A 72,089-nucleotide genomic window follows, 5' to 3' on the forward strand; every position below is an offset into this window, starting at 1 on the left:
ACATAAGAATTTTGAGGATATAGCTTAGATGGTAGAGCGTTTGCATCAAATGTGAGAAGTACTGGGATCGATATCATGCATCAACAAAGGAAACGATTACTAAATATATTAGTTATTTTAAATTTTCCATATTTACGACATAATGAGTGGGGATAGTTTTTCATTTTCAATATCATTGATGACGGGAAGTTTAGAGTTTTTTTATGTAAAATCATGGGATCGATACCATGCATAAACAAAGCATGCGAGAGATACGGGGATCGATAACTTGCATCTCCAAAAGAAACTATTCGTTATTACTATTTTATTTCTATTCAATATTTCTTTATTTATGACATAATGAGTAGCGATATTTTTTCATTTTCACTATTATTCATGATGAGACGTTTAGGGTTTTGTGACGTAAAAATTGTGGAGATGTAGCTTAGATGGTAGAGCGCTTGCTTTGCATGCAAGTTGTACGGGGATTGATAACCCGCATCTCCAAAAGAAAGTATTTAATTTGTTATTATATTTTTCATTTTAACAATTATCGATGCCCCGCATCACCAAACCAAACTATTTGTTGTTAATATTTTGATATTTTTTTATTTTCATTTTTATTGATGATGGGACATTTAGGGTTTTATGATGTAAAAATCATGGGGATGTAGCTCAGATGGTAGAGCGCTCGCTTTGCATGTGAGAGGTACGGGGATCGATACCCCGCATCTCCAAAAATAAGACTATCTATTATTAAATATATTATTTCTTTTCAATTTTTCCTTATAGGCTGGGTAGCAATATTTTTCATTTTCACTATTATTGATGACGGGAAATTTAGGGTTTTGTGATGCAATGATTGTGGGGATGTAGCTTAGATGATAGAGTGCTCGTTTAGCATGGGAGAGGTACGGGGATTGATACCCTGCATCTTCAAAAGAGAGAAATTATTTTTTTAAATATGAGTTAATTTAACATATTATGTATAAGGTGGGTACGAGAGAAAAAGAAAAAATATAGAGAGTAATGTCCACAAGCACATATAGAGAGAGGACTCTTTGTAAGTAAAGAAAGCAATCTAGTATATTTGATGAATTCCACAAAAGATAAGAGCTTATAGGATGGCGGTAGCCGATGCATATGATGGAATAAGGAGCTTATAGGATGGCGGTAGCCAATGCATATGACGGAACAAAGAGCTTATAGGATGGCGGTAGCCGATGCATATGACGGAACAAGGAGCTTATAGGATGGCGGTAGCCGATGCATATATGACGGAACAAGGAGCTTATAGGATGGCGGTAGCCGATGCATATGACGGAACAAGGAGGATATTTTGGAGATATATTTTAATAATTAGTTAGTATAGATTTGATTAACCATATATTTTATTTATTTACAAGATTTAGTTAGTTATATATTTTTTTGTATCCCATTTGAACGTGTAAACCTGAATGAATATCGACCATTTGAACGTGTAAACCTGAATGAATATCATATTTTCGATATATGACGGAACAAGGAGTAAATCAGTTATGCATGCTCTTACTGCCAAGAAGAAAATTGGCTTCATTGATGGCACAATTGAGGAACCGTCCCAAGATGCAAATTCAACCGAATTTGAACTTTGGAATCAGTGCAACAGTATGATAATATCTTGGTTAACTCATTCCGTTGAAGTAGATATCGATAAGGGCATTATTCACGCCAAGACAGCTCATCAAGTGTGGGTTGATCTTCACGATCAATTCTCACAAAAGAATGCTCCAGCAATTTTTCAAATACAAAACTCGATAGCAACGAGGTCACAAGGAACCATGGCACTGTCAACATATTTCACCAAGCTCAAAGCACTCTGGGATGAACTTGAAGCGTACCGCACATCATTTACCTGTAATCAACGTCAAATACATATTGATCAACGCGAAGCAGACAAGTTGATGCAATTGCTCATGGGGCTCAATGAGTCTTATAAAATGGTGAGATCTAACATATTGATGATGTCTCCATTACCTAATGTGAGGCAAGCCTATTCATTACTTGTACAAGAAGAGATGCAGCGTCAGGTAACTTCTGAACCTACTGAGAATTTCTCGATTGCATCAGTAGTGTAGAAGAAAACAATATATTCAAAACTCACCAAGGACAAATTGTGTGAACACTGCAATAAAAGTGGTCATACAATCAATGAGTGTCGAATTCTTAAGTTTCACTGTAAATTTTGAGATAGAAGGGGCCATACAGAAGATCGGTGTCGACAGAAAAATAATTCTGGAAGGACAAGACAAGTCAATCAACACAATAATCGTGGATATCGACTATTTGCAAATATGGCCGATGTTTCACAGTTGAATACAGAAGAACAGACCCCTAATTTCATTCCAACTTTTTCTTGTGAGCAATTACGACAAATAGCACAAGCCTTATCTGCAATCAATCATCACCCTTCTGGTAATTCTGACAATCACATGAATGTTGCAGGTTTGTTTCCCATATCTACATTATCTATTAACTCTGCAAGTTCTAATTCATGGATTCTCGATAGTGGAGCTACGGATCATATAGTATCAAAATCTTCTGTTATGACTGAACCAAAGGCTGCCATCATGTCTACAATAAATTTGCGTAATGGAGAGACAACATGTGTGTCACATACGGGCAATATTTCCCTTAGCCCTAACCTTAAATTAAACAACGTTTTATGTGTGCCTTGATTCAATTTAAACCTAATGTCGATCAGCAAACTTACCAATAACTTAAAATGTTATGTCACCTTCTATCCTGATTCTTGTGTTATGCAGGACTTGGCTACGGGGAAGATGATTGGCTTGGGTAAACAATTTGGAGGTCGCTATCATATTTCTTCATCTCCAATCAAATCTTCAGCTCATCAAGTATCTCAGTCATCTGATTTGTGGCATTTACGCCTAGGTCATCCTTCTTTTTCTCGTTTTAAATTTCTAGCTGATCAATTGCATCTTAATAATGCGAGTTATTCTCATAATTGTAGTATCTGCCCGTTAGCAAAACAAACTAGGTTGTCTTTCCCAACAAGTTCAATAACAACACATTCTGCCTTTGATCTGATACATTGTGATGTTTGGGGACCACATAAAATTCCTACCCATTCTGGTTTGCGTTTTTTTCTCACTATTGTTGATGATTTTACTCGATGTACTTGGGTTTTTCTAATGCAACATAAGTTAGAAGTACATCATTTGTTAATGAACTTTGTTAAATTCTTTCAAACTCAATTTCATACTACTATCAAGATAGTTCTATCAGACAATGGGACTGAGTTTCTATCTTTGCAACCATTCTTTACTTCTTGTGGTATTGAATTTCAGTGCACTTGTGTCTATACTCCACAACAAAATGAAGTCGTAGAACGTAAGCATCGCCATATCCTAAATGTAGCTAGGTCTCTTCTTTTTCAGTCACAGGTTCCACTTAATTTTTTGGGGAGAGTGCATTTTAACGGCTGTTTATCTTATAAATAGAACGCCATCACCATTGTTATCTAACAAGACACCCTTTGAAGCACTCTACAAACGACCACCTACATTTCATCATCTTAAAGTCTTTGGTTGTAAATGTTATGCAACTATAGTACATCCTAAGCAAAAATTTGAACCTCGGGAAATTCCTTGTGTTTTCGTAGGATATCCTTGTGGTCATAAAGCTTACAAGTTGTATGACATGCAATCTCACAAATTCTTTATCAGCTGTGATGTTAAATTTTGTGAAGATGATTTTCCTTTTTCATCAGCTTCACAAACTTCGACATTAGCTCCTTCAACTCCTGTTGTACCATTTCATGATCCATCCTACTCAAACATCCATCCTCCACCTTCTATTCCTTCTTCACCTCCTATCCCTTCACCTACTACTTCGTCGTCTCCTCCACCTTCTCCAAATTTGCCCACTAATTCCAATCCTATCCCACCTGATACATCAGCTCCACTCCGACGTTCTACTCGTACTAAACAGCCTCCAGCTTGGCATAAGGATTATGAGATGTCTTCTGGAGCCAATCATTTAACCTCTAGCTCAAGTCCCGGCATTGGCACCAGGTATCTCCTTCATCATTACCTTTCATTCTCTCGTTTTTCTCCTACTCAACGTGCTTTTCTAGCTCTTACTACATCCCAGACAGAACCTAAAACCTATGACGAGGCAGTTGGCGACCCGTTATGGCAGCAGGCTATGAATGATGAAATTGCAACTTTGGAACGTAATCATACATGGTCTCTCGTTCCTCTACCACCTGGTCATAAAGCTATTGGTTGTCGTTGGGTGTACAAAATTAAATACAACTCTGATGGTTCTGTTGAACGTTATAAAGCTCGACTTGTAGCAAAGGGATACACTCGGGTTGAAGGTATTGATTACACAGAAACATTTTCCCCTACAGCGAAACTTACTACACTTCGTTGCTTACTCACTGTTTCTGATGCTCGAAAATGGTTCACCCATCAGTTGGATGTTCAAAATGCCTTTCTCCATGGTAATCTAGACGAGGAAGTTTATATGTCTTTACCACTAGGTCTTCGCCGACAGGGGGAGAATACAGTATGTCGTCTCCATAAATCTCTTTATGGATTAAAACAGGTTTCTCGCAATTGGTTCTCCATATTTTCTACAACTATACAAAATGCAGGCTACACTCAGTCCAAAGCAGATTACTCTTTGTTTACTAAGAGTAAAGGTACTTCTTTCACTACAGTTCTAATCTATGTTGATGATATTCTGTTGACAGGCAATGATCTCAAAGAAATTCAATATCTCAAGACTAGTTTACTCTAGAAATTTCTTATCAAAGATTTAGGAAATTTGAAATATTTTCTAGGCATTGAATTTTCTTGATCTAGAAAAGGAATTTTTATGTCTCAAAGGAAGTATGCTCTAGATATCCTTCAAGACACAGGTCTTACAGGAGCACGTCCAGACAAATTTTCTATGGAGCAAAATCTAAAACTTTCTTTAACTGAAGGAGAGAAGTTGAATGATCCAAGTAAATACAGACGGTTGATTGGAAGATTAATATATTTGACCGTCACTAGGCCTGACATAGCTTATTTAGTTCGTATGCTTAGCCAATTTATGCATGAACCAAGAAAACCACATTGGGAGGCAACTCTTCGAGTTCTGACGTACATCAAAGGCACTCCTGGTCAAGGACTCCTACTGCCATCTGAAAACAATTTAAGATTACAAGCATATTGCGATTCTGACTGGGGTGGTTGTCGAACTTCCAGACGATCTATTTTTGGGTTCTACATTTTCCTTGGAAATTCAATTATTTCTTGGAAGTCTAAAAAGCAGACTAATGTATCCAGATCTTCAGCAAAAGCCGAGTATCGAGCTATGACAAATACTTGTTTAGAGTTAACTTGGTTAAGATACATTCTTCAAGACTTGAATGTTCCACTGTCCGAACCAACATTATTATATTGTGATAATCAAGCAGCATTGCATATAGCAGCCAATCCAGTTTTTCATGAACGTATGAAACACATTGAAATAGATTGTCATATAGTTCGAGAAAAGTTACAAGCTGGAATCATCCAACCGTGTTATGTTTCAACCAAAATGCAATTGGCAGATGTTTTTACTAAAGCTTTGGGAAGACAGCAGTTTGACTTTTTGAAGGACAAGTTGGGTTTGATCGACATACACTCTCCAACTTGAGGGGAGTATTAAGAGAATATTTTGGAGATATATTTTAATAATTAGTTAGAATATATCTTAAATATTTAGGGAGTTGTTAGTATAGATTTGATTAACCGTATATTTTATTTATTTACAAGATTTAGTTAGTTATATATTTTTTTTCTATTTTTAGGTATTAGTTGATAGTTTGTATCCTATTTAAACGTGGTAAACATAAATGAAGATGATACTTTCGATCCCAATTCTATTTCTATTTCTCATTCTTAACAGACTGAAAAGACCATTCACCACACGCTTGTAATTAAATTATATCTATCACCTAAAATTTTCCACGGCAAACCTTCCAACAGCTTGCACTTCTTCATCATTGACATCCTTAATTGGAACTAGATTTTAAGGCAAATCTTCTCCACGACTCACTTTGGAACACTTTTATAGATAGTTTAAACAAACTTACTTTGCTCGTGAATACTTTGGAGTTCAATATTTATAGTTGGAGAACGCTATTCAAATTGATATGGTCGAATCTTACAACAAAGTCTAATTGAGCCTCCCTCTATTAGGAGATAGCTTCGAATCAAATTCTTTAGTTTGGACAATGGTTGCATTGTTTTAGTCAAACAACCAAGACTAATGTATTACGAATAGTATAAACATTTTGTACGTGTATTTTCTTACATATTAACAATTGTATACAAATAATAATTAAATTTATGAGTAGAAGTTTGGATGGAGTTTTATTAGATAGGTAATCTTAAATTATATCTAAAAATATATAAGATTTTTTTTTTCTTTTTATATACATTTAGGAGAACAAAACAAAGATTCAAGAAGATGTCATTCATGTTTTAATTTTTATTCTTTCTTATTTCTCAAAGATTAAAAAAAATAATAATAAGTTATCCTCTCTCAAATATGGTTCGTTATTTGATTATTTTCTCTTGAGTGAATTTTAAGTGAAACACATTCTCTACCCAAGTAATTGGAAGATGCAAGCTTCACACTAAGAGGAATCAAAGTCCCAAGTATCAACGTTCTTAAGTGTCAATTTTTATTCTCTATCTCAACATAAATTAAACTTATTTTCGTGAAGATATCTATTTATAAAAGACAAATATCTCAGAGTCACAAAAAAAAAAAAAAATATATAGATACTAGACATAAATATGATACCAAATAGATATGGTAACATGTCATTCTTAAAAAACTAGGACACCGATATGACAATGATACATTAATTAAAAAGAATACGGAATTAATATTAACTTAATCAACAAAAATTTGTATTTTTTTTATAATTATAATCTAAATTAATAAAAAATACCATTGAACTTTGCAATTTATCTATAAAAAAAATAATCATAATTATTTTTTTAAAAAATACGGTTGAATTAAAAAAAAAAAAAAAAAAAAAAAAAAAAAAAAAAAAAAAAACTTCAAAACTACTCTTTAACTTTCAAAAGTGTTTAAAAAAAAGATAGATGGAAAAAATTGAAGGTTATTTTAGGGGAAGGTTTTCAAGATCAGTATAAGATCCTGAAAACATAACAAGAAGTAATATCCTAGCTTAAGGTCGCCATTAAGAACCTACTAGTAGACTACTTACTAAGTTTTACTCACTCCATGTTTATCATTTTTTTTCAAGTAACTAAGAGTTGGTCATGGATGAGAGCAGACTTTGGAGTGTGGGCCATGGACTAAGCTCTGTTTTTAATCTAGTATTTTTTGTTCTTCTTTTGAGTCTGCTTCTTATTTTGTGTTTGTAACGAGTATGTATATGTAACACCCCAAAAATGAAGGAAGTTATCTCCCATAAGAATAAACCACTCATGAAAGACCCAAAGGATAGAAAGGAAAAAAATTAAAGGATTAAGCAACAACAAAGGACTTAGTCAAGTCACTCGTGTACCCTAACAAGTGATTTCAAGGAGTTAAAGGCCTTTTGAAAAGGATGGGAAAGGAAAAAGTAAATCAAAAGGGCAAAAAAGTCATTTTATCAATTATCAAGAATCTTTCCGGATTTGTAATTCCTTATCTAGAAGGAATTTCAAGATTCAAAAAAAGGGAAAAATGATAAAAAAAAAAAAAAAAAAGCAATGAGATAGAAAAATTATGGATTTTTCCAGAAAAATAATAATAAAATATTTGGAAAGTGGAAAATTACCAAAATACCCCTAGAAGAATGGATAATTACAGAAATGCCACTCTAATTAGAATAAGAGCATCTACCGTGACCATCCGAGCAAAATCTTTCGAACTCAAATCTCAACCGTCGCGTCTCCTCCAAAATTTGATATGATCTAGAACGAACACGCACGGATCATCACATCCAACGACTAGTATTCAAAGCCAAGGTCGGTAAGGCTATGATCGGAGTTGATATCTCCACAAAATTATCTAGAAAGTTCGATCTCTAAATAACGAAGATTCTGGAGCTCTCAATGTCGGTTTAAGCTCCTCATTTAAAGTCTGAAGTAGGAGCAACAATACGAAATAAGAATCGAGAAAGATCGATCCCCAAATCGAAGGCAATAAGCGTTTAGATTGTGGGTCTCCTACTGTCAGATTTCTTCCCAATTCGGGAGCAATCCTCCACCATTTCTCTTCAAACTTCTAAATAACAAAGAATTTGGAGCTCTCAATGTCGGTTTAAGCTCCTCCTATAAAGTCTGAAGTAGGAGCAACAATACGGAATAAGAATCGAGAAAGGTCGATCCCCCAATCGAAGACAATAAATGTTTAAATTATGGGTCTCCTACTCTCAGATTTCTTCCAAATTTGAGAGCAAACCTCTACCATTTCTCTTCAAACTTATTCCTACCATTTCTCAACAAGATTACCCACAAGTTCTATGAAGGAATAGAGTGCTGAAAGTGCCTAGAAACCATTCCCCCAATTCAATCAGCCATTGAAGAACTTCAAGAAAAACTTGAAGATCTAATCCGAGGATACATGATAATTCATCGAGCAAGAATTATTCCAATCAGTTTCTTCACCTCCAAGGTATGCTCCCATAGAAGACCACGAAGAAAAATAACCTCAAGAGCGTGTCGAATTGAAGGAAATAGGTTTCGAAATTAAATTGGGGATAAGAGTCGAATTCCTATCTACGATCCCTTTTCCTTCAAATTAAGAATTCCTCTAGCTTCAGAGGAAGAAGTTGAGTAAACGTGATGAAGGAATCGAGAGCTGAAACATTGTAGAATAAGCTACCCACAAGATCGAAAATCTGGCGTTTCGAGTGAGTTGCATACCGAGAACGATTTCTGGAAATTAAGGTCCTACACTCAAAGACGTTCCTCCAAATCAATTCCTTTAGCCTGAAGATAGGATATGGAAGAGGTTCAATGATGAAATAGGGCCTTGAAACCCCTAGAATCGGCTTCCCAATAAGAAATCCTTTGTTTTATCTCAAGCGATAAATCAGATTTTGGATGAACTTTGGTAGCGAATATCTTAGGCTACGATCCACGAGAAGTTATCAAATAAATCCCTAGCCCTTTCTTGTTAAGTTTCACGAAGAAATCGAGTATAGAAACGCTGTAAATGTGGCTGTACGGGCCGAGTTTCAGATGGTGGCGACATGAAAAATGCCCATCTTCTTCCTGTTTAGAGGAAGAAAACGATGATATGGCCAGTTCAACTAAACTGTCCAAGTCAACTCAAAATTTGACCTTTTGTCGGGTTTTCTCAATAGATCTTATTTTATGAAATGTTGTACGAATCCTTATCCCGGGAGGTTATATAAGGTAATGAAGTTTGGGAGTTATTGGAAAACTTTAGTTAGCGAAACCAAGATATGGGAGAAAATGCTCCTCACGATCCATATAACTTTACCTCCTAGGATAACTAAAGTTGTATCCCTGAAATAATAGATTTCCCAAATGTGCCCTTGGTCTCTAATAGATACTACGTGCACAATATCATGTTGGGCTATTCCTAAGAACTTATAAGATCCAAGCTTGACCCAAGACATTATGCATAAACCTAGGATTACCAAGAATCCAAGAAAACACTCGGGTAAATAGATTGACCTTAAAACAGCAACGCTTAATTACTATTGCTATACAACAAGCTCGTATTTTATCTTTGTTACCTTTTCTTAATAATGAAAAACAATTTGAAAGAAGGGCGTCTACCGCTGGAACTATTTGTCTTAGAACCAAGAATAAATAGGCTTACTCTTCAATTGAATTAAAATGAAAATCCAAACTCAACCGCCGATTGATGCTTTGTTCGAAAAATCCCAAAATCTAGATTTGATTGTGTGTCATAAGAAAAAAAATGAGAAGAAGAATTAATCTGTTGGCTTTTTTGCCTTAATCTTTTAATGATAACAAACCTACCTTCAATTATTAACAATTCTTAGTATTTTTGTCCACAGTGTAAGGTTGGGAACAACGATTTCAACGTCTTTTTTGGTTCACTCAAATTAGAGATAAAACGAAGAAGTTCCAGTCAAAACAAATATCCGACGTGATGATGTGGTGGCAAAATTGACATCATGGACCAATCAAATTCAAAACAAGATACGTGACGTGATGATATGGTGACAAAATTGATGATGTGGTGACAAAATTGACATCATGGACCAGCGGCAAAATTGACATCATAGACCAATCGAAGTATGACATTTATAAATTTGGTAGAGTAACAAATGCTAGAGTTTTCAATTACATTTATAAAAGTTTTCCATTACTTTTAAATTATAAAATCATTTCAATTACATTTATAAAAGTTTTGGGTTACCTTTTAAATGGAAAGAAATTATAAAGATTTCATTTACATTTATGAAAACTAGTTATTACTTTTAAATGGATAATTGATTTCATTTAGTTTTCGTAAAGATAATTATTTGAATTACAAAATCATTTCAATTAGAAGGATTTATTAATTATTTTTAAAATGTTACTCGTTTTCACTAACATTTTTTTTATAGTTTTACATTTAAATATGTTATATATATATATATATATATATATAGATATAGATATAATAAAAATGAATTTAAAATGTTTTTAAAATAATATATATATATATTTAAATGAAACATGTGGTCTATAATTTTTTTACGATAAATTTAAAAATAAATAATTATTATTTTTCGTGGTTCACGTTTCAGTTCACGTTTTAGTGATCGGTATCAATTCCTATTTTTACAACTTAATCGCTATTTAAACTTATCACCTCTTAGTATTTTTCACAACACAACACACAACATTTGTTTCCTCGATCTAATTTTTTTTTAAAAAAAGCCTCCATTGTTGCTATCTCCAAAGCTTTCAATTCTTTTTTTTTTTTTATCTTATTCCTGATAGAGTTGTCTATTATTTCAGAGTGTTGTGGTGTGTTTCTATAAGATTTTAGACAATTGTACTGGTTTGATCTTGAGCCGTGGAAAGGATTGAGTTTGCTCTTGAACTCGTAAAAAGAGCGGTGTATCAGTTTGATCCTGAGTCGTGGAAAGGATTGAGTTTGCTCTTGAACTCGTAAAAAAAAGAGCGGTGTACCGGTTTGATCCTGAGCCGTGGAAAGGATTGAGTTTGCTCTTGAACTCGTAAAAAAAAGAGCGGTGTACCGGTTTGATCCTGAGTCGTGGAAAGAATTTAGTTTGCTCTTGAACTCGTAAAAAAAAGAGCGGTGTACCGGTTTGATCCTAAGCCGTGGAAAGAATTGAGTTTGCTCTTGAACTCGTAAAAAAAAGAGCGGTGTATCGGTTTGATCCTGAGCCGTGGAAAGGATTGAGTTTGCTCTTGAACTCATAAAAAAAGCGGTGTACCGGTTTGATCCTGAGCCGTGGAAAGGATTGAGTTTGCTCTTGAACTCGCAAAAAGAGCGGTGTACCGGTTTGATCCCAAGCCATGGAAAGGATTGAGTTTGCTCTTGAACTCGGAGCCGTGGAAAGGATTGAGTTTGCTCTTGCACTCGTAAAAAGAGCGGTGTAGCGGTTGGGCTCTGATCCGAGGAAAGAGTAAAGTTTTATTCAAATTCCCACTATAAAACTACTGTGTTATATTTTCTAATCCTTCTATTGAAACCCTATTCACCCCTCTAGGGTTGTCATATCGATCCAACATTATCCTTCCACCAATAGGAGCAAAAGGCAACGTTACTATGTGAAACTAGTTTCATGTCATTTATTCAACAATAAGGGTGTTAGCATGCATTTGGAAAGGAACCCATATTTAAAAAATTTAGATAAAATAGAAAAGAATTGTTATCTATGTGAAACTAGCCTCAAGATGCTTCCTTAACTCTTAGGGGCGGTAAACCAACAGTTCCTTCACCCAAGACCCATGGCCCAACTCCCAACATGGAAGGGAGAATCTAGAGAATCATTCCAAGAACCCCAACGGATGGGTTACAAACTCACATTATCAATCTCGACAACAAACATTGTCGCCGACAAACTTAGGAAGACTACATGAAATTATGAATATATCAATGTAGGATTTTTTAATTTACCGATTTTTAAAATGTTAAATTATGTGAAATTAGTGGCAAAGAAGAATATTTGAGAGAGCTCTTCCTTTTTATTTAAGATTTTGATATTTAAGAAAAGAGAAAATGAATAAAAATAGGAGACATTTTATAGATTTAGGAGGAGTAAGTGAAAACAAAAAGGGAGTCGGGACCTATTTTCGGTGGGTTCTCAGAGCACGGATTGTAAGTTAAAAGAGGTTGAAAAGTAAAATGTTTTCTCGAAATAAAAAAAAAGAATTAAAAATAATGAACATATATATTTACATTATATTCAAAATAAAAATAGAGTTTATAGGTTCATACTACAAAATAAGGGAAATATAAGGGAAATGTTGAAAAAAATCATTTTAAAACATCAAAAATAGTTGGTGTTGTTTGTCTAGGGCAACTACTCTTAGTTACATGAAAGATATGGAAAACATGGAGCTGAGTACAAGACCGTAAGTTGACTAATTGTAACTTTTTAACCATGTTCATAGTGGGTGCTTGGATACCACTCTCTTCTCTTAATGTACATGGAATCGGTAATATTCTTATTTCTTTTCCCTTTAGACACTCCGTGGTCGGGAGTAAATCGAACAAAGTGTCTGTCCAACAAAAGGGTCCAACAAAATTCAAACTGGTGACCTCTTGACCTACAGTTAAATACTCTACCACTGAGCTATGGACCCATTTTGCATGATTTTAACTTTAGTGACCTCTTCTACAGAGTGTCAGTCTAAAAGTGTAAAAAGTGTCTGTCCAAAATAAAAGGGTCCAACCAAGTTCAAACGGGCGACCGGTCAAATTCTCTACCATTGAGCCATGGATCCATTTTATAGGATTTTAACCTTAGTGACCCCTTAGACATAGTGTCGGTCCAAAAAGTGTAACAAATTTCTATCTTAGATAGAAGGGCCCAACTAGGTTCGAATTGGTGACCTCTTGATCTGCAATCAAATGCTCTAACATTGAGCTATGGTCCCATTTTGTATGATCTCAACCTTAGTGACCCCTTCTACAGATTATCGGTCCAAAAGTGACCCAACCGAATCGGCTATGGACCAATTTTGTATAAATTGGTGGATTACCTATCGAGAATTAAACATAGGTCGTTAGATTCAAAGTCGAAAGTGCTAACCACTACACCATAGAACCACTCGTTAAACTTTATTTTGGCAGCGATATTGATAAGCGCCAACAACGCTGGATTTTGCAAAGCTAGAGGTCGTAGTATGCTTATAGACTTTCACAAGGTGTTTTCAACTTCTTTTATAGGTAATTGAACTTTTGAGTCCATGCAAATTATTGGTTAGATTAGTATCAGTTTGAGAAGACAGAGGAGAGAAAGAGAGACTTTGTTAGAAACTCTCCATAGGTAATCTCCCAAGGTGTTTTTGTTAAGAATGAGAAATAGAAATAGAATTGGGATCGAAAGTATGATCTTCATTCAGCTTTACCACGTTTAAAGAGGATACAAACTATCAACTAATACCTAAAAATACAAAAAAATATATAACTAACTAAATGTTGTAAATAAATAAAATATACGGTTAATCAAATCTATACTAACAACTCCCTAAATATCTCAGATATATTCTAACTAATTATCACTGCAAAATATCCTCTTAATACTCCCCCTCAAGTTGGAGAGTGTATGTCGATCACACCTAACTTGTCCTTCAAAAAGTCAAATTGCTGTCTTCCCAAAGCTTTAGTAAAAACATATGCCAATTGCATTTTGGTCGAAACATAACACGGTTTGATGATTCCAGCTTGTAACTTTTCTCGAACTATATGACAATCTATTTCAATGTGTTTCGTACGTTCGTGAAAAACTAGATTGGCTACTATATGTAATGCTGCTTGATTATCACAATATAATAATGCTGGTTCGGACAGTGGAACATTCTAGTCTTGAAGAATGTATCTTAACCAAGTTAACTCTAAACAAGTATTTGCCATAGCTCGATACTCGGCTTCTGCTGATGATATGGACACATTAGTCTGCTTTTTAGACTTCCAAGAAATAATTAAATTTCCGAGGAAAATGCAGAACCCAGAAATAGATCGTCTGGAATTTCGACAACCACCCCAGTCAGAATCGCAATATGCTTGTAATCTTAAATTGTTTTCAGATGGCAGTAGAAGTCCTTGACCAGGAGTGCCTTTGATGTACCTCAGAACTCGAAGAGCTGCCTCCCAATGTGGTTTTCTTGGTTCATGCATAAATTGGCTAAGCATACGAACTGAATAAGCTATGTCAGGCCTAGTGACGGTCAAATATATTAATCTGCCAATCAACCGTCTGTATTTACTTGGATCATTCAACTTCTCTCCCTCAGTTAAGGAAAGTTTCAGATTTTGCTCCATAGGAAATTTGTCTGGACGTGCTCCTGTAAGACCTGTGTCTTGAAGGATGTCTAGAGCATACTTCCTTTGAGACATAAAAATTCCTTTTCTAGATCGAGAAAATTCAATGCGTAGAAAATATTTCAAATTTCCTAAATCTTTGATAAGAAATTTCTGGAGTAAACTAGTCTTGAGATATTGAATTTCTTCGAGATCATTGCCTGTCAACAGAATATCATCAACATAGATTAGAACTGCAGTGAAAGAAGTACCTTTACTCTTAGTAAACAAAGAGTAATCTGCTTTGGACTGAGTGTAGCCTGCATTTTGTATAGTTGTAGAAAATATGGAGAACCAATTGCGAGAAGCCTATTTTAATCCATAAAGAGATTTATGGAGCCGACATACTGTATTCTCCCCCTGTCGGCGAAGACCTGGTGGTAAAGACATATAAACTTCCTCGTCTAGATTACCATGGAGAAAGGCATTTTGAACATCCAACTGATAGGTGAACCATTTTCGAGCAGCAGCAACAGTGAGTAAGCAACGAAGTGTAGTAAGTTTCGCTGTAGGGGAAAATGTTTCTGTGTAATCAATACCTTCAACCTGAGTGTATCCCTTTGCTACTAGTCGAGCTTTATAACGTTCAACAGAACCATCAGAGTTGTATTTAATTTTGTACACCCAACGACAACCAATAGCTTTATGACCAAGTGGTAGAGGAACGAGAGACCATGTATGATTACGTTCCAAAGCTGCAATTTCATCATTCATAGCCTGCTGCCATAACGGGTCGCCAACTGCCTCGTCATAGGTTTTAGGTTCTGTCTGGGATGTAATAAGAGCTAGAAAAGCACGTTGAGTAGGAGAAAAACGAGAGAATGAAAGGTAATGATGAAGGGGATACCTGGTGCCAGTGCCGGGACTTGAGCTAGAGGTTAAATGATTGGCTCTAGAAGACATTTCATAATCCTTATGCCAAGCTGGAGGCTGTTTAGTACGAGTAGAACGTCGAAGTGGAGCTGATGTATCAGGTGGGATAGGATTGGAATTAGTGGGCGAATCTGAAGAAGTTGGAGGAGACGACGGAGTAGTAGGTGAAGGGATAGGAGGTGAAGGAGGAGTAGAAGGTGAAGGAATAGAAGGTGGAGGATGGATGTTTGAGTAGGATGGATCATGAAGTGGTACAACAGGAGTCGAAGGAGCTAATGTCGAAGTTTGTGAAGCTGATGAAAAAGAAAAATCATCTTCACAAAATTTAACATCACGGCTGATAAAGAATTTGTGAGATTGCATGTCATACAACTTGTAACCTTTATGACCACAGGATATCCTACGAAAACACAAGGAGTTACCCGAGGTTCAAATTTTTGCTTAGGATGTACTATAGTTGCATAACATTTACAACCAAAAACTTTAAGATGATGAAATGTAGGTGGTCGTTTGTAGAGTGCTTCAAAGGGTGTCTTGTTAGATAATAATGGTGATGGCGTTCTATTTATAAGATAAACAGCCGTTAAAATGCACTCTCCCCAAAAATTAAGTGGAACCTGTGACTGAAAAAGAAGAGACCTAGCTACATTTAGGATATGGCGATGCTTGCGTTCTACGACTCCATTTTGTTGTGGAGTATAGACACAAGTGCGCTGAAATTCAATACCACAAGAAATAAAGAATGGTTGCAAAGATAGGAACTCAGTCCCATTGTCTGATCCAACTATCTTGATAGTAGTATGAAATTGAGTTTGAACGAATTTAACAAAGTTCATTAACAAATGATGTACTTCTGACTTATGTTGCATTAAAAAAACCCGAGTACATCGAGTAAAGTCATCAACAATAGTGAGAAAAAAACGCAAACCAGAATGGGTAGGAATTTTATGTGGTCCCCAAACATCACAATGTATCAGATCAAAAGCAGAATGGGTTGTTATTGAACTTCTTGGGAAAGACAACCTAGTTTGTTTTGCTAACGGGCAGATACTACAATTATGAGAATAACTCGCATTATTAAGATGCAATTGATCAGCTAGAAATTTAAAACGAGAAAAGGAAGGATGACCTAGGCGTAAATGCCACAAATCAGATGACTGAGATACTTGATGAGCTGAAGATTTGATTGGAGATGAAGAAATATGATAGAGACCTCCAAATTGTTTACCCGAGCCAATCATCTTCCCCGTAGCCAAGTCCTGCATAACACAAGAATCAGCATAGAAGGTGACATAACATTTCAAGTTATTGGTAAGTTTGCTGATCGACATTAGGTTTAAATTGAATGAAGGCACACATAAAACGTTGTTTAATTTAAGGTTAGGGCTAAGGGAAATATTGTCAGTATGTGACACACGTACTGTCTCTCCATTAGGCAAATTTATTGCAGACATGATGGCAGCCTTTGGTTCAGTTATAACAGAAGATTTTGATACTATATGATCCGTAGCTCCACTATCGAGAATCCATGAATTAGAACTCGCAGAGTTAATAGATAATGTAGATATGGGAAACAAACCTGCAACATTGACGTGATTGTCAGAATTACCAGAAGGGTGATGATTGATTGCAGATAAGGCTTGTGCTATCTGTCGTAATTGCTTAGAAGAAAAATTTGGAATGGAATTAGGTGACTGCTCTTCTGTATTCAACTGTGAAACATCGGCCATATTTGCAGATGATCGATATCCACGGTTATTGTGTTGATTGTCTTGTCTTGTCCTTCCAGAATTATTTTTCTGTCGACACCGATCTTCTATATGGCCCCTTCTATCACAAAAGTTACAGTGAAACTTAAGAATTCGACACTCATTGATTGTATGACCACTTTTATTGCAGTGTTCACACTTTTTGTCTTTGGCGAATTTTGAATATATTGTTTTCTTTTGCACTGCTGATGCAATCGAGAAATTCTCAGTAGGTTCGGAAGTTACCTGACGCTACATCTCTTCTTGTACAATTAATGAATAGGCTTGCCTCACATTAGGTAATGGAGACATCATCAATATGTTAGATCTCATCGTTTTATAAGACTGATTGAGCCCCATGAGCAATTGCATCAACTTGTCTTCTTCGCGTTGATCAATATGTATTTGACGTTGATTACAGGTAAATTGTGTGCGGTATGCTTCCAGTTCATCCCAGAGTGCTTTGAGCTTGGTGAAATATGTTGACAGTGCCATGGTTCCTTGTGACATCGTTGCTATCGAGTTTTGTATTTGAAAAATTGCTGGAGCATTCTTTTGTGAGAATTGATCGTGAAGATCAACCCACACTTGATGAGCTGTCTTGGCGTGAATAATGCCTTTAGCGATATCTGCTTCAACGGAATGAGTTAACCAAGATATTATCATACTGTTGCACTGATTCCAGAGTTCGAATTCGGTTGAATTTGCATCTTGGGACGGTTCCTCAATTGTGCCATCAATGAAGCCAATTTTCTTCTTGGCAATAAGAGCATGCATAACTGATTTACTCCAGGATTGGTAATTTGCTCCATTTAATTTGATTGGAACAAGTGAATATCCTGGCTGATCAGAGTGATGAATATAGTACGGATGTGTTAAATCAACATCCGAAATTTTGAAGTTGGATTTGGCTGATTCCGGGAAATTTTGATATTTAAGAACACCAAGATCAGTGCTCTCATACCATGTTAAGAATGAGAAATAGAAATAGAATTGGGATCGAAAGTATGATCTTCATTCAGCTTTACCACGTTTAAATAGGATACAAACTATCAACTAATACCTAAAAATAGAAAAAAATATATAACTAACTAAATCTTGTAAATAAATAAAATATAGGGTTAATCAAATCTATACTAACAACTCCCTAAATATATCAGATATATTCTAACTAATTATCACTTGTAAAATATCCTCTTAATAGTTTTCAACTTCTTTTATAGGTAGAATTTTAAAATCAAACCACAACAAAATTTACTTCTATCTAGCAAAATTATTTTTTTTGTTTCAAACAAGATTATTTCCTTCTTTTTCTAAAACTAAATTTTACTCTGGAATAGATTTTAATAGTTTTGTTAATTAAATTTTCTTTACAAATTTTGTACACCGAGTACTATGGAAATAATTTTTTTATTTTATTTATTTTTTTTTTTTTTTACAATTTTGTAATTTGTATGGTATTATTCTATGCTTTTGAATGAAATATGATAATTGATTCTCTGTCCTCTTTGACAATTTTAGATACCTCCATATCCGATATTTGATGCGTCACGTTTCATTATGAGATCTGCCCTTGGGTCAATAAGACTTAAGCAGAGAGTTTATTTGACTAATGATTTGATTTTTTTGGGTTGTAGAGATATCCCTTACAAATCAAGACTTTGTATTATTTTGAAGACACTCATCAAGACATTTGTAAATGTGCGTGATATCTTGAAGGATATAAGACACGTAATTGAGATAACATAATTTTTTTTTTGAAGTTGGCTTTTCTAGGATACGTCATCACCAAAGTTTGAGACAAAGACCATTGGATGGGTTCTAATAAGGCTCAAATAAATTTAAAATCCAAGAAAACGGATCTGAGTTTGATATTATTTGATTTTGGGTATGGATACAACTAGCTGATTTCTTTTGATTACATTACTGAATGTATGTAGATGTTTAAAGTGTTGATCTTAATGGGTTTAGAAAATATCAACACATCATCAATATAAACTATCGAATTTTTTTGAAAGGATTGAAATTATCATTCATAATCTTCTGAAATTTGGATGGAGCATTTTTTAGCCTAAATGGCATGAGCGTTCCTCTCATATTTTCTAAATTGGACATTAAATGCTATTTTATATTTGTCCTTTTAGGAAACTAGAATTTTCGGAAATCCCAATTTCATGTAGAATTTTATAAAAACATTTGACTCTAAATTCTTTTTATCAAATCATTTTTGTTTTGGATTGGATATCTTATTTATTCTAAAACCTTATTCAAAGGTTTGTAGTTAATTACCAGTATCAGAATTTCTGGTTTCTTTTCACCATGTTGTTAATATAAAATGCCAGACATGACCACATGCTCTTTGAAGACTTTATCAGCTTCCTCTGCAAAATATCACCTAAAATGTCACAGTATGTAGTGTTCGATGATTTTTGACTTAACCCTAGGGTTCTATTTAAAGCGAACTTGTGATAATTTTTGTCAAATTATATATTTGAATACCTAATACATTAAGATATAATATCTTATTTCAATAATATTAAAATGTCGTAGAATATCATAATATATGTTTAATTAATATGAATCTCATTCAAATTTCAAATATATATTTTTATTTAATGTTTATGATACACATCAATTATTTTAATATTTAACATATCAAATACGTTAATATGTTTTGATATTATACTTCAAGACTATAGGAACTTGCTCAGAGGACCTGAGAGTTACATTGGCCTACAATGCATCTCATGGACGATGCAAAACTATGGTGGCGCTTGAAGGTGAATTGTATAAAAAAATGGTCATGCACAAAAAAATCATGGGAAGACCATTGATGGAATTGAAGCAATCGACGCTCCCCTATATGGGTTTCCAATCAAAGACCTAATGTTTGATGTTGACTCTTTTGAAGAAAGAGCCACACGATCGAACAGCTCGAAACGTCGCGGTAATTCTGAGAACTCTATCACACACATGAAAGGACGTGTCGAAGAGTTAGACATTACACAGAAGATCTAGCTTTCATCGAGGAGACCCGAGTTTGATTCTCGACAATGAAATTTTATTTTCTTATTTCTTTTATTTTATAGTTTCATCTTTTGTCAACAATTATATTTAAACTTTACCTAGGTTTGAGAAGCACTATAATGGATGAGTTCAATAGTATCTTAAATTCAAAAGACTTTTATGAACTTGGTTTGAGAGGCACTATAATGGTCAAGTTCAATAGTATCTTAGATTAAAAAGACTTTTATGAACTTTGAACATTTAATAGTGTTATGTCATAGATATTTGGTTCAATTTCAACAAGTGAGGTTGAGGTCATTCAAATAGTTAATGTGACAATTCGGTCATTTTCAAGGTCTCTTTTGTTGAACGCCATCATGGCTGAGATGACTGAGATGAGCACCAGAGCGAGTTTGACAAGGAGGGTCGTAGAGAACCACACCCCAAGCCAAGCTCATGTTGGGCTTAACAAACTGAAAATCCAAAAACACAAACCCTTAAATGGGAACCAGGATGGTAAAGAATTAAAAAAACTTTATTTTTGACGTTGAACAATATTTGAAGGTTACAGGAACTTGCTCATAGGACCTAAGAGTTACGTTGGCCACAATGCATCTCATGGACGGTGGCGCTCGAAGGTGGATGATATAAAAAATGGGTCATGCACCATAAACTCATGGGAAGACCATTGATGGAATCGATGCAATCGACGCTCCCCTTGATGGGTTGCCAATTAAAGACCTGATGTTTGATGTTGACTCTTTTGAAGAAAAAGCCACACGATCGAACACCTCGAAATGTCGCGGTAGCTCTAAGAACTCTATCATACGACCTGAGAGTTGAGGGCTACAGGAACTTTCTCATACAACCTGAGAGTTACGTTAGCCGCAATGCATCTCATGGACGATGCAAAACTATGGTAGTGCTCGAAGGTGAATGGTATAAAAAATGGGTCGTGCACCATAAACTCATGGGAAGATCGTTGATGGAATCGATGCAATCGACGCTCCCCTGGATGGGTTGCCAATCAAAGGCCTAACATTTGATATTGACTCTTTTGAGGAAAGAGCCACACAATCGAACAGCTCGAAACGTCGCGGTAGCCCTGAGAACTCTAACACACATAGGGAAGGACGTGTCGAAGAGTTAGACATTAAGCAAAAGATCATGCTAAAACTCTTCAGCGATCTAACAAAAGACTTCAGGACATCTACACTAAAAATCCATTGTCGTCCAGTGGTTAGGATATCTGGCTTTCACCTAGGAGACCCGAGTTCAATTCTCGGCAATGGAATATTATTTTCTTATTTCATATTTTACAGTTTCTATCTTAGACTATAGATATTTTGTTCAATTTCAAATGGTTAATGCGATAATCCAGTCATTTTCGAAGTCTCTTTTGTTGAACGACATCATGGTTGAGATGAGCACTCGAGTGAGTTTGACAAGTTGGACGGTAGAGAACCACACCTCAAGCCAAGTTCATGTGGGCTTCACAAACTTAAAATCCAAGAACACAACCCCTTAAATGGAAACCGGGATGCTAAGGAATTAAAAAGCTTTATTTTTTACGTAGAACAATACTTGAAGGTTACTGGAACTTGCTCATAGGACCTAAGAGTTACGTTGGTTGCAATGCATCTCATGGACGATGCAAAACTATGGTGGTGCTCGAAGGTGAAAGGTATAAAAAATGGGTCACGCACCATAAACTCATGGGAAGACTGTTGATGGAATCGATGCAATCGACGCTCCTTTGGATGGGTTGCCAATCAAAGACCTGATGTTTGATGTTTACCCTTTTGAAGAAAGAGCCACACGATCGAACAGCTCGAAACGTCGCGGTAATTCTGAGAACTCTATCACACACATGAAAGGACGTGTCGAAGAGTTAGACATTACCGAAAACATCACATTAAAACTCTTGAGCGATTAGACAAAAGACTTTAGGGCAACTACACCAAAAATTCATTGTTGTCTAATGGTTCGGATATTTTGCTTTCACCTAGGAGATTATTGTTTAATTCTCTGAAATTGAATATTATTTTCTTATTTCTTTTTATTTTATAGTTTCATCTTTTGTCACCCAGTATATTTAAACTTTACCTCATTTTGTGAGGCACTTTAATGGTCAAGTTCAATAGTATCTTAGATTAAGGACTTTTATGAACATCTTACCTATGTTAGTGTTATGTTATAGATATTTGTTTCAATTTCAACAAGTGGGGTTGAGATGATTCAAATGGTTAATGCGATAATCCGGCTATTTTTGAAGGCTCTCTTGTTGAACGCCATCATGGTTGAGATGAGCACCCGAGAGAGTTTGACAAGGAGACTCGAATTTAAACTTTACCTACGATTGAGAGGCACTATAATGGTCAAGTTCAATGGTATTTTAGATTAAAAAGACTTTTATGAACTTTGTACCTTTGTTAGTGTTACTTTGTACCTTTGTAAGTGTTATATTATAGACATTTGGTCAAGTTCAACAAGTGGGGTGTAGGTGATTCAAATGGTTAATGTCACTTTATTTGATTCAAATTGTTAATGTGATAATCCAGTTGAATAGTTACAGGTTATTTCCAAGGTCTCTCTTATTGAACGGCAACAGGGTTGAAATGATTGAGATGAGCATGTGAGTGAGTTTGACAAAATTGAAATAAAATCAAATAAAATCACTAAAAAAAAATTGAAAAAAATTGAAAAAAAATTAGCCTTATGACACTTCCTTCAACTCGAAAGGCCGTAAATCAAGGATTCCTTCGCCCAAGACCGATGATCCAACTCCCAACATGGAAATGATAAACTATAGAATCATTCCAAGAACCTCAATGGATGGGTTACAAACTCACATTACAAATCTCGACAACTGGACGTGTCATCGACGTTAAAAGAACGACTGCATCAGAGCAAGTCATGGGGATAGAAGATTCCGTTGAAGGATGATTGACCAACTGTAATCTTCAGCCCAACGAGCCAAGCTTTTGTAGAAGCAAGAACCCTTGTATTAAAGAAATTAACACTCTTATTCAAAATTTAGATCAAACAAGAGATAAAGCTAGAATTAGATAATGAGATCCAAGATTTGGAATCTTTTTCTAAATTGAGTCACTTCACAATCGAACTTGAGCAAGGCTTGATTGAATAACTCAGATGCAATCTACCACAAGAATTGCACGAAACTTAGAAATGACAAAGATATGCTCAGATTTCTACAAGGGGGGTCGTCTCAACTTGAGAGATCAATTTCATTGATCACAAATATGCTTTTACATAATAATTTGTGGGTATTTATAGTCTCCCAACAAAAGAAGTTAGTGTTCGTGATTTAATCTCGATCCCTTTAAATCTCCATAGAAGACGAAGTTAATTTGAGCATTACAAACTTTATGAAATTAAAATAATAAATAAAGTTTTCTAACCACTCATGAACTGATGCTTGCAACTTCATCCACTACTTCAACCATGCAAATATTTACTTTTGAATCTCCAAATGATCTTGACTCAAACGAATCAACTTGTAACACATGAAATGATGGTTGAACCTAGCCTATCCAATTTTGTAGATGAAGTATGAATGCTTGTTGAATCTTTGAAGTATGAATGCTTGTTGAATCTTCTTAGCCTTGGGTTGTCTAATAGGTCCAGTTGCAACACCGTGATTCTTATCATCATCCCCCTCTTCAAAAGGATTCGTCCTCGAATCAGAAAAATCATCACCCACATCAAAAGGACTCAACTTAGCAACATTGAAAGTAGAATGTACACCGTGATTCTTATCATCATCCCCCTCTTCAGGATTCGTCCTCGAATCAGAAAAATCATCACCTACATCAAAAGGACTCAACTTAGCAACATTGAAAGTAGAATGTATTGACCATTCTACGGGAACATCAATTTTATTGTTTCATGCAATAAAATGAGTCATTTTCTTATCATCATCCTCCTCTTCAGGATTCGTCCTCGAATTAGAAAAATCATCACCTACATCAAAAGGACTCAACTTAGCAACATTGAAAGAAGAATGTATTGACCATTCTAGGGGACCATCAATTTTATTGTTCCATGCAATAAAATGAGTCATTTTACTAAATATCTTATAGATCTACAGACCCACTCCCACTTCACCTATCCACGCTAACATTAAAATGAAAATTCATCCGTAAAATTACACTCAGCTTATGCAAATGGAAACAGGTGTGGTGAACGTGGAGATTAAACACGTGACCTTCAAATCTTTAGTTTGACACTCTTCCCAACTGAGCTATCCCTGCTAACATTAAAAATAAAAATTCATAAGTAAAGTTATTTCCACTAATTCATTATATTTTAAAAGGAAATAATAATCAACTAAACTATAAGGTGCAATGAATGCAAATCGAACACAAGACCTTCCAATATTCAATCTAATGCTCTCCCAACTAAGCCATCCCAGATAACATAAAAAACGAATAATCACAAGTTTTAGATTGAATAGTCAAGTTATGCAACTTAGTCAACCTATGCCAATATAAAAAACGGTATTTCCACTAATTCATTATATTTTAAACAAAAATAATCACTAATTTTGAAAAGAATAGTCAAATTATGCAACGTGAACCAAGGAAGTGGATCAAACACATGACCTTCAGATCTTCCTGACGCTCTCCCAACTGAGCTATCCCTGCAATCATTAGAAATGAAAATTCATCAGGTTATGCAAATAGAAATAGGTGCGGTGAACGTGGAGATCGAACACGTGACCTTCAAATCTTAAATCTAACGCTCTCCAAACTGAGCTATCCCCGCTAACATTAAAAATGAAAGTTTGTAAGTAAAGGTATTTCCGCTAATTAATTGAAATTTTAAAAAGAAATGATCACTAATTTAAGATTGAATAGTCAAATTGTGCAACGTGAACCATGTGTGGTGAACGTGGATTGAACACGAGACCTTCAAATCTTCAATCTAACGCTCTCTCAACTGAACTATCCACACTAACGTTAAAAATGAAAATTCATCAGTAAAGGTATTTTAGCTACTTCATTGAAATTTTAAATAGAAATAATCACTAATTTTTAATAAGATATTCAAGTTATCCAACTTGTATAAGGTGGGGTGAACTAGAACACATTAGGTATTTCCGATAATTCATTGAGATTTTAGAAAGGAACAATGACTAATTTTAGATTGAATAGTCCGGTTATGCAACTAGAATCACACTACAACAAATAATAAATACGATAGATTACGAAAAATGCTATTATAGACTTTTTATAGCGTTTTTCGTACGTCGTGACAGCCCATGTTATTAAAAGTCCAAGACTTTTTATAGCATTTTTTTATAGCTATAATGAATGCTATAATAGATTAGGAAGCTATAACTTATCTAAGTTGTTATAAAAACCTTTTATAGCACTTTTTTAGAGCTATGATCTGTTTATGATAACAAAAATATTATGCTTTGTTTTAATTTATAATAACATTTTTTTAATGTTATAATATAATATTTAAACCTTTGTTTTAATTTATAATAACATTTTTTTAATGTTATAATATAATATTTCAACCTTTAATCTATTGATATAATAATACTATTTAATCTTTAGGCTCAACAATATTTTCTTTAATATAATCTAACTCAAGAGATATTATAATGTATTTACACTTAGATGTACATAAGTTTTAAGAAACGGAAACACATTACTAAAATCTACAAAAGAATAGAGACAATAACAGTGGCCAAGCTCTGTTCATCCAATTCTTTTAACATGTTGAGCAGCCGATTCCTTACTAGTGCATTATCTTCTTAGGAGCAAGCTACCTTTCTTAAGTATATGTTATTTGAGTAGGCATAATATCCCAATTTTACCATCAAAAATATTGTTTCCAGCAGCACGTTCACTCTCTTTTATCGCTTTGTTCCTCCTGCATCCTCTGTGTAATGAAGATATCAACATTGCTTTCATATACCTCTTGGACTTAGCTTGATTTGTTAAGAGAAGAAAATCATAATTGCATTCATCCATCATAACCTCCACACAACACACTTTTGTTATCCATTAGCAAGTGAAATGAGAAGAATGAAACATAAATTAAGTATTCCATTTGATTATTACTAATATTGCAACAATATTTCAGAATACTACAAAAACCAACACCTACATTTTCTTAATCAAGAGGCCAAACGAATATGGAGTATTAGTTAGATTTTTCCAATGAAATAACATCTTGAATTGTAGCATCTCATACAATCACCTTTAGATGCCAATCCTTCCCTCTTGATTGAGATCAACTCAAGAAGGTCAAAGTAAAACTACAGAGCATGGCCTTCAAGGATGCCAAAGTAAAAACAATCTAAACAGTTTTCCTCCTTGATTTTCTAACAACCATTTGTACGACCGTGTTTAGATGTAACATCGTATTCAGAAATGTTGCTTAAACTTTATATAAATGGTATGTTGTAATTTGCTTATAGAAAAATAAAATTTGACAGGGTTTCATTAATGTTCTTGTTTTAAAAGTACACAAAAGGAAAAGAATAGAAAACTCTTTTAAAGCATTTATCACAGTATAAACGTTCTTTGTTGCTACTACAAAAGGTAACAATACACAGGGTACAACTCAAATGATCTAAACAAGCTCATAACAAATATGGTGTGCAGAAACTATCAAGTTCGAAAGACTAGTTAAGTAAAAAATAAAAAAAAATAAAAAAAAAGACTAAAACTATCGTGTTCAAACTAGTTTTTTTTTTTTTCTTTTTTTTTTTTTTTGAATGCATATAACATCCATATATAAATTTTACTTCAACTCCACAGTCCTACATGAGTCCTACATGATTTCCCATTTGTTCCATCTTGCACCAACCAAACCAAACTTATGTATGGGGCTCAAGTTGGTAAACAACCAAGAATATAGCTAAGACAAATAATACTCTCTCGTGCTTTTGTTTAGGCCAAACCAACATAATCAAGAAATGTATTAGTTAATTATGATAAACAACTAAGAATGTAGTAGAGAAACTGTAATAGAAAATTGTAATAGAAAAATTCGGAATTAGGGACTTGGAGCAAAGTATGACCTAAAGATGATTTGTTCAATTGAACATATTCAAGTTCTGAAACAAACTCATTTCTGGTGGAATCTTTGCTTTAAAGCTACTCCATGAGGGATTCAAGTATTTCAAGTGTCCATAGAATCTCATTTCTACTGAGATACCTTCTAATCTTTACTTTAATCCTTGTGAGTTTCTCATATAGCTTGTTTGATCCTATTGGGACTAAACCAATCAACTCAACCAATCAGCTCGTTCTGAGACAAATTAATCTCCTCCAAACCCAGGTCATGAATGGCTGAATTGATTGCTCTGCAGCTTGAGCTCTTTCAGGTTATGGATAGCTTAAATCCCTTGTGGTAAATATCTAGATAGAACATTTTTGGAAGATCCAATGTCGTGAGCCTTGTCGAACACCAAAAATCCAAGGAACCAGAAAATTGATTGGCTGAAAGATTTAGAATGTTTAAATACAAACACCTTGTGGGCAATGTGTTGGGGACAAGGCCGAAACATATTAGATGCAAGAGAAAGATAATGAAGCGAAAGTAATTAATAAACATTTCATCCAGAAGAGGCCCACAGAAGAGATTATCAGAAAAATCAAGAAATCTAAGTGGGTATCCGTCTAGATAAACCATTACGACTGGAATTAACCCTATGAAGACCGGGAGGTAGAACAAGCTCATGACTCAGATTGCCAGAAAGCGAGAGTACCTTGAGATGCTGCAATTTCTCAGACCCTCTTCCGGTTCTCTCTGCTAGCCCCAACCCATCGAGAGAAAGCTCGAAAACTCCATTGATGGGGTTGCATTTGACGAACTCCCAGGGACAGGGAGAATCATCTTTATTCCAAGACGGGTGAAAGGAAGAAGAGTCGTGGGAGGCCTGATTTGAGAAGAAGAAGAGAAGATTGCTATCCGCCACTCCTACTAACCCTAACCTAAGGAAGGAAGATTTCAAATTCTGAAGTTTCTTTTCTGTGTTTTTTCCTTATTTTCCTTTTCCTTTTCAGTTTTTTTATTTATTTTTTATTTTTTTATTTTTATGTTTTCTATTAATAGCATAATATATAAAAAGCAATCCTCAAAAGATATTAAAAGGGCAATTTCTTGTAGTGTCAGGTGCGGTGAACGTCTAGATCAAACATGACCTTCAAATCTTCAGTACGCTCTTCCAACAGAGCTATCCCTACTAATATTAAAAATGAAAATTCATAAGTAAAGGTATTTCCGCTAATTCATTATGTTTAAAAAAGAAATAATCACTAATTTTAGATTGAATAAGTAAGTTATGTTTTTAGATTGTATAGTCAGGCAATAAACTTGTATTAGATGCGTTGAACGTGGATAAAACACGTGTGACCTTCAAATCTTTAGTCTAGCAATCTCCCAACTGAGCTACTCTTGCTAACATTAAAAATGAATATTCATGAGTAAAGGTATTGGGTACACTTCTGGAAATTCAACAAAAGGCAATAGTATTAGATTGAGATGCCAGATTTAAATCTCGCTTCTGGAAAATTCAACAAAAGGCATTGGGTACGCAGTTATAGTATGACATTCCACCCATTAACAGATGGTCAAACAGAAATCCTCAAGCAAATATTGGAAGACATGTTGAGGGTATATGTGATGGATTTTGCTGGGATAAGTACCTACCCCTTATGAAATTCGCTTATAATAATACTTGCCAAGCGACCATACAAATGGTCACATACGAGGTTCTTTATGAACGAAGATTTCGATCCCCTATCCTTTTGGAAGAAGGGGGGCAAACGACAACTATTAGGCCAGAGCTGGTGCAAATTACCAACGCCACCGTCCAGAAGATTAAAGCTAGGATACAAACTGCACAAAGTAGAGAGAAAAAATAAATAAAAATCAATAGCCACTCCATAACAATCTAGGTTTGGAAAACTAAAATAAAGAAAAAAAAAAATAAAAATATTTTTAAAAAACTTAGTTGGGTATGAAATTTTGCTTAAAATTCAAATGTTTTCTTTTTTTTTTTTTTTAATAAAAGGATAAAACACAATTTAAAAAAAAAACAAAATAGTTGAGGTGGGAAAACAAACAAAAAAAAAAAAAAAACACATAACATATCTATTCCAAAAGAATGCATGGGCTCCAGTGGCCATGCTGCTTCAACTATGTGATAGACCATGTGAAGTTAACATGACAATAATAGTAGGTTCTAAAGCACAAAAAAATATGTGGATAAATTATATATTGAGGTTGGATAAATTTCATATATTGAGGTGCGGACAACATATACACACGGGCAACTAAAAATGATAGATCCACTATAAGGGCATTTGGTCTAATGGTATGATTTTTTTTTTTACAAATTAGGTGGAATGAACAAACAAAAATAATAAGTTTAAAATTATCAAACAAAATATCAATTTTCAAATGGAATGGAGACATGACCATTCGAAAAAAGAAAAGGACAAAAGAAAAATATTAAATACATTTTCAACTAATGCATTTGGTTGAGAGATATTATGGCCAATATAAGAAAAATATAGCATTTAACTAATTTTCATGGATACATATGGATCCTTAGCATACTAAAATGACTGTTATTATTGGTATCAAACCAATAACAATTCATATCAGCTAAATCGTCCAATTGATAATTAGGCCAGAGAAAGAACTTGAATTTATTTTTATATCTATCAACATGTATGCTACTTTTATCTAAAACTTGATCACGAGTTTTTCTTATTTGCATTGTAAAATTATGTATTTCTATGGATATCATTCCTATCTCTAGAATTGAAACAAAAATATGGGGATAAATTTCAAATATTGAGGCGCATCTAAGATATGGACCAACAACTAAAAATGATAGATCCACTCCAAGGCATCTGGTCTAGTGGTATGATTCTCGCTTCGGGTGCGAGAGGTCTCGAGTTTGATTCTCAAAATGCCCCCAACAAATATATCAAATTGAAGCATGCAATATAATAAGATTTGAAATAAGTTTTTTAAACCTTGAACCAAGAAGTAATTCAGATGAATATTTGAAAAGAAAAAAAAAAGGAAGCTATATTTAATTATAATTTACAAGTATCTTTATAACATGTTAAATGAAGAGAGCAAACAACAAGAATAAACACACAAAGGAAATTTGTGTAAGTATGATTCTCTTCAAATCTTGGAAACTATGAGGATTCCTCTCCTTTCTTGGCATAAAGACTTACTTTTTCGGGACTTGGCCCATAAACAGTCATCTACTCTTACTCCTACTCTCTTCTCTAAGAATCAACATAGCATAATCATTCTATGAAGGCCGAGGTAGTCTTATAAAAAAAGATGATGGTACCACTTTCAAATCATTCCATGAGGACTTGAGAAAGTTTTGTAAGAGAAGATGAGGGTACCACTTTCTATTGCAGAATTTCTATGTGAATAGAGAATGAACCATATTCTTGGTAGATAAGATAGAGCCTCAAGCCTAACTTCAAAGGCATTACACAAATTGTTCTATTATATTTTTTCTAGGAACTCTTTGTTATGTTGTCTGCTGAAGGTTTCAGGAAAGGGACACAAATTCTCTATTGCACTGATCTCCTAATAGAAGTTTTACCTAGGTCATCTGTCGTCACAACCCTTTTAAGGAAGATGCGCCCAAATAACGAGTGAACAATAACATTTAAAGAAGTTTCAAAGAGCAAGAAGAGGATTGTGATAGAAGTTTCCATAGGTAAAACTTAATGTCTTAGCCAATCATGACCTCATAATGAGGAGTCTCTTGGACAACAATAACATATGGACAACAAATGTCTTAGCCAATTGTGACGGTCATGATTGCTCAAGGCGTGTTGCCCAAATAATCGGTAAACAATAACATTGCCCAAATAACCGCTTTGGACAACAAATCATTTACAAGAATGGCTGAGACATGCAACATGCAACCACAGGCAACAAGCCTTGGGCAATCATGACTGTGACATCTGCCCCCACACAATTTATTGGATGAGGCTGACTTTAGATCTCTCGATGCGCTTCCAGCTGATCTCATAATGAGAAGTCTCTTTCAACCTACTAGGTGCTGTTGAAAGTCACTTGACGGTTTGTTGAGTCTTCATGTCTTCTCTGTTCGTGTCTTTCCTACTTTCTTCGCTTGAAACTTTTTCTTATTTGTATGACGTCATACCACCTGCTTCTGCTTGATGTCTTCTTGGTCGAAATAATAACGTTTCAAGTTACTAACGTGGACAACAAGGTTAGTCCGCATCCATAAGAGCAATTGGATTCTATATGATGTCTTCATAATCTTATGGATAACATTAACTAGCCCATAGTATTTTCACACCAGTTTTTGGTTCTTGTTGCTTTGAACTCAAAGTTTATCTGAACTTAACTTATATGAACTCTTTATTTTTCTTGAAATTATTGTGGTTGACGCTTCTGACTGACCCTTCTCTTCATCCGTCTAGATGATATTTCTGTGTGAACATGTGTTGCTTCAGTGGTTTGTTTCTGTCTCCCTTCTTCATATCTGACCTTGTTTTTGTCTTTTCTGGTGGGGATAAATCCATTATCTGACCTTGTTTTCGTCGTGGTGTTCATGTAGTGGCAACAATATTTCTATTGAGGTTGGCTCACTCGAGCTCCCCTTTTCAATTACAACAGTAGCAGCAAGCGTAGATTCATCATGGCTATGATTATTTCTCAACTGTAGTATCGACATCATTTTCAACCCTCTTGGTTGATGGATGTTTTTCTGAATGATCATCGGGTTAAACTCCATTACTATTATACATTTTGCTAGGGGCATGTAAATGACTTTGTGTTTCAGTAGGACGTTCATTCCTGACACGACGTCTAAGTCATCCATTTCAACTATCACTAAACAATTTGCCTAGTCCAGGGCTCCAGCTTGATTAGAGTTCTCATTTTGACTCTTAAGACAGGCAAAGCTTCCAATTTGACGGCGTTCATCTTTCCGGTATCTTGATGCCAAAGGATGTTAAAATATTTTGCATCGGTCTCCATCATGAGTTGTGGGTGGCTCTAGAGTTGACAATGGTGTTCCTTACTACTTTGTGCTTTACCCAAACCTCGACATACATAATATATATATATTCATTTAACTATAACACATATGGTCCATGAAAGAATTGTAACTCTTATGCTCATTAATATTATAATGGCTACTACCTAAATTATAACCTAAAGTTGATAATTGATGTCCAATTAGCCAACCCTAAATTTGTAATCATTGTGGAGTGATTGAAATTACGATGGAAGTGGTTTAAACTCCGGGTATCTTAAAGGAAGTTGGTCTCTTCTAATAAAACACGAAGTTCTCTTTAATATCATTAATACAATTATGCTAGACATGAAACTAAATCTGCGTTCAATTTAATTCCATTTTATTGTCATCTTGAATGACGTGTAGGATAATTCTTGATTTACCTCGATATTTCATATTAGTTAAGCTTTTTGCAAAATCACAATTAGACAACAACAAATATGAACTTGGGTCTGTTTATTATTTTAAAGAAAATTTCTTTCTCCATCTTATTCCTAATAACTCTGCAACTGAATTCATATTATGCTAAAGTTTATGTAAATTAAAGCTCCACATGATGTAATTTAAAGTTCGAGTTACTTAACTAAAGTTTATCTCGTCTTTAATAAAGCTCCACATGGAAATGTTTATAGACTCCAACTCTTAGTACTATTAATGTAATTATATTTCATATGAGTTTGTCATAAATCAAACTATGGTACATTCAATACAACTTCATTTTCTTGTCATGCGAAGCAAAATAGAAGAATTAAATCAAACAAACTGATGAACTGAGCCGAATAAATCCAACCCAACCCAAACTGATTAGTTTGATTCATTTGTTGGGTTGTAGTTTATTCGATAACACTTGCATATTAGAACAATTCAACATTACATGCCTTACTTACAAGTAAAATACTAGACCATCAACTTTTTATTTTATAGTCCAACAACCGCTAAAGAAAATAGATTTCAAACTTGAGAGAAAAAAATATATTGAGTAGGAGTTAAAAATGTTGCATTTTTTTTAGAAATGGCATTTGGTCTAGTGGTATGATTCTCGCTTAGGGTGTGGTTCAATTCTTGGAATGATGCCCCTATGTTCATTTCTCAAAAGGAAGAGCCTTTACTTGTGTACTCAACGAATATATATGTCTCAACCTAGTGTATTATCATTTAACGATAATGCTCTTAATATCATTTACTTGTGTACTCCACGATATAATGATGATACATTCCATAAACAACTTAATATATAGTCCATAATAAGGGCATTTGGTCTAGTGGTATGATTCTTGCTTTGGGTGCAAGAGGTCTCGAGTTTGATTCTTGAAATGCCCCGATATAATGATGATACATTCCATAAACAACTTAATATATAGTCCATAATAAGGGCATTTGGTCTAGTGGTATGATTCTTGCTTTGGGTGCAAGAGGTCTCGAGTTTGATTCTTGAAATGCCCCTCCAAAAAGAACAAAAAAAAATAAAAAAAAAATAGTTTAGTTATCAATGGGGCCTAACCCAAAGGAATGCGTGGCAATGAACAACTTATACTTGGTCTAAGTAAAGTGGTATGATTTTCGTTTTGGGTGTGAGAGGTCTCAAGCCAAGAAGATGAGAATAGAGAATGAACTCAAATAGTGTCACAATCCTAGAACTTTTTAGCCAAATAGGTCATAGATTTAAAATGTGGTTTTAAACATTGAACCAAGAAGATGAGAATAGAGAATGAACTCAAATAGTGTCACAATCCTAGAACTTTTTAGCCAAATAGGTCATAGATTTAAAATGTGGTTTTAAACATTGAACCAAGAAGATGAGAATAGAGAATGAACTCAAATAGGTCATCTGTTGTCACAATCCTAGAACTTTTCAGTCAAATAGGTCATCTGTTGTCACAATCCTAGAACTTTTCAGTCAAATAGGTCATCTGTTGTCACAATCCTAGAACTTTTCAGTCAAATAGGTCATCTGTTGTAACAATCCTAGAACTTTTCAGTCAAATAGGTCATCTGTTGTCATAATCCTAGAACTTTTCAGTCAAATAGGTCATCTGTTGTCACAATTCTTTTAAGGAAGATGCGCCGAAATAACCGATGAAGAAGTTTCAGAGAGCCATAGGTTTGAATCCTATCACCTTGATGTGGTATTCTCAGGGGCTGAAGTGCAAAGCCCCATAGCCCATCCGTGGTCAGGAAGGCAGGCGAACCATGCACACTGGAAAAAAAAAAAAGAAGATCTCCTTTTCTATCACACGTAGAATTGTCATTCTTTTGTCTTTTGAAACCCCTTACCTTATCAGTCATCAGACAGGTTTTTGGTATCATATATCGAGATAATTATTATGAAAAAGTTATTCCACTAGTGTGACTTAGATACCCTTTCTTTGTGGTATCGGTCATGCTATTTGAATAGTCTGAAGTCATCATAGCCTCTCCACCGGTTTCGAAGACTCCTTCGGCATCAATGTGCTCCAATGAAAGAGATCAGACCCTTTCGTAAACTAGAACCGGGCACAAAATGCCAAGGAGAAAGTCGAAAGTGAGCTCTTTTCGCGTATACGCAATCTCGAAACCCAATTAGCTCATGGACTGTCACCTCAACCCTGGCGAGTATGAGTGCTTGGTAAGAGAGAATGTCGAATGAGAAAGACATTCGATTACGGCAACATTCGCAACTACCAAAGTGCACTAAACCTAATAGAGATCTTCGACCTAACAATAATGGAACTTCAAGCCCATTTAATCAATCCGCTTTGTACCTTATTGTTGACCGAATCGGATGCACGCCAGGCCTAAATTCTCTCTCAGTCACCCAGAGACGAAAGGAAGATCATATCCGAAGTTTACGAATCGAAGAAAAAGTGGATCTGAGTTCTACACGCTTTCATTTTCAAAAGCTTCGCTTGCCTACGGTACTTTATTCAGGATGTGCAACAATACGGTCATCTCTCAGCCGTGTATAGAGAATTCGTTGATCATTTCCTTGGCGGATAACACAAATGAAATCGCTTCCCTGACCGCCCATCTTATGAGTCCATTCGTGTCTTGTTGGTTTGTTGTACTATTCTATACCTTTCTTGATAGATAGAAAGATTTGCGGGAGCTGGGAGGGCCTATCATGAGGAAACTTTCCTTTTCACGGTAGGCAAAGGTAAAGCGGGAGCTGCATATGTCCACGGTGATCAAGGCAGAGCGACTCCATCTTTAAAAGATGTTGATTTTATCGAAACTGTTAGATCCGCTTTCGTTAAAGAAAAAATAGGAGCTCTTGGTTTGGCTAATGTCGATTCGTATGGCAATGCGGACTCGACTAAGGATGAGGATTCCGCTTTTCATACTGCTGCTATGAGCCGAAAGAGCTGGTAAGCTATCTCGCTAAACGAAAGAAAAAAGCACGTACGCGTTGACCTTGTTACAAGGGGCGGGGGCCAGCCAAAGAAGGTCAGTCGGACTAGGTTAGGACCCTTGATCCGGTTCAACTAAGTTCTTCCATGCGAGAATGCATGCGTATCGGTATCCTCTTTAGGACCGGTGGCTTCCTCTTTTCGTTTATACGTTTGGAGAAACCTGTTAAGCCTGTCTTTCTTATCAGGTGTGATTCAATCTTTCAGCTTAAACTTTCCTATCGTTCGACGGAAAAGGTAGGAGTACGACTACCTTTTTCTTTTCTTTCCCGAGCCAAGGGATCATTCAGTTTCTACCAAAAAGTTTGCTATCTATTAGTTGTTGTAATCAAATGTATTTCTGATTTCATGTTAGCTCCTCCAAGAGTTTTTTGTGTTGGATCGGTATGGCAACCCTAGAGGGGGGGGGGGGTGAATAGGGTTTTAACGATAAAGGTGATTAAACGTGATTAATTTTTCTAATGATGAAACTTTTTACAAATAAGTAGAAGATGATAATTACTATAACAAAGTAATTCAAGTCAAAACAATAATCAAGTAGAACATGCAATAAATCACAATAATAATTTTGAAATTAAATAGAAAAGAGTTAGAGAAAATGACACCGTAGTTTTATAGTGGTTCGGTCAAACTCGACCTACTCCACTCCCCAAGCGCCTCTTGGGAATTTGAATAAAGAACTTTCTCGACTCTTTCCACGGATCTGAGCCAAACCGCTACACCGCTCTTTTTACGAGTTCAAGAGCAAACTCAATCCTTTCCACGGCGCAGGATCAAACCGATACAAGTATTTGAGTTTGATAATAACACACCACAACTCTCTCAAAGAGTAGATTTACAATTTGGGATACTCACAACTATTTCCTCACAATACAAAAATAATCCCTCTCAAGAATAAGATGAAAAGAAATAAACTTGTAAGCTTGGAGAGAGCAACAAACAATGGAGACTTTGAACAAATGAGTATTGGAGAATGTATGTAAGTTGTGTATTTTAAAATGTGGGGAAGATGAGTTTATATAGAGGAGAGAAGTGGCAAAATGTAGGATTGAATATTGACCATTGGATTGTGTTAGGAATAATGGAAGGTGGAGATTAAAAGTAAATAAATAAGAAAATTTTTTAAATTCATTTATTTCAAAATTTTAATATAATAGTAATATAATATAATAATAATAAAAAGTTATGTGAGTAACGGTTAAATGAAATTCAAAATTTATTATAAATATAATAATATAATAATAATAAAAACTATGTGAGTAACCACCAAAATTTTAAAATATAATAATATAATAATATAATATACTAATAATAAAAATCAATGTGAGTAACGGTTAGATTCAAATTTATATTTTGTAAAAATAACTTTATTTAAAAATATAGTAATAAGAAAAACTCCACCATTTGTTACTCTCCCAAAATCATAAATGTCATACTTTGATATATTTTGATTTGTCCATCATTTTGATTTTGCTGCCACATCATCACGTCGGGTATGTTGTCTCGACTGTAATTTCTTCGTTTTAGCTCTGATTTGAGTAATTGAAAAGTCGTTGAAATTGTTATTCCCGACCTTATACTGTGGACAGTTCAAAATACTGAAAATAATTAATAATTAAAAAGTAGGTTTGTTATCATCAAAACATCAATTAATTGATTGAAATTAATTAAAGTGAGATCAAGGCCAAAAAGCCAACATTTTGGTCCGTAGTAGACAAAACCTTGGACTTCTATCGGACTTATAGCATTGCCGTTGAGGGTTGGCCTTACAAGAGATCAAGCAGCCTTTCTTTCCCTACCTGGTATGCTTTCCCGCTTATCGTGCAACTAGCCAACTAGCCAAAGAGAGAGGGAGAGGGATCATGTCAATCAATTTGTATGTGCATTTTGTCCGTCCTATACTTGCCTGCTTAGCTTTCTTAGCCAACATCTCCGATTTCCCCTGAACAAAGAGGTTCTGCTTATCCATACCCAAAAGTCACACTTTCAGCCGAAAGACAGATTTTTAAGTCGGTTCATAGATCAAGAAAGAATGAAGCTGCTTATAGGGACGGTTACGCGATACGTCTTTTCATACTCGCCTTTTCTTTAACCCTGCTATCAACCTAGCCATTATCGCTTGTTGCTTTAAGGGGTCTCCCCACTGTAGATTACTTGGATTGGTTCTCGCGTCCCTGTGCCAAAAAGAATGGGCGAGTTTGGTTTGAGTGTTCATCGATTGGGTGGATCCATTTGCTCCGGGGGGGAGGGGGGGGGGGGTGAGACGAGGTGTAGCGCAGTCTAGTCAGCACATCTGTTTTGGGTATGTTGTCCACTAAAGGTTTTAGGCAAGGGGGTAAAAAATTTCTACATAGGTCATCTGTGGTCACAATCCTTTTAAGGAAGATGCTCCCAAATAATCGGTGAACTAGCCTTTAAAGAAGTTTCAGAGAGCAAGAAGAGGCAGAACAGAGAATTGGAGTGAGTCGTGCAAGGAAGAAAGAACTAGTAGGTTTAATTTGGGTTCATTTGAACTAAATAACGAACCAAAATTTTTCAAACGAACCCAAATTTAAGACTCACTAGCTCAAAGTTCATATGTGGTAAAAAAAAAAAAAAATCTTCCGTGGCCCAACCCTTATTCGCAGTCCGCATCCAACCATTTCTTTTTCAACCTACACGTATGCTCCAGCCCAAACTCACGTAACTAGTCAGAAGATGCGGCCCACAACTGAACGGAAGACAAGTGTCACAATCACACTCTTGCAGTAGTGAGACAATGATTATGTGACATTTGTTCTAATCCAATGAACAAGTCAACCATGCAAAATTTAGACTGAACGAACAATAGCAGTGTATGCTCGTATCACGTTTAGAAGAAATATTTTAGAAAATGTGAGCGAGAAAATACATTAAAAACAATTTCAAATAAAGCAATGTTATAAGCTAAAAGTGAAGAAACAACAACTGGTCACGTTCTCCTATAGTACATTTTGGGACATTTTAGTCCTGATGGGTGTAGATATGATTTTGAGGACTAATCATACACCCCGTATTGGCACAACAATAATAGTAAAGGCCTATCTAAGATGAAAGCAAGTAAAACGTGTTTGGAATGAGCATACCACCAATATCTGACCTTCTTGTTTTGGGTCATGGTGTTCATGTAAATAAAGTTTTTGTTGAGGTTGGCACACTTGAGCTCCCCCTTTTCAAATACAACAATGGCAGCAAGTGTAGATTCATCATGGCTAAGATTTTTTCTCAACTGTACTATCGTCATCATTTTCACCCCTCTTGGTTGATGGATGTTTATCTGAATGATCGTTGAGCTAGACTCCGTTACTACTATGCATTTTGCTAGGGGCATGTAAATGATTTTGTGTTCTAGTAGGATGTCAGTCCCCGACTATTTGAGCTCTAGAATGTTCGATATGAAGGCTGACTATTTATAGTAAAAATTTGATAGAGATATATATATCCTAAATAATTATATATACTAGGCGGTTACATATGGTGAAGCTATATATAATAAATTGAAATCATATGTATACCCATTAGTCAGTGCTTCCTAAATGTACATTTCTCATTCTTCATATCCTCTCTTTGCATACCTGAAGTCATTAATACAAAACCATTAGTCAATATTTCTTCTTACATTTTCTCTATCATGTTCTTTGTGTTCATTTAGATCAAGTGTGTGCGTTGTTGTGTGATTCTAATAACTGGTATCAGAGCGAGGAGAGATTCACCACGATCTGTGAAGATGGAATGAAAAGTTTGATGGATTCGATATAAGTTTCTAGAAGATGCAGATTGAAGATTATCTATACGAGAAAGATATTCAGGAACCCATTTTGGGGGTGAAGCTGGATACCATGACCACGGAGGAGTGGAAGCTCAAGGATTGTCACGCCATAGGGTTAATCTGGTTGACGCTGCCAGGGAACTAAAGAAAGTGCGATTGGAAATGGTCCATACAGACGTTTAGGGACCATCTCCAGTTTCTTCATTTCTAGTACCAAAATTTCATGGATTAGAGGTCTCGCACTGTGCAACGACAACTCTCTGTTTTCCTAAGGCTAGTCAGATATCTCATGACCACTCTTTTCCTCCTCATCATATCTAGACACTATAACGTTGATCCAGTATTGTCTTATATAGTTAACGTTCACTCTTTAACGTCCAAGGACATTTTATAACTACCACAAAAATCAAAAGATACAATAAATTCATACAAGTTTTACAATATATTATATACTACGAAATAGGGTTAGACTGCTTACTTGGTCGCGGAGAGACGTGTCATCGAGCTGAGTCATAAAGATATACGACTCTTTATCCTAAGAAAAAATCTATATAATTTAAAATCTAGCTGCTTTGATACCAATCTGTTACCACCCAAATTTCAAGGGTTCAAAACTCAAATAGAAACTAAAATTGGGAGTGAAAACAAATAAAAATAAAAGTAAATTAATATAAAATAAAAAAGTGTTGTAAAATTAAAATGAGATTGAGAAACAACAAAACATTAAATATAAAATAAAATTAAATTATAAGACGGTGTTGTTGAAATTTATCCAAACAGAAAAAAAAAAAGTGTTTGGGATAAAATTACAAAAAGAAAAAAAAAGTACAAAAAAACTCAAACACAAAGACAAACTAACGCTACATAACAACCCCATCTGTGAGTGCACAACCTTTGAAGGCTCCGTCATCTCAACGATAAGTTCTATTACGAACCCATCCAAAATAATCACACCTGTGACCGCATCTCCTGACTTTAAACTGCTAGTCTAAACATGGTTTCGTCACGAAAGCTTTAGAGATAAATCTATCTTTACAAAAATATTTTTCTCTTAATTTATAATTAGTCATAAAAAGAAATAATTAGGTATAAATTTGGTCTAGAATTCAAAACTTTCAAATGGTACTGTTCCTTAACCAGATTCTTGAACTCCTAGTACCATATATAAAGTTGGTATCCTCTAATAAAACAAGAATTTCTCTTAAGATCATTAAATTCTTATAGACTCCATGCTCAATATCATTAATACAATTATGTTTTATCTTGAACACGCCAAATATGAAACTAAAGTGCGTTCAATTTAACTCCATTTTATTGCCATCTTAAATGATGTGTAGGGTATATTCTTGATTTACCTTAAAGTTCTTGTGACATGATAGTTCATATTAGTTGAGCTTTTTAGAAAATCACAAGTTAAAAGACAACAATGATGAACCTAGGTCTATTAGTCAATTCAAAGACAATTTGTTTCTCCATCTTATTGATAATAATAGTTCAACTAAATCCATATTATGCAAAGAAACAAGTTTACCACTCATAAAAACAACTACCTAAATTATGTCCTAAAATTTGAAAACATAAGTTGTAGTTGATAATTACACAAAAATTTCCGTAAATCCATGAATTCGTGTCCAATTAGTCAATCCTAAAGATTGTAACTAGCATATAGTAATTGAAGCTCCACATGAAGTAATTTAAAGTTTCCCTTACCTAACTAAAGTTTATCTCATCTTTAATGAAGCATGAATTGTACTGAAGTTCATGAAATGTTTATAGACTCCAACTCTGAGTACTATTAATGCAATTATGTTGCATATGAGTTTGTCATAAATGAAACCAAGGTGAATTCAATACAACTTTATTTTCTTGTCATACGAGGCAAAATAGAAAAATTAAATCAAACAAATGAATGAACTGAACCGAATCAATCCAACCAGAATTTATTAGTTTGTTTCTTTTGTTGAGTTGTTGGTTTATTTGATAACCCTTGTATATTATAACAATTCAACTTTTCGCAACTACTAAGAGAAAAATATATTTCAGTAGAAGCTAAAAATATTGGGTGTTCAAGAAAAGACATTTGGTTTAGTGGTATGATTCTCACTTGGGGTGCAAGAGGTTTTGAGTTCAATTCTTGAAATGCCCCTATGTCTAAATCTTTTCTTATCTAAGGACTTCATATTCGACATTTTACACTTACCATCATGCTCTTAATACTCATAGTCTTTCTTAACATCCCATCCCAAGGCTTTATTCTCCAAGACAAATTCTACATTCGAGGACTGTACGTGTTCCTGCAATACGACCTTAATACCTAGGCCTAAGGCTTCATACATACATTTCAAGTGGTATAACAAGGGCAAGGCTTCATACATACATTTCAAGTGGTATAACAAGGGCATTTGGTCTAGTGGTATGAAAGTTCGATTCTCAAAATGCCCCTTCAAGAGATTGTAGTATGAAAGACATTTACCAAGTAAATAAATACATTAAAATAACACAAGTGACACATATGTAAACAATGTTATTAATACTTTATTTCTATTACATCTTTCCTTATTTATGGAATAATGAGCGGAGATATTTTTAATTTTCACAATTACTGATGACGGGAGGTTTAGGATTTTTTAATGTAAGAATTGTGGGGATGTAGCTCAGATGGTAGAGCGCTCGCTTTCAATGTGGAAAGTACGGAGATTGATACCTTGCATCTCCAAATGAATCGATCACTAAACTTATGAAATAATGAGCGGAGATATTTTTTCATTATCACTAAATATATTACTCCATCTTTCCTTATTTATGAAATAATGAATGAGCGTAGATATTTTTTTCATTTTTACAATTATTGATGACGGGAGGTTTAGGGTTTTTTGATGTAAGAATCGTGGGGATGTAGTTCAAATGGTAGAGCGTTCATTTCCCATGTGGAAAATACGGGGATCAATACCTTGCATCTCCAATTGAATCGATTATTAAATATATTATTTCTTTTCAATTTTTTCTTATTTAGGACATAATGAGCCGGGATAGTTTTTCATTTTCACTATTACTGATGATGAGATGTTTAGGACTTTGTGACATAAGACTTGTGGGGATATAGCTTAGATGGTAGAGCACTCGCTGTGCATGTGAGAGGTATGGGGATCGATACCATGCATCTCTAGATTTTCTTCATTTTCACTATTATTGAATTGTGGGGTGGGAAATTTAGGGTTTTATGATGCAAGAATTGATGCAAGAATTGTGAGGATGTAGCGATGGGAAATTTAGGGTTTTATGACGCAAGAATTGTGAGGATGTAGCGATGGGAAATTTAGGGTTTTATGATACAAGAATTGTGAGGATGTAGCGATGGGAAATTTAGGGTTTTATGATGCAAGAATTGTGAGGATGTAGCGATCGGAAATTGTGAGGATGTAGCGATCGGAAATTTAGGGTTTTATGATGCAAGAATTGTGGGGATGTAGCGATGGGAAATTTAGGGTTTTATGATGCAAGAATTGTGGGGATGTAGCGATGGGAAATTTAGGGTTTTATGATGCAAGAATTGTGGGGATGTAGCGATTGGGAAATTTAGAGTTTTATGATGCAAGAATTGTGAGGATGTAGCGATGAGAAATTTAGGGTTTTATGATGCAAGAATTGTGGGGATGTAGCGATGAGAAATTTAGGGTTTTAAGATGCAAGAATTGTGAGGATGTAGCGATGGGAAATTTAGGGTTTTATGATGCAAGAATTGTGAGGATGTAGCGATGGGAAATTTAGGGTTTTATGATGCAAGAATTGTGAGGATGTAGCGATCGGAAATTTAGGGTTTTATGATGCAAGAATTGTGGGGATGTAGCGATGGGAAATTTAGGGTTTTATGATGCAAGAATTGTGGGGATGTAGCGATGGGAAATTTAGGGTTTTATGATGCAAGAATTGTGGGGATGTAGCAATGGGAAATTAAGGGTTTTATGATGCAAGAATTGTGGGGATGTAGCGATGGGAAATTTAGGGTTTTATGATGCAAGAATTATGGGGATGTAGCGATGGGAAATTTAGGGTTTTATGATGCAAGAATTGTGAGGATGTAGCGATGGGAAATTTAGGGTTTTATGATGCAAGAATTGTGGGGATGTAGCGATGGGAAATTTAGGGTTTTATGATGCAAGAATTGTGGGGATGTAGCGATGGGAAATTTAGGGTTTTATGATGCAAGAATTGTGGGGATGTAGCGATGGGAAATTTAGGGTTTTATGATGCAAGAATTGTGGGGATGTAGCGATGGGAAATTTAGGGTTTTATGATGCAAGAATTGTGAGGATGTAGCGATGGGAAATTTAGGGTTTTTTGATGCAAGAATTGTGAGGATGTAGCGATGGGAAATTTAGGGTTTTATGATGCAAGAATTGTGAGGATGTAGAGATGAGAAATTTAGGGTTTTATGATGCAAGAATTGTGGGGATGTAGCGATGAGAAATTTAGGGTTTTATGATGCAAGAATTGTGGGGATGTAGCGATGGGAAATTTAGGGTTTTATGATGCAAGAATTGTGGGGATGTAGCGATGGGAAATTTAGGGTTTTATGATGCAAGAATTGTGGGGATGTAGCGATGGGAAATTTAGGGTTTTATGATGCAAGAATTGTGGGGATGTAGCGATGGGAAATTTAGGGTTTTATGATGCAAGAATTGTGGGGATGTAGCGATGGGAAATTTAGGGTTTTATGATGCAAGAATTGTGAGGATGTAGCGATGGGAAATTTAGGGTTTTATGATGCAAGAATTGTGGGGATGTAGCGATGGGAAATTTAGGGTTTTATGATGCAAGAATTGTGAGGATGTAGCGATGGGAAATTTAGGGTTTTATGATGCAAGAATTGTGAGGATGTAGCGATGGGAAATTTAGGGTTTTATGATGCAAGAATTGGGAGGATGTAGCGATGGGAAATTTAGGGTTTTATGATGCAAGAATTGTGAGGACGTAGCGATGGGAAATTTAGGGTTTTATGATGCAAGAATTGTGAGGACGTAGCGATGGGAAATTTAGGGTTTTATGATGCAAGAATTGTGGGGATGTAGCGATGGGAAATTTAGGGTTTTATGATGCAAGAATTGTGGGGATGTAGCGATGGGAAATTTAGGGTTTTATGATGCAAGAATTGTGAGGATGTAGCGATAGGAAATTTAGGGTTTTATGATGCAAGAATTGTGGGGATGTAGCGATGGAAAATTTAGGGTTTTATGATGCAAGAATTGTGGGGATGTAGCGATGGAAAATTTAGGGTTTTATGATGCAAGGATTGTGGGGATGTAGCGATGGGAAATTTAGGGTTTTATGATGCAAGGATTGTGGGGATGTAGCGATGGGAAATTTAGGGTTTTATGATTCAAGAATCGTGGGGATGTAGCGATGGGAAATTTAGGGTTTTATGATGCAAGAATTGTGGGGATGTAGCGATGGGAAATTTAGGGTTTTATGATGTAGCGATGGGAAATTTAGGGTTTTATGATGTAAGAATTGTGGGGATGTTAGGGTTTTATGATGCAAGAATTGTGGGGATGTAGCGATGGGAAATTTAGGGTTTTATGACGTAGCGATGGGAAATTTAGGGTTTTATGATGCAAGAATTGTGGGGATGTAGCGATGGGAAATTTAGGGTTTTATGATGCAAGAATTGTGGGGATGTAGCTTAGATTGTAGAGCTCATTTAGCATGGGAGGCAAAGGGATATTGTTGTCAATATTTTACTTCTATTCAACCTTTCCTTATTTATGACATAATTAGAGGAGATATTTTTTCATTTTCACTAGAATTGATGACGGGACATTTAGGGTTTTCTGATATAAGTATTGTGGGAATGTAGCTTAGATGGTAGATTGCTTGCTTAGCATGCGAGAGGTACGGGGATCAGATCGATACCCCATATCTCCAAAAGAAACTATTCGTTATTACTATTTTATTTCTATTCAATTTTTCCTTATTTATGACATAATGAATAGCGTTATTTTTTTATTTGACATAAGAATCTTGAGGATATAGCTTAGATGGTAGAGTGTTTGCATCAAATGTGAGAAGTACTGGGATTGATACCATGCATCAACAAAGGAAATGATTACTAAATATATTAGTTCTTTTAAATTTTTCCTTATTTACGACATAATGAGCGGGCATAGTTTATCATTTTCAATATCATTGATGACGGGAAGTTTAGAGTTTTTTTATGTAAAATCGTGGGAATGTAGCATACGAGAGATATGGGTTTCGATACCTCGCATCTCCAAAAGAAACTATTCGTTATTACTATTTTATTCTATTCAATATTTTCTTATTTATGACATAATGAGTAGCGATATTTTTTCATTTTCACTATTATTCATGATGAGACGTTTAGGGTTTTGTGACGTAAAAATTGTGGAGATGTAGCTTAGATGGTAGAGCGCTCGCTTTGCATGCGAGTTGTACGGGGATTGATAACCCGCATCTCCAAAAGAAAGTATTTAATTTGTTATTATATTTTTTCATTTTCACAATTATTGATGCCCCGCATCACCCAACCAAACTATTTGTTATTAATATTTTGATATTTTTTTATTTTCACTATTATTGATGATGGGACATTTAGGGTTTTATGATGCAAAAATCATGGGGATGTAGCTCAGATGGTAGAGCGCTCGCTTTGCATGTGAGAGGTATGGGGATCGATGCCCCACATCTCCAAAAATAAAACTATCTATTATTAAATATATTATTTCTTTTCAATTTTTCGTTATTCATGACATGTTGGGTAATTTTTCGTTATTCATGACATGTTGGGTAGCAATATTTCCTTATTTTCACTATTATTGATGACCGGAAATTTAGGGTTATTTTGTGATGCAATGATTGTGGGGATGCTGAGAAAGTTATATTATTTCTTTTCAATTTTTCGTTATTCATGACATGTTGGGTAGGAATATTTCCTTATTTTCACTATTATTGATGACCGGAAATTTAGGGTTTTGTGATGTAATGATTGTGGGGATGCTGAGAAAGTTACTTATATAAGGATTATTATATCATTACTTATATAAGGATTATTATTTTCAATTTTTCGTTATTCATGACATGTTGGGTAGCAATATTTCCTTATTTTCACTATTATTGATGACCGGAAATTTAGGGTTATTTTGTGATGCAATGATTGTGGGGATGCTCAGAAAGTTATATTATTTCTTTTCAATTTTTCGTTATTCATGACATGTTGGGTAGCAATATTTCCTTATTTTCACTATTATTGATGACCGGAAATTTAGGGTTTTGTGATGCAATGATTGTGGGGATGCTGAGAAAGTTACTTATATAAGCATTATTATATCATTACTTATATAAGGATTATTATATCATTATGGCTATGCCATTTTTATAGATAAAAGAGAGTAATGTCCCACAAGCACATATAGAGGGAGGACTTATTCTAAGTAAAGAAAACAATCTAGTAGTTATACTGCTACTTGTGGAGAGGGAATTTGATGAATTCCTCAAAAGATAAGAGCTTATAGGATGGCGGTAGCGTCCGATGCATATGACGGAACTTCTTCACAATTGCAATATCTGACCAATGAATATTATTGTCATTTATAGCTTCTATCACAATAATATAAAATTTGGGGTCAAAGCCTATGGAACTGAAAAGACCATTCACCACACGCTTGTAAATTAAATTATATCTACCACCTCTGAAATTTTCCACGGCAAACCTTCCAACAGCTTTCACTTCTTCATCATTGAAATCCTTAATTGGAACTAGATTTTAAGGCAAATCTTCTCCACGACTCACTTTGGAACACTTTTATAGATAGTTTCAACAAACTTACTTTGCTCGTGAATACTTTGGAGTTCAATATTTATAGTTGGAGAACGCTATTGAAATTGATATGGTCGAATCTTACAACAAAGTCTAATTGAGCCTCCCTCTATTAGGAGATAGCTTCGAATCAAATTCTTTAGTTTGGACAATGGTTGCATTGTTTTAGTCAAACAAACAAGACTACTGAATTACCAATTGTATAAACATTTTGTACGTGTATTTTCTTACATATTAACAATCGTGTACAAATAATAATTAAATTTATGAGGAGAAGTTTGGATGAAGTTTTATTAAATAGGTAATCTTAAATTATATCTAAAAATATACAAGATTTTTTTTTCTTTTTATATACATCTAGGAGAACAAAACAAAGATTCAAGAAGATGTCATTCATGTCATGTTCTAATTTTTATTCTTTCTTATTTCTCAAAGATTAAAAAAAAAAAAAGTTATCCTCTCTCAAATATGGTTCGTTATTTGATTATTTTCTCTTGAGTGAATTTTAAGTGAAACACATTCTCTACCCAAGTAATTGCAAGATGCAAGCTTCGCACTAAGAGGAATCAAAGTCCCAAGTATCATCGTCCTTAAGTGTCAATTTTTATTCTCCATCTCAACATAAATTAAACTTATTTTCGTGAAAATATCTATTTATAAAAGAAAAATCTCTCATAGTTACAAAAATAAAAATGAGATATAGATAGAAGACATAAATATGATACCAAATAGATATGGTAACTATTAGGATTAGATTTGATTGAGTTATTTGGATTAGATTTAATCTAGTTATTTGAATTAGATTTGATTTAGTCATTCTTCAATTGGATGAGAGATTTCTTCCAATTCTTCTGTTCTTTTCAGTTTTTTTTTTTTTTTTTTTTTCTGTTACTAACATATTGGTATCAGAGCCATGCTCTTTCCAGTTTTCTTTTTTTGTTCCTAACATTTTGGTATCAGAGTCATGCCCTAAACTAGTTAAAACTATAAGCAGCAGTCTTCGACGTGTGTCATAATAAAAGTATGTCGATGGAGAGTCCACTTGTGCCGTTTTCTAGAGGAAGGAGTCAAGGTCGTGGAAGCTTTAGAGGCAGAGGAAGGGGACGAGGCAGACAAACCTTCAACAAGGCCATAATGGAGTGCTATAACTGTCACAAGCTAGGACATTTTCAATGGGAATGTCAAAGCAATACCAGACGAGGCAGACAAACCTTCAACAAGGCCACAGTGGAGTGCTATAACTGTCACAAGCTAGGACATTTTCAATGGGAATGTCAAAGAAAGGAGAAGGAGACAAACTATGCAGAGAGTCAAGAAGAGATGTCGCTGATGGCTTACGTGAATATGAATAAGGCCAATATAGAAGATATGTGGTTCCTTAACTCGGGATGTAGCAATCATATGTGTGCGAAGAAGGAATATTTTTCAGATTTTGATGGAAGTTTCAGAGATTTAGTGAAGCTGGACAACAACTCAAGCATGGTTGTAACCTCAAAGAGTAATGTACAGCTGGAAGTGAATGGAATTATAATGATAATCACAGGAGTGTTTTATGTGCTAGACTTGAAGAACAATTTGTTGAGTATTGATAAATTGCAAGCAAAGGGGTTACCTTTTTGTTTCAAAATGGAACATGCAGGGTGTTTCATCTTGAGGAGGCTTAATCATTGAGACAAAGATGTCTCTGAATCGAATGTTCGTATTGCATGCTATATCTCAGCCTGTAGCAGCCGTTCAAACTCAATTGAAACTTATGGGGAGAAGTGGTTCAAGGTCTCTGTCGTACACTCCCTGCTCCAATTCCTATCGCCATAGTCAGAGAAGTAAAAGGGACCCAAGTCCTTCCCCCTATGATTCCACTACCCATTCTAGGAGAAGCAGCCGTTCAAGTTCCCTCAGCCGCCAACGCAGAAGTAGGTCTTCCTCGTTATCTCCTTTCCCCAAATCGTCCAGTTCCAGTCCTAGTCATGCATCCACTGATCGGAATCATTCCATAGAGAAGCTTAAAAAAGAGGAAGAAAAAAAGAAAAAGAGTGAAGCAGAGTTAAAGAAGTTAGAAGAAGATGCAGCTAGGAGGATGGAAGAATTAATTCAGAAGAATGTTGAAGAAAGGCTAAACTCTGAAGAGACTAAATTAGAAATACAGAGACGAATAGAGGAAGGTCGCACGAAGTTGTTTGATGATGTTGATGTGCAGCTTGAGAAAGAGAAAGAAGCCGCTCTTAATGCTACAAGACAAAAAGAAGAACAAGCACGAAAAGAGAGAGAAGAGATAGATAAAATGCTAGAAGAGAATAGAAGAAGGGTAGAAAAAGCACAGCGACGATTAGTTCTGGAGCTGCAGCGAAAGAAAGAAGAACAATATTGTGAGCTCGAGTTGATTCAGAGACAAAAAGAGGAGGCAGCTCAGAGAACTAAGCTAGATGATAAGAGTTTGAGTTATGTTTTGCTGGGTGTTAGTGAAGAGTCAAAAGTTTACAGACTCTATGATATAGAAGCGGCAGATGAAAATAATGATATAGAAGCGACAAATGAAAATACTGCAGAGGAAAATATTTCATCTGGCTCTTTGGCTGAAGCAAGCTGTCCTAGCTCAAATAAGGCGAGGAATAAGAGATCACCAGTCTGGATGAGAGACTATGCAATAGGAGAAGATTTTTGTGAAGATGTTGATGAAGCAGTCTAGATGAGAGACTATGCAATAAGAGAAGTTTTTCTGTAAAGAAGATGATGAAGCTCAGCCATGTTTACCCCTACTGAACCTGCAAACTTTGTAAACTTTAAAAAAGCATTGAAGAGTGAGAAATGGAGGCAAGTCATGGATCTGAAGCAATAAACAGAAATGGCACATGGGAATTGATGAAGTTACCTGGTGGAAGTTTGGTATGAGGTCGTAGATATAAACTGATTACTATTCGTGTTCAGTTTAAGGGAGGGATTGTTAGGATTAGATTTGATTGAGTTATTTGGATTAGATTTGATCTAATTATTTGAATTAGATTTGATTTAGTCATTCTTCAATTGTATAAGAGATTTCTCCAATTCTTCTCATCTTTCCAGTTTTCTTTTTCTGTTCTTCACAGTAACATGTCATTCTTAAAAAACTAGGACACCGATGTGACAATGATACATTAATTAAAAAAAATTATTTCAAAAAAATTATCAATTTTATATTAGAAATAAATTCATATAAATAAGTTTATATATTTGTATACTTAAAAAAAAAGGTTAATGTACGTTTCTCTCTCAAAATATATTCAAAGTCAAGTGTCTGATACGATGGATTATAAATTTGTAATGCATCCATTGTATTAACAAGTGTTTAGTACATGCCCAACATGTGTCAGATTAGTGACACTAAGTTATTCTCATGCTTTCTTTACACCCATTTAAAGTAGTTTGAAAACTAGCACGTCAAAATTATAATTTACTAACTACAACTTCAATTTTGTGCTTTAAGGAAGGTTTTGACCAAAGAGAAATAAAATCCTTAATTTAGTACATGGTAGTAAAGATGAACATGAGAATGAGTTATTCTTACATGGAAAGAGATTTAGCCTTAAGTTATATCTCATATCCTCTTTCAACCAATTATTTAGTTTTATTTAGTATGTTTTCGAAAGATAGGTTCATCAATAGCAAAAAAATAAAATAAAATAAAATAAATAAAATAGATTAAATTAGCCAAAAGTAATGACTAACCTAATTTAAAAAAAAAAAACATAAAGAATGAATTGATTAAATTGGCTAATTGCTAACATAATTAAAAAAAAAAAAAAACATACCAAAGTAAGATTAGGAACACAAGTAAAAAAAAAAAAAAAAACACAAACGACCAACAATCAAGATTTGGAAAGTGTTAAACATATTTGATATATAGACATTTCAAGACTTTACTCATGCAATATTCCCATGAAATCTAACACTAGAGCATCATAAAATTTAGAGAAATGATTGAAATTGATGTCATGTTCATATAGGTTGACTTTAATACAAAGGACAAATCGAACTTTCTTAAGGATAAATTGGGGACACCAGCCTAAGCTAATCAGGTAGGTGGCCTTACGATCTGTATTGTTATACTTGATGTTGACTGTGCCCGTGGTTCTGCAAGTGTCATAAATATTGATATGTGTGAAATGTTTGTGAATCGATATGCTTATGATATGTTATAATATGTGAATTGTATGATAATACTTACGGTATCATGTGTTCAATGGTATATTTGAGATAGGATAGGAGCAGGATGCACTAAACGTAATGTAACGATAGGAGTAAGACATGTTCATGAAACCTTATGATTTGGTTACGTGTCGAAGTGCTATAGGTATTACAGATTGATAAAAACGATATGGTCACGATGGATTCATAAAACAATACGATTAGGTTATTGGTAGAAAGGGATAGGATTATGATAGATTGATAGAACGATAGCGTTACGATACGTTCCTGTAACGTTATGACTAAGGTACGTTCAGGTAACGACACAACTATGATATGTCTAAGGACATTAAGGCTATGATAAATTAGGGAAGGATATAACCACGAAGTTTTTATGATATGATATGATTATGATACGACATGTGAAGGACGGATATATATCCAACAAGTGTCAAATAGGGACGTGAGAATAAATTATTCTCAAGCTTTCTTTACATCGGTCAAAGAGTATTTGATAAGCTTTCAAAATTAAGGGTTTTCTTTTTTCTTCTTCCTTCTTTCTCCCTTTTCACGTTTAATTTTTTCTTTTAAATAAAAAAAGGTTTAATGTGAGAATGAAGAAGTTAGAAAGGAGAAAGAAATGAATGTAATAAAACTTTTCCAGTCAGTAGGAATGAAAATGGTGAATGGGTCCTTGACGATAGTCGACCGCTATACTTTGGTTTAAGATGTAAGTGATGATTATCAGCAATATGAGTTATGTCAATACCACACCGTTATCAAGAGAAAGTAAAGTAGAGTAGAATAGATCAAGCGATCCATTTGTTGAGAGTACCGTAAGAGGCACACAAGTAAGAATGTTGGATATAACTATTCTTTCACATCTGAGGGATGAGTCCCATAGATCCAACTACAATATCAAAGAAACTTCGGGTGGTAGTGATTGCTTGCATTGGTGGCTCCGTGGTATCCCAGACACATGTAACATGATTTTTCTTTCTCAAATATAGTTTCATTTGTCTTAAAAGTTCACTTTTGAGTAATCCGGAAAGGCTTATTAATTTGCAGCCTCTGGTGAAGATGATCACTCCGAGGTGGGTTTGTTAGTGAAGATGCAATTATATACTCAGAGTTTTATATCAATGGTTACATTTATATCTATAAATGAAATTTGTGGTGTATTTTTTTGGAAATTCAACAATAATCATCGGTTATTTGGTTACCATTCTAAAGAAATTCAACTTTCGACCTTTTGTGAATGCTCAAAGCTACGTGCAAAGTACTGTCGATTATGATCCATAATACTCACCGACTCGAAATTGAGGTTTGTTCATGTTTGAAATGTGACAAACCAAAAGACAAGATGCTAATTAATATTGTTTGTAATTGTTGTTGTGAATTCTTCATATTTGAATACATATTTTGGTTGGCTTATGAATTTTTTCATCCTTTAAAAATATTATTTGTTTAGTTCGGGCCTAATTTCATAATAGGGGATTGAATCACAATATTGCAATATTTTAAGTTACTTTTAAGATTAAAGGTTGATGAATAAAGTAATTACTGCAAGTTTTTTTTATGCATCTTATTTTGATCTAGCACATAAATGCTTCCTAATTATTTTATTTATTTTTTTATGAATTAGGTTATGAAGATCATTTGAATTATAAACGCTTTAATTCAAACAATATTTAATAACTAGTCATTTTAATATTTATACTCAAATATACTAACAAGTACTTGTAATACTAGTCTCAATGACTTAAAGAATACAACTATTATCTCGAACTATAAAGAATTTAATTCCAACCTATTCTAATGGACAAACGCTTTATTAGACTCTATTGTAAGATTTCACTTCATCAATTTAAGTAGCGTTCAACTACAACTATAAATATCAAATTCTTAAGTATTCATGAACAAAATCGGCCTAACAATGTCTCTTGGAACTATTTACCAAAGGTGTTAGAATGAGCCGTGTGGAAGGGTTGCCTTTAGATGCTTTAGTACCAATTAAGGATGTCAATATCCTAGTAATGCAGAATGCAGGAAGGTTCGTAGTTGAAAAGAATAACGAGAATAGTGGACATCGTTTTATCTACAAGCGTGTCGTGAACGGTCTGGTTGGTATGACTAGAGAACGTCGTCCTCGCAGAATTTATATTATTGTGATAGAAGTTATAAATAACGATGATATTCCTTGGTCTTTTATTACAAAGGTGCAAAACTTTCTTTTTGTGCATGTGATATATCCATCGCCACCTACTCATAAGCTCTCATCTATTAAAGAAGTTCTCGAGTTCCTTGTCCACAAGTAGCAATACAACTACTAGAATGCTATCTCTACTTATAATAATGAAATATGGCATAGTCATAATGATATTATGAGTATCTTTTCTATCCCTCCCTTCCTTATCGCTATATAAAGAATATGAAGATTATAAGTAAAAGTGTACAAGTAATTTGTTACTTTTGAACTTAAAATGCTTATAATTCAATTTATCTTTGTTATCAAACGGTATATAATTTTGTCCAAGTAAGGTCACTTCTCATTCCCTGCATGATATCATAACACAAAATCGAGCGGAAGGGTTAACGATAAAATGATAACAAAAACTCATTCGTCGAACTAACTATAAAGGAAAGGTTGGTTAGAAACCATGTCTATATTTTTTTGCTTAAATCCCAGGTAACTAAAGATATATAAGAACAACAGAATATGGCATAACCAGTCAAAACATAAAAAAATTCTTGCCATGTTATAGTTAATGAATATGGTATGCACAAAGATCCGGAGTCCATACTGTCCTTTGGTCCAATTATGTCAAGCAAATGTTGCAGCAAGCAAAGAGCTTTTAATAAGTTCGCTATTGCAAAGAGCTCGATTTAAGGCACAAATGTCTCTGATGTGAAAGGCGCACCAATTCAATGAGATTTAAGTATCTATGAATAAGACACATGATACAGCTGGTAAATGAAACGATGTCCATGACTCTTGTTATTTTCTTCAACTACAAACCTTCTAGCCTCTTGCACTTTTTTGTCATTGACATCCTTAATTAAAATTAGAATTGAAGGAAACACTTCTCCACAACTCGTTATGGAACACCTTTGATAGATAGTTTCAACAGATTTACTTTGTTGAGGAATACTTTAAAATTCGATATTTATAGTTGAACGCTACTTAAATTGATGAAGTGAAATCTTACAACAGAGGTTAATAAATGGTTTGTCTATTAGAAGAGAGCTTGTAATTAAATTCTTTATAGTTGGGATAAGGGATGTTTTAGTCAAACCAAGTATACTTTTTAATTTTAAAATAAATTAAATTTTTAGTTTAAAATAAATTGATTTTTTAGTTTAAAATAAATTGATTTTCTAGTTTTAATTTTAGTCCGAATAAATTAATAAAAATACCATTGAACTTTGCCCTTTATCTAAAAAAATACTCATAATTTTTTATAAAAAAAATACTGTTGAATTTTCAATAAAAAAAAAAAAAAAAAAAAAGCTTCAAAACTACTCTTTAACTTTCAAAAGTGTTTAAAAAAAAGATAGATTGAGAGAAAATTGAAGGTTATTTTAGGAGAAGTAATATCCTAGCTTAAGGTTGTGTTTAAGAGCCTAGTAGGCTACTTACTAAGTTTTACCCACTCCATGTTTATCATTTTTTTTCAAGTAACTAAGAGTTGGTCGTGGATGAGAGTGGACTTTGGAGTGTGGGCCATGGACTAACCTCTGTTTTTAATCTAGTATTTTTTGTTCTTATTTTGAGTCTGCTTCTTATTTTGTGTTTGTAACCAATAAGTATATGTAACACCCAAAAAGATGAAGGAAATTAGCTCCCATAAGAATAAGCCACTCATGAAAGACCCAAAGGATAGAAAGGAAAAAAATTAAAGGATTAAGCGTGAACAAAGGACTTAGTCAAGTCACTCATGTACCCTAACAAGTGATTTCAAGGAGTTAAAAGGCCTTTTGAAAAGGATTGGAAAGGAAAAAGTAAATCAAAAGGGCAAAAAAGTCATTTTATCAATTATCAAGAATCTTTCCAGATTTGTAATTCCTTATCTAGAAGGAATCTCAAGATTCAAAATAAGCGAAAAATGATCAAAAAGCGATGAGGAATTTGTAGAAAAATTATGGATTTTTCAAGAAAATAATAATAAATTATTCGAAAAGTGGCAAATTACCAAAATACCACTAGAAGAATGGATAATTACAGAAATGCCACTCTAATTAGAATCAGAGCATCTACCGTGACCATCCGAGCAAAATCCTTCGAACTCAAATTTCAACCGTCGGATCTCCTCCAAAATTTGATATGATCTAGAATGAACACGCACGGATCATCACATCCAACGACTAGTATTCAGAGCCAAGGTCGGTAAGGCTATGATCGGAGTTGATATCTCCAAAAAATTATCCAGAAAGTTTGATTTCTAAATAACGAAGATTCTGGAGCTCTCAATGTCGGTTTAAGCTCCTCCTATAAAGTTTGAAGTAGGAGCAACAATACGGAATAAGAATCGAGAAAGGTCGATCCCCCAATCGAAGGCAATAAGCATTTAGATTGTGGATCTCCTACTCTCAGATTTCTTCCACATTTGAGAGCAATCCTCCACCATTTCTCTTCAAACTTCTAAATAACAAAGAATCTGGAGCTCTCAATGTCGGTTTAAGCTCCTCCTATAAAGTCAGAAGTAGGAGCAACAATACGGAATAAGAATCGAGAAACGTCGATCCCTTAATCGAAGACAATAAACGTTTAGAATATGGGGTCTCCTACTCTCAGATTTCTTCCAAATTCGAGAGCAATCCTCCACCATTTCTCTTCAAACTTATTCCTACCGTTTCTCAACAAGATTACCCACAAGTTCTATGAAGGAATAGAGTGCTGAAAATGCCTAGAAACCATTCCCCCAATTCAATTAGCCATTGAAGAACTTCAAGAAAAACTTGAAAATCGAATCCGATGATACATGATGATTCGTCGAGCAAGAATGATTCCAATCAGTTTCTGCACCTCCAAGGAATGCTTCCGTATAAGACCACGAAGAAAAATAACCTCAAGAGATTTTCGAATTGAAGGAAATAGGTTTCAAAATTAAATTGGGGATAAGAGTCGAATTCCTATCTACGATCTCTTTTATGGAAGCATTCCTCTAGCTTCAGAGGAAGAAGTTGAGTAAACTTAATGAAGGAATCGAGAGATGAAACATCATAGAACAAGCTACCCCAGAGATCGAAAATCTGGCGTTTCGAGTGAGTTGCATACCGAAAACGATTTTTGGAAATTAAGGTCTTACACTTAAAGACGTTCCAAAAAACCAATTCCTTTAGCCTGAAGAAAGGATATAGAAGAGATTCAATGAAGAAATAGGGCTTTGAAACCCCTAGAATCGGCTACCCAATAAGAAATCCTTTGTTTTATCTCCAGCGATAAATCAGATTTTGGATGAACTTTGGAAGCGAATATCTTAGGCTACGATCCACAAGAAGGTATCAAATCATATCCCTAGCCCTTCCTTTTAATACCCATCTTTATTTTTGACGAAGAAATCGAGGAGAGAAACGCTGTAAATGTGGCTGTACAGGCCGAGTTTCAGATGTCGGCAACGCGAAAAATGCGCATATTCTTCCTGTTCAGAGGAAGAAAACGATGATATGGCCAGTTTAACTGAACTGTCCAAGTCAACTCAAAATTTGACCTTTTCTCGGGTTTTCTCAAATTTAACCCCATTTCAGACCGATTCTCATAGAAAATCTTATGGTTTCAGAAACTAGACACAATAAGGAGTATGTGGAAGGAAATTTGAAGTAATTCAGATACTAGAAGCTCAAGAATGGACGTCCCAAACTTCGTCGATGAGGCAAGTAGCCTCCTTGGACTTTTTGTTAAGAAATACTTGTAGAAATTGCTTGGATTTTCATATGAACCCTAAACCAAGTATGAATTAAGGATATATGAAAGAAAAACCCAAAGAACCGTGAGTTAAGACCTTGAACCGATCAAATAGCTCGAGATTTAAGTAACGTTAAAATAACCCACTATATGAGCTTCACTGCATATCAAATTTTAATACTGAGCATATTATATTATGTTGAGGTTAGATGTGAAATTTGGTGGTCATTGGATAAGGATAAGTAGGCAAACCAAGAAACGGTGTAAAATGACCATAATGCCCCTAAGGTAATTTACCTTCGGTTCATGACCTAGATGACCTTCAAATGCTATGAAATTCATCAGTAGATCTTATTTTATGAAATGTTATATGAATCCTTATCCCAAGAGGTTATATAAGGTAATGAAGTTTGGGAGTTATTGGAAAACTTTAGTTAGCGAAACCAAGATATGGGAGAAAATGTTCATCACGATCCATATGACCTTTGCCATGAAGCACGATGTTTATAAGTTTTGTAATCCATGTTACCAATGTTTGCTGCACACAAAAAATGATAGGGATGTTAAATTTTTAAGTCAGTTTTGGAAAGTATGGTGGATAAATTGGGTACCAAATTATTGTTTTCAACTGCATGTCATCCTTAGACTCATGAGCAAACTCAGGTAGTTAATCAGCAGCATTGCTTAGGGCTATTATTTATAAGAATATTAAGTCATAAATTGGGTAACAAATTATTGTTTTCAACTACATGTCATCTTCAGATTAATGAGCAAACTGAGGTGGTTAATAGAACATTAGGAGCATTGCTTAGGGCTATTATTTGTAAGAATATTAAGTCTTGGGACGAATGTTTGCCACTCATTGTTCTCTTTTTGAAGTTGCTTATGGATTTAATCCACTTACGCGCCTTGATTTGCTTTCTATTCATTCTAATATTTTTGTGAGTAAAGCAGCCACAAGTAAGGCAAATGGGATCAAAACATTGCATAAAGAGGGGAAGGAGACAATTGAGAAACAAAACTTCAATGTTGCTTCAAGAATTAACAAAGGATGCAATGAAATCATTTTTCAAACCAGTAACTGGGCTTGGATACATTTTCGCAAGGAGTGATTCCCATCTCAAAGGAAGACAAAGTTACATCCAAGAGGGGATGACCCTTATCAAGTCCTTGAAATAATTAATAACAATGCGTATAAAATGATCTTCCAGGAGAATTTTCAGCACATTCTACTTTCAATGTTGCTGACTTGAGTCATTTTGATGTAGGTGATGATTTTCTAATTCGAGGACGAATCCTTTTGAAGTGGGGGAAGATGATAAGGATCACAGTGTTCCAAATGTTCCAACTAGACCTATTACACGATTCAAGGCCAAGAAGATTCAACAAGCATTCATTCTTCATCTACAAAATTGGATAGGCTCGGTTCAACAATTATTTCATGTGTTACAAGCTTATTAGATTGAGGAAGGATCATTTGGAGGTTCAGAAGTGAATATTTACACAGTTGAAGGAGCAAATGAAGTTGCAAGCATCATTACATGAGTGGTTAGAAAACTTTATTTATTTTTAATTTCATAAAGTTTGTAATGGTAGAATTGTCAAATTGACTTCGTTTTTTTTAGATTGAAGGGTTTTTTTTTAGATTGAAGGGGATCGAAATTAAATCCGAGCCACTAACTTCTTTTGTGGGAGACTATAAATACATACAAATTATTATGTAAAAATCAGATTTGTGAGGAATGAAATTGATCTCTCAAGTTGAGAAGTTACCCTTCCAAATCCGAGCATCGCGTGTGAGCCATGCAGTCACGCTTTGACATTGTGTGGTTGAGTGAAATTCTTAACCTTCTACTTATTTTTTGGATTTCTTTTCTCCGTATTCATTGTAATTTATCCTGATACAAACAAGTTTATTCTGGTAGGAATGTATTAAGCACGTGGATTTATTAATTACGGTGAACTTTTGTATAAAACAAAGTAAATACAAATGGAGTAACATGAGATAGAAGTAAACATAGTAATAAAAAGAAACTACATAAACTTAAAGGAAGTTAATCCCATCTTACAATATAAATATTGTTCAATTATAGCAAAAAAGTAGTTTTGAAAACTAGCCACTCCATATCAATCTATGTTTGGAAAACTAAAATAAAGAAAAAAAATAAAAATAAAAATATTTTTCAAAAACTTAGTTCCGTGTGAAATTTTGCTTAAAATTCAAATGTTTTTTATTTTTATTTTTTATAAAAGGATAAAACACATAATTTTGAAATTAAAAAAAAAAAAAATCAAATGGGCCTAATGTTTAACATATCTATCCCAAAGGAATGCATGGGCTCTAGTGGTAATGCTGCTTTAACGGTGTGAAAGACCATGTGAAGTTAACATGACAATAATAGTATGTTCTAAAGCACAAAAATATGTGGATAAATTTCATATATTGAGGTTGGATAAATTTCATATATTGAGGTGTGGAAAACATATACACACATACAACTAAAAATGATAGATCCGCATTTGGTCTAGTAGTATGATTTTTTTTTTTTTTACAAATTAGGTGGAATGAACAAACAAAAATACAAACGAGAAAAAGAAAGAAAATATTTTATGAGAAGACGAAAGGCAGATAGATCTTCTATGGAGAAAGGCTATTTTATGGGGAGAAGAAAGACAGATAGATTTTCTGGGAGAAAAAAAAAAGAAGATAATGGAGAGATGGTGAGGCAGATAATTGAAGAGAAATGTCATTTGAGAAGGTTAGTAGTCAGATTTACCTTTTCCTTTTTCTTGTATGGAAGGATATTAATATGTTTCAATTATTTAGATTTGAGTTAGAAATGATGGTATCTTAGTAGAAAAGAAATACAAAGAAAGAGGGGAAGACTGGTAAAACAGATCAAACAATGAAAAGAAGTAAGAGAAAAAAAAAGAGAGAAAGATTTAGAAATAACCAAATCGATAGAAATGGTTGTAAACAACAGAAAATTAGGTAATTAGACGTTGAAGAGGGTTGGAATTAGATATGAGAATAGAAATAGAAAAGAATTAGAATTAAAAGGAAAAAATGGAAGAGAGGAAGATTTGAAAAAAGAAAAGAAGATTAGAATAGATTGAAAATGATTCGTTAATTGCATAAACATTTCTAAGGAAAGAAATGAAAATGATTGAAAATGACCCGTACAATAAGGAATTAAAAAAATGATGATTCCTAATATTTTTAAGGAGAGAAAAGAAAAGAAAATCAAAATGATATTTTTAAGGAAAGAGAAGAAAATCAGATTCTATCATAGAGTAGATAAACGAGTGATAGAGGTAGGTGGAAAATATGAGAAAATTGTTATGATTTGTACCCTTTAAATATAATATTATTAGAAACCATATTTAGATTGAATGATCAAGTAGCATGAAGTTTATTACCCAATATAATTTAGAAACAATGAAAACATGGAATTCGATTTTTACTAAGACCGTTTTAGAGCCGTATTTCACATTGTTAGTTGGATTATTAATTAAAATGTGAAATACTAATGAAAGGTGACGAATGGTGCGATATGAAACAAACTCCAGCAACCTTTGGAGCAGCTCTCGAGGAACGGGAGCTTACGTTAATTAAATTAGGGAATACTTCGGCTAAGGCCAACCAGGTAAGTGCCCTTACTATAGGATAGGTTAAAAATTGTATGAGTTACGATGATGTATGAACTATGTCGTACGATGTGGTATATGAGTTATGATGATGTATGAGTTATGATAATGTGTGGGTTACGATACTTGATGATGTGCTGAGTATATATATATATTTATGAATGTCGTACTTGATATGTTTGATGCACTTTTTTGCAATATGATGAGTATGATGATTGCATGACGTTTACCTTAATATGATGATGTTTTCCATATTGAGCATGTTATATGATGATGAGTGCCATATTGCATCATCTCGTTAGATTGACATAAGACACAAGCCTAAGAGCGTGAAAATGATATTAATATAAATATCCACGAGTATGTGTTACCTAGAGTAACAAAGAGATGAGACTAGAGGGTTGTGTCAGAAGAGACATTATGATGAATTTAGAGGGACCTCATGCATATTGTATGTTCATAAGCATAGGGCTACTTCCCCTAGAGATGATGAGTGCGGACGCGCACCGTATGATGAGCGTGAATGCGCACAGGTGCGAAAGCACACAGATGAGGGTGTTCATGAGGTGCATGACACTATGGGGTTCCGCTCACCTCCAGATGTCGCTACAGATTAGCTTGACCAGAAGGTCCAGGGGGTGTGCGAGCGCCCTGGGGATTCACACTCGCACGTGTGTGTCGTGTGTAGGGAAGTACTACACATCCAATTTGTCCGAGACTGGAGGCCACCCCTAAGATGAATAGAGATAGGTCTCTGAATCATGATTGCATGTGTTTGCATTTGCACAGCCCCTATAGTGGGGCAACTTACTGAGTATTCTTTGAAATACTCCGGCCGTGTGCCACATCATTTTTCAGGTAAAGGCAAGGCGCACTTGTACGGAGGACGGCGGCATCGCGAGCAGAGACTGTGGCACGTGCATATAGTAGACTCATATTTAAATTCTTAGTTTTAAGTTAGAAGAGGTTGTTTTGCATTCCATTGTTTTAAATTATTTTGTATTTGTTTTTATTTTCTCTAAATTTGAGTATTTTGGATTTAAACACGTAAGACCATGGCTGTGTTTTCCAGAGAAGATATGTGGAAATTAAGGGTCGTTACAAATTCTTAGCATACTAAAATGACTGTTATTATCGCTATCAAACCAATAACAATTCATATAAGCTAAATCTTCCAATTGATAAATAGGTGAGAGAAAGAACTTGAATTTATTTTTATATCTATCAACATGTTTGCTACTTTTATCTAAAACTTGATCACGAGTTTTTCTTATTTGCATTGTAAAATTATGTTTTCTATGGATATCATTTCTATTTCTAGAATTGAAAAAAAAACACGTGGATAAATTTCAAATATTGACGCGCATAAAAGATATAGACCAGCAACTAAAAATGATAGATCCATTACATGGCATTTGGTCTAGTGGTATGATTCTCGCTTCGAGTGCGAGAGGTCTCGAGTTTGATTCTCAAAATGCCTCCAACAATTATATCAAATTGAAGCATGCAATATAATAAGATTTGAAATAGGTTTTTTAAACCTTGAACCAATAAGTAATTCAGATGGATATTTGGGAAAAAAAAAAAAAAAAAAAAAAAGAAAAAAGCTATATGTAATTATAATTTACAAGTGTCTTGTTAATTGAAGAGAGCAAACAACAAGAATAAACACACAAAGGAAATTTGTGTATGTATGATTCTCTTCAAATCTTGGAAACTATGAGGACTCCTCTCCTTTCTTGACATACAAACTTACTTTTTCGGGACTTGGACCATAAACAGTCATCTACTCTTACTCCGACTCCCTTTTCTAAGAATCAACACCATAAACAATCATCTACTCTTACTCCGACTCCCTTCTCTAAGAATCAACACCATAAATAGTCATCTACTCTTACTCCGACTCCCTTCTATAAGAATCAACATAGCATAGTCATTCCATGAAGGTTGAGGTAGTCTTATAAAATAAGATGAAGGTACCACTTTCAAATCATTCCATGAGGACTTGAGAAAGTTTTGTAAAAGAAGATGAGGCAACTTTCTATTGCAGAATTTCTATGTGAATAGAGAATGAACCATATTCTTGGGAGATAAGATAGAGCCTCGAGTTTAACTTCAAAGGCATTACACAAATTTTTCTAAGAACTCTTTGTTATGTTGTCCGCTGAAGGTTTTAGGAAAGGGACACAGATTCTCTATTGCACTAATCTCCCAATAGAAGTTTTACCTACGTCATCTGTCGTCACAACCCTTTTAAGGAAGATGCTCCCAAATAACCAGTGAACAATAACATTTAAAGAAGTTTCAGAGAGCGAGAAGAGGATTGTGATAGAAGTTGCCCTAGGTAAAACTTCTTTAAATCTCTTAGCCAATCATGACCTCATAATGAGGAGTCTCTTGGACAACAAATGTCTTAGCCAATTGTGACAGTCATGATTGCTCAAGGCGTGTCGCCCAAATAATCGGTAAAACATAACATTGCCCAAATAACCGCCTTGGACAACAAATTGTTTACAAGAATGGCTGAGACATGCAACATGCAACCACAGGCAACACGTCTTGGGCAAACATGACTGTGACATCTGCCCGCACACAATTTATTGGATGAGGCTGACTTTAGGTCTCTCGATGCGCTTCTAGCTGATCTCATAATGAAGAGTCTCTTCCAACCTACTAGGTGCTGTTGAAAATCACTTCTTGGTTTGTTGAGTCTTCATGTCTTCTCTGTTCGTGTCTTTCCTACTTTCTTCGCTTGAAACTTTTTCTTATTTGTATGACGTCATACCACCTGCTTCTGCTTGATGTCTTCTTGGTCGAAATAATAATGTTTCAAGTTACTAACGTGGACAACAAGGTTAGTCCGCATCAGTAAGGGCAATTGGATTCTATATGATGTCTTCATAATCATATGGATAAGTTTAACTAGTCCATAGTATTTTAACACCAGTTTTTGGTTCTTGTTGCTTTGAACTCGAAGTTTATCTGAACTTAATTTATATGAACTCTTTATTTTTCTTGAAATTATTGTGGTTGACGCTTCCGACTGACCCATCTCTTCATTCGTCTTGATGATATTTATGTGTGAACATGTGTTGCTTCAGTGGTTTGTTTCTGTCTCCCTTCTTCAGTATCTGACCTTGTTTTTGTCTCTTCTGGTGGGGATAAATCCATTATCTGACCTTGTTTTGCGTCATGATGTTCATGTAGTGGCAACAAGGTTTCTATTGAGGTTGGCTCACTCGAGCTCCCCTTTTCAATTACAACAGTAGCAGCAAGCGTAGATTCATCATGGCTATGATTCTTTCTCTCGACATCATTTTCAACCCTCTTGGTTGATAGATGTTTTTCTGAATGATCATCGGGTTAGACTCCATTACTACTAGACATTTTGCTAGGGCCATATAAATGACTTTGTGTTTTAGCAGGACGTTCATTCTTGACACGACGTCGAAGTCATCCATTTCAACTATCACTAAATAATTTGCCTGATCCAAGGCTCCAGCTTGATTAGAGTTCTCATTGTGACTCTTAAGATAGGTAAAGCTTCCAATTTGACGGCGTTCATCTTTCTTGTATCTTGATGCCAAAGGATGTTAAAATATTTTGCATCGGTCTCCATCATGAGTTGTGGGTGGCTCTAGAGTTGACAATGGTGTTCCTTACTACTTTGTGCTTTACCCAAACCTCGACATACATAATATATATATATTCATTTAACTATAACACATATGGTCCATGAAAGAATTGTAACTCTTATGCTCATTAATATTATAATGGCTACTACCTAAATTATAACCTAAAGTTGATAATTGATGTACAATTAGCCAACCCTAAATTTGTAATCATTGTGGAGTGATTAAATTACAATGGAAATAGTTTAAACTCCTAGTACCTTAAAGGAAGTTGGTCTCTTCTAATAAAACACGAAGTTCTCTTTAATATCATTAATACAATTATGGTAGACATGAAACTAAAACTACGTTCAATTTAACTCCATTTTATTGTCATCTTCAATGACGTGTAGGATATATTCTTGATTTACCTTGATATTTCATATTAGTTATGCTTTTTGCAAAATTACAATTAGACAACAACAAAGATGAACTTGGGTCTGTTTATTATTTAAAAGAAATTTTTTTTCTCTATCTTATTCCTAATAACTCTGCAACTAAATTCATATTATGCTAAGAAACAAATTTTTACTCCCAAGAAGTAAAATATGCAACTTTAACTAAAATTTCATCTAAACAAATTTTTTTACCATACAACATAGATGACAATTATAACCTTCAAACAAAAACTAGAGTAGTTGTGGTGAACCGGATAGAAACTCTAGTGTTCATCCATAATATACAACCACTACCTAAATTATGACCTAAAAATTTGAAAACATAAGTTGTAGTTGAAAATTACATAAAACAATCCCCTAAATCCAAGAACTCGTGTCCAATTAGTAAATCCTAAAGATAGTAGCTAACATAGAGTAATTGAAGCTCCACATGAAGTAATTTAAAGTTCCAGTTACTTAACTAAAGTTTATCTCGTCTTTAATGAAGCATGAGTTGCACTTAAGTTCATGAAATGTTTATAGACTCCAACTCTTAGTACTATTAATGCAATTATATTTCATATGAGTTTGTCATAAATCAAACTAGGGTACATTCAATACAACTTCATTTTCTTGTCATATGAAGCAAAATAGAAGAATTAAATCAAACAAATTGACGAACTGAGCCGAATAAATCCAACCGAACCCAAACTGATTAGTTTGATTCATTTGTTGGGTTGTAGTTTATTCGATAACACTTGCATATTAGAACGATTCAATATTACATGCCTTACTTACAAGTAAAATACTAGACCATCAAATTTTTGTTTTATAGTCCAACAACCGCTCAAGAAAATAGATTTCAAACTTGAGAGAAAAAAAATATACTGAGTAGGAGTTAAAAATGTTACATTTTTTTTACAAAGGGCATTTGGTCTAGTTGTATGATTCTCGCTTACGGTGTGAGAGGTCTCGAGTTCAATTCTCTAAATGCCCCTATGTTCATTTCTCAAAAGATGAGCCTTTCTAGACAATTAAACAGCAACCTATGTAAATAATTTAACGAGATATAATAATAATTGCTCATTAATTTCATTAACTATCATTCCATAAACAACTTAATATATAGTCCATAATAAGGGCATTTGGTCATAATATGATACATTCCATAAACAACTTAATATATATTCCACAATAAGGGCATTTGGTCTAGTGGTATGATTCTTGCTTTGGGTGCAAGAGGTTTCGAGTTTGATTCTTGAAATGCCCCTCCAAAAGAAAAAAAAAACAAAAAAAACTAAACTCGACAATTTTGAAAGAAAAAAAAAAACAAAAAAAACAAAATAGTGGCCCCATAGGTTCGAATCCTCTCCCCTTGATGTGCTATCCCCATAGCCTATGGCAGGCGAAACCGCACACACTGGAAAAAATGTAGAATTGTCATTCTTTTGTCTTTTGAAACCCTTTACCTTATCACCAAAAATCGAGATAATTATTATGAATAGCCTTTCTTTGTGGTATCGGTCATGCTATTTGAATAGCCTGAAGTCATCATAGCCTCTCCACCGGTTCCGAAGGCTCCTTCGGCATCAATGTGCAACATTCGCAACTACCAAAGTGCACTAAACCTAGTAGAGATTTTCGACCTAACGATAATGGAACTTCAAGCCCATTTAATCAATCCGCTTTGTACCTTATTATTGACTGAATTGGATGCACGCCAGGCCTAAATTCACTCTCAGTCACCCGGAGACGAAAGGAAGATCAGATCCGAAGTTTACGAATCGAAGAGAAAGTGGATCTAAGTTCTACACGCTTTCATTTTCAAAAGCTTCGCTTGCCTACGGTACTTTATTTAGGATGTGCAACAATACGGTCATCTCAGCAGCCGTGTATAGAGAATTCCTTGATCATTTCCTTGGCGGATAGCACAAATGAAATCGCTTCCCTGACTGCCCATCTTATGAGTTCATTCTTGGCTTGTTCATTTGTTATACTATTCTATACCTCTTTCGATTGATAGAAAGACGTTCGGGAGCTGGGAGGGCCAATCGTGAGGGAACTTTCCTTTTCACGGTAGGCAAAGGTAAAGCGGGAGCTGCATATGTCCACGGTGATCAAGGCAGAGCGACTCCTTCTTTAAAAGATGTTGGTTTTATCGAAACTGTTAGATTAGCTCTCGTTAAAGAAAAACTAGGAGCTTTTGGTGTGGCCGATGTCGATTCATATGGCAATGCGGACTCGACTCAGGATGAGGATTCCGCTTTTCATACTGCTGCTATGAGTCGAAAGAGCTGGTAAGCTATCTCGCTAAACGAAAGGAAAAAGCACGTACGTGTTGACCTTGTTACAAGGGGCGGGGGCCAGCCAAAGAAGGTCAGTCGGACTAGGTTAGGACCCTTGATCCGGTTAAGCTAGGTTCTTCCATGCGAGAATGTATGCGTATCGGAATCCTCTTTAGGATCGGTTGCTTCCTCTTTTTGTTTATACGTTTGGAGAAACCTGCTAAGCCCGCCTTTCTTATCGGGTGTGATTCAATCTTTCAGCTCAAACTTTCCTATCATCCGACGGAAAAGGTAGGAGTACGACTACCTTTTCCTTTTCTTTCCCGAGCCAAGGTTTCATTCAGTTTCTACCAAAAATTCGCTATCTATTAGTTGCAGTAATCAAATGTATTTCTCATTTCATGTTAGCTCCTCCAAGAGCTTCCTGGTCTGTAGTACGCGAAACCTTGGACTTCTATCAGACTTATAGCATTGCCTGGTGAGCTCGTCGTTGAGGGTTGGCCTTACAGGAGAGCGAGTAGCCTTTCTTTCCTTACCTGGTATGCTTTCTCGCTTATCGTGCAACTAGCCAACTAGCCAAAGAGAGAGAGAGAGGGATCATGTCAATCAATTTGTATGTGCATTTTGTCCGTTCTATACTTGCCTGCTTTGCTTTCTTAGCCAACATCTCCGGTTTTCCCTGAATAGAGAGGTCCTGCTTATCCATACCCAACAGTCGAAAGACTTATTTTTTTCATAAAGTCGGTTCATAGATCAAGAAAGAATGAAGCTGCTTACAGGGACATTTACGCGATACGTCTTTTCATACTCGCCTTTTCTTTAACCCTGCTATCAACCTAGCCATTCTCGCTTGTTGCTTTAAGGGGTCTCCCACTGTAGATTACTCGAATTGGTTCTCGCGTCCCTGTGCCAAAAAGGATGGGCGAGTTTGGTTTGAGTGTTCATCAATTGGGTGGATCCATATGCTCCGGGGTGGGGGGGTGAGACGAGGTGTAACGCAGTCTAGTCAGCGCATCTGTTTTGGATATGTTGTCCGCTAAAGGTTTTAGGAAAGGGGGTACAAATTTTCTACATAGGTCATCTGTGGTCACAATCCTTTTAAGGAAGATGCTCCCAAATAATCGGTGAACAATAGCCTTTAAAGAAGTTTCAGAGAGCAAGTAGAGGCAGAATAGAGAATAGGAGTGAGTCGTGCAAGGAAGAAGGAACTAGTAGATTTAATTTGGGTTCGTTTGAACTAAAAAACGAACCCAAATTTAAGACTTACTAGCTCAAAGTCCATATGTGGTAAAAAAAACCCTTCCGTGGCCCAACCCTTATTCGCAGTCCGCATCCAACCATTTCTTTTTCAACCTACACGTATGCTCCAGCCCAAACTCACGTAACTAGTCAGAAGATGCGGCCCACAACTGAACGGAGGACAAGTGTCACAATCGCACTCTTGCAGTAGTGAGACAATGATTATGTGACATTTGTCCTAATCCAATGAACAAGTCAACCATGCAAAATTTAGACTAAACGAACAATAGCAGTGTATGCTCGAATCACGTTTAGAAGAAATATTTTAGAAAACATGAGCGAGGAAATACATTAAAAATAATTTCAAATAAAGCAATGTTATAAGCTAAAAGTGAAGAAGCAACAACTGGTCACGTTCTCCTATAGTACATTTTGGGACATTTTAGTCTAGATGGGTGTAGATATGATTTTGAGAACTAATCATACACCCCGTATTGGCACAACAATAAGAGTAAAGGCCTATCTAAGATGAAAGCAAGTAAAACGTGTTTGGAATGAGCATGCCACCATGAACCACAAATCGTTTACAGGAATAGCTGAGACATCTAACATGCAGCCACAGGCAACATGCCTCGGCCAATCATGACCACGACATCTGCCCTTACACAATTTGTCAATATCTCTATCAACCGGCTCTTCATAAACTCAACGTTGTAGGATGAAGCTGACTTTAGGTCTCGCGACGCGCTTCTAGCTGATCTCAGTATTGAGGAGTCTTTTCCAACCTACTAGGAGCTATTGAAAATCACTTCTCGGTTTGTTAACTCTTCAAGTCTTCTCTGTTGGTGTCTTTCCTACTTTCTTCGCTTGAAACAATTTCTTCTTTGCATGACGTCATACCACCTGCTTTTACTTGATGTTTTCTTGGTCGGAATAATAACATTTCAAGTTACTGACGTGGACAACAGGGTTAGTCTGTATCCATAGGAGCAATTGGATCCTATATGATGACTTCCTAATCTTGTGGATAACTTCGACTAGTCCATAGAATTTTCGCACTAGTCTTTGGTTCTTGTTGCTTTGAACTCATAGTTGATCTAACCTTGACTTATCATAACTCTCTATTTGCTTTGAAATTATCGTGGTCGACCCTTCTCTTCATCGGTCTGGATGGTATTTTTGCGTGAACATGTGTTGCTTTAGTGGTTTGTTTTTTTCCCCCTTCTTTAGTAGAGGTTTGGCTTGGTGTCTTTGCCAAGCATTTGAGTGATCAGTGACAAGAGCCTTTGGAGGTCAAATAAACCCGACTGTGAACATGCCATTTTGCTATTTGTAGAATTCAACTAGCTCAGGCTGAGCCGCATGACATCTATTTGTGGTAGGCGACATAAAACTAATAATGTGATTTATCTCTCTTGGTGGGGTTAAACCCAATAACTAATCTTCTTGTTTTGGGTCGTGGTGTTCATGGAGTGGCAAAAAAGTTTCTGTTGAGGTTGGCACACTTGAGTTCCCCCTTTTCAAATACAACAATGGTAGCAAGTGTAGATTCATCATGGCTAAGATTCTTTCTCAACTGTACTATCGTCATCATTTTCACCCCTCTTGGTTGATGGATGTTTGTCTGAATGATCGTTGGGTTAGACTCCGTTACTACTATGCATTTTGCTAGGGGCATGTAAATGACTTTGTGTTCTAGCAGGATGTCAATCCCTGACTATTTGGGCCCTAGAATGTTGATATGAAGGCTGACTATTTATAGTAAAAATCTGATAGAGATATATATACTAAATAATTATATATAGTAGGCGGTTACCTATACTGAAGCTATATATAATAAACTGAAATCATATGTATACCCATGAGTCAGTGCTTCCTAAATGTATATTTTTCATTCTCCATATCCTCTCCTTGCATACCTAAAGTCATTAATACAAAACCATTAGTCAATATTTCTTCTTACATTTTCTCTATCATGTTCTTTGTGTTCATTTAGATCAAGTGTGTGCGTTGTTGGAGAGATTCACCACGATCTGTGAAGATGGAAAGTTCAAAGACTGGAATTGAAAAGTTTGATGGATTCAATATCAGTTTCTAGAAGATGCAGTAAACTTATGAAATAATGAGTGGAGATATTTTTTCATTATCACTAAATATATTATTTCATCTTTCCTTATTTGTGAAATAATGAGCGTAGATATTTTTTCATTTTTACAATTATTGATGACGGGAGGTTTAGGGTTTTCTGATGTAAGAATCGTGGGGATGTAGTTCAGATAGTAGAGCGCTCACTTCTGATGTGGAAAGTACGAGTTGATACCTTGCTTCTCCATATGAATCGATCACTAAATATATTATTTCTTTTCAATTTTTTCTTATTTACGACATAATGAGCATGGATAGTTTTTCATGTCACTATTATTGATGACGAGACGTTTAGGATTTTGTGACATATGAATCGTGGGGATTAGCTCAAATGGTAGACCGCTTGCTTTGCATGCGAGAGTTACGGGGATAGATACCACACATCTCCAAAATAAAACTATCTATTATTAAATATATTATTGAAAATTATTTCTTTTCAATTTTCCCTTATTCATGACAGGTTGAATAGCGATATTTCTTCATTTTCACTATTATTGATGATGGAAAATTTAGGGTTTTGTGATGCAAGAATTGTGGGGATGTAGCTTCGCTTAGCATGCGAGAGGTACGACTTAGCATACGAGAGGTACGAGGATCGATACCTCCCATCTCCAAAAGAAACTATTTGTTATTAATATTTTACTTCCATTCAACCTTTCCTTATTTATGACATAATTAGCGGAGATATTTTTTCATTTTCACTAGAATTGATGACGGGACATTTAGGGTTTTCTGATATAAGTATTGTGGGAAAGTAGCTTAGATGGTAGATTGCTTGCTTAGCATACCCGAGGTACGGGGATCAGATCGATACCCCATATCTCCAAAAGAAACTATTCGTTATTACTATTTTATTTCTATTCAATTTTTCCTTATTTATGACATAATGAGTAGTGATATTTTTTCATTTTCACTATTATTCATGATGAGACATTTAGGGTTTTGTGACATAAGAATCTTGAGGATATAGCTTAGATGGTAGAGCGTTGGTATCAAATGTGAGAAGTATTGGGATCGATACCATGCATCAACAAAGGAAACGATTACTAAATATATTAGTTCTTTTAAAATTTTCCTTATTTACGACATAATGAGCGGGGATAGTTTTTCATTTTCAATATCATTGATGAATGGGACGTTTAGAGTTTTTTGATGTAAAATTGTGGGAATGAAGCAGCGAGAGATACGGGAATCGATACCTCGCATCTCCAAAAGAAACTATTCGTTATTACTATTTTATTTCTATTCAATATTTCCTTATTTATGACATAATGAGTAGTGATATTTTTTTTCATTTTCACTATTATTCATGAAGAGACATTTAGGGTTTTGTGACGTAAAAATTGTGGAGATGTAGTTTAGATGGTAGAGCGCTCGCTTTGCATGCGAGTTGTACGGGGATTAATAACCCGC

At 34.9% G+C, this 72,089-nt stretch overlaps 1 protein-coding gene, 1 long non-coding RNA gene and 2 other non-coding genes across 4 annotated transcripts; 3 read left to right on the top strand and 1 right to left on the bottom strand.

Annotated features, from left to right (window-relative positions):
* The first annotated feature begins 643 nt into the window (after positions 1-643).
* On the top strand, positions 644-716 carry TRNAA-UGC (transfer RNA alanine (anticodon UGC)). The gene has a single exon. It is a non-coding gene; the product is annotated as a tRNA-Ala (tRNA).
* Positions 717-21,378: 20,662 nt separating this feature from the next.
* On the top strand, positions 21,379-21,450 carry TRNAE-UUC (transfer RNA glutamic acid (anticodon UUC)). The gene has a single exon. It is a non-coding gene; the product is annotated as a tRNA-Glu (tRNA).
* Positions 21,451-25,739: 4,289 nt separating this feature from the next.
* On the bottom strand, positions 25,740-28,207 carry LOC111785610 (uncharacterized). Its single transcript, XR_002813681.2, has 2 exons — positions 27,910-28,207; positions 25,740-26,072 (listed from the first exon to the last, which is right to left on the bottom strand). It is a non-coding gene; the product is annotated as an uncharacterized LOC111785610 (long non-coding RNA).
* A 20,716-nt stretch (positions 28,208-48,923) lies between these two features.
* Positions 48,924-49,931, top strand: LOC111786600 (uncharacterized). Its single transcript, XM_023666835.2, has one exon. It carries the CDS (start codon positions 48,924-48,926, stop codon positions 49,929-49,931), a length of 1,008 nt encoding a protein of 335 aa, XP_023522603.2.
* The last annotated feature ends 22,158 nt before the right edge of the window (positions 49,932-72,089 follow it).

Source organism: Cucurbita pepo, chromosome 10 (genome assembly GCF_057944985.1).
Source record: "Cucurbita pepo subsp. pepo isolate OVF chromosome 10, ASM5794498v1, whole genome shotgun sequence".
Taxonomy (NCBI): domain Eukaryota; kingdom Viridiplantae; phylum Streptophyta; class Magnoliopsida; order Cucurbitales; family Cucurbitaceae; genus Cucurbita; species Cucurbita pepo.

What these genes read in the sequence shown, in the direction of transcription:
- LOC111786600 (XM_023666835.2), top strand. Translation starts at nt 48,924, where the DNA reads ATGTCTCTGAATCGAATGTTCGTATTGCATGCTATATCTCAGCCTGTA.